This window comes from Lichenostomus cassidix, chromosome 19 (assembly GCF_008360975.1).
Source record: "Lichenostomus cassidix isolate B80296 chromosome 19, HeHo_3.0, whole genome shotgun sequence".
NCBI lineage: Eukaryota > Metazoa > Chordata > Aves > Passeriformes > Meliphagidae > Lichenostomus > Lichenostomus cassidix.
This window is the reverse complement of record NC_139499.1, coordinates 523,104-595,192: the sequence shown is the minus strand read 5'-3', so window position 1 is coordinate 595,192 and position 72,089 is coordinate 523,104. Positions and strand designations below refer to the sequence as shown.

General features: G+C 41.2%; 1 long non-coding RNA gene across 1 annotated transcript; it reads right to left on the bottom strand.

Moving 5' to 3' along the window:
* Window positions 1-33,546: 33,546 nt before the first annotated feature.
* LOC146428917 (uncharacterized) lies at window positions 33,547-67,416 on the bottom strand. Its single transcript, XR_014855709.1, has 3 exons — window positions 67,223-67,416; window positions 52,909-53,012; window positions 33,547-33,636 (listed from the first exon to the last, which is right to left on the bottom strand). It is a non-coding gene; the product is annotated as an uncharacterized LOC146428917 (long non-coding RNA).
* Window positions 67,417-72,089: the final 4,673 nt, after the last annotated feature.

The window sequence follows — 72,089 nt, the reverse complement described above, 5'->3', positions numbered from 1 at the left end:
CTCCACCCACTAACAAAACTGGACTAAACAAAACTAACTCACAAACACAGGGGTACACCTCCTTCCACTTCTTCAGGCCTACCACAACAGCTTTTGAAGGGTTTAAATTCCTCTTAGATGCTAAAGATACTTTGCTGATGTTCTAGGCTAAGCAAAACAAATACACATATATAGCTTTCATGTAAACACCATACAAGTGTACCCTCCTTCCAGATTAGTTTAAGTTAGACTCTAATTTACAGAGATTGTCTCTGTTCAGGACAGTATTTGAACTCATAGCCCTACACTTCAGCAAAAGTTCCTGATGACCTTAAAAATTTAAAAAAAAAAAAAAACAATTAAATTTAAAGTTCATCTTTAGCCAGCAAGAAGAAAATGCTGAAATCCTATTCAACAACAGAAAGGAAGGAAAAATGAATGAAGAATAAAAATAAGTCAGTAGCATCCATTTTCATTTTTCTGTGAAGCTCACCAGAGAGTACAGTACTTCCTACAGCTTCTCTAGCAGGGAGAGCTGATTTCTGTGGGCTCTGTAATCCCCAAGAACATCTCAACAAAATTCAGCCATTCTGGAGCAAGAGCAGTGCTGTGACATGCAAGTTTACTCACTGCTAAACTCTGCCAACAAATTGCTCATTTCTGTCAGATGTTTCTGTTTAGAGCCACAAGAAACCGTATGGATCATCCCACCTCAGCAGTCTCAAGAGTCAGTCCAGCAACTCCAAGAGCCAGAAATTTGCCAGGAACAAATGAAAAACCTAATTAGATCAACAGACAAAACTTGGATCAAGATTAGAGGACCTGACATGATAATGGGATTAGACTATTTACAAGATATAACAAGGTTTGGCTATTTATCATTTCACAACTAATTTTTGCAGTACAAGAAGCAGTGACAAATCAGCATGAAAAATGCAGATATGAGGATATCCTTGTTTCACTTTAGTGTGTGCTCCCTATTGATGCCAAGCTCCCCAGAATCACAGTCTATTCTTTGAGAAAAACCACTGCAATAGCAGAAGGACGTAAGAACTGGAGGTATAGTAATAGAAATAAAAATAACAAAATCCTTACAGCCAGATGCTGGTAGTTTCAGGTGTACAAAAAGGCTAATAAGTAACTAAATCACAGCAAACAACACAGTTTGGAGCCTTGTGGAAAAATTAATGCAGCAAAACAACTGGATAGACTTTGCAATGACATTGTCATTTTTGTCTTCTCCACCTCTGTTACAATGAAGTATAAAAGTACTTAGAAAATGAGGCTGAAAACCAAAAGATCCCCATTGTTGCTTGCCCCCTTTGACAGGCTGCCTGTGGGACTTAAGAGGGGTGACCAAGTCAAAGGAATCTCAAGTTTATGTCAAACCAGAAAACAGCAATGACAACAGAGATCAACACACACACTGGTCGGATGAACCAGGCTCCATTCCCCACTAGCCAGCAGCCTCCATACAGCTCCCAAGGTGTCTTGGAGATGTTCTTTTATCCATACCACGTTTGCTCTTTTTCCTTTTTGTTTTGTGTCCAGCAAATCAGTGTTCCCCAGCCCGGCTCCGGGAATATCGCGATAGTTGGGAGCCAGCCCGAGATTTCCTGCCAAAGTTGGAAAGTTGGGGTGGGGGGAAGGGCAGCCCTTCCCTTCCCTTCCCTTCCCTTCCCTTCCCTTCCCTTCCCTTCCCTTCCCTTCCCTTCCCTTCCCTTCCCTTCCCTTCCCTTCCCTTCCCTTCGGAGCAATTCGGCTGGCCACGCAGCGTGGTGTCTCTGAGCAGAGATACTGTTGCCTTTGTGGGCTTTGCCTGTTTCTTTTTGTTTCTTTTCCTTCGACACTGTGACTGGATTTGTTGGCTCATTTCTCTGCCTCCCAGCTGTTTGGGAGCCCAGAGCCAGTGCGTTCCACGCCGGGACCCGAGACCAGCTACCCTGTCCCCTGCCGGGATCTGCTCCCTCTTCACAGCCTTACTCCAGACCAGTCACCACCGATGAGCTACCCAGAGGAGCAATTCCCCGCTCAGACATGTTTTTTTTCTGCTACTGCTTCAGCTCATCACTACACTGTAACTAACCCAACACCCCGCGCCTGCCTGAGCACCCCGCGGCTTCTCCTACAGCTGTGGAGTTTCTGCTGCCTTTTGCCGGCTACCCCCGGGTGAGCCAGCCCTGCCGTTCCAGCCACTGCTTGAGGCTCCTGCTACAGCCCATCTGACCATCCGGAGAGGCACCAGGACTGACTGCCCCTTTGAGGCTGTAAAGGAAGCCCTTTTCCATCTCTCCCACTGGCTCGCCTGCAATTACCCACTTGAAGAGGTGGTCGAACTCGTGCTGCAGCGCCCCCTGCAGCCGCGGAGGAATCACTGCAACTGCCCGGCCGGGAGCCAACAACGCCCCTGCTGGCTGTGACCATAACTGCACCAAAGGGGAGGGTGACGGACAGTCCAGAGCAGGCTGTTACTGGGGTTTTGGTTTGTTTGTTGTTGCTGGACAGTCCAGAGCAGGCTGTTACTGGGGTTTTGGTTTGTTTGTTTTTGCTGCCATTGTTTACCTTGTTATACTAGTGAAGAACAGTTTGTTTACCTTATTATACTAGTAAAGAACTGTTATTCCTTTTCCCATATCTTTGCCTAAAAGCCCCTTAATTTCAAAGTTATAATTCAGAGGGAAGGGGGTGATATTTTCCATTCCAAGGGAGGTTCCCTCCTTCCTTGCCAGACACCTGTCTTTCAAACCAAGACTCGAGGGACATATTTCTCCAACTACTGACACATCACAAGAGGTCTAGGTGGGATTTACGCCAATGAGAAATTGAGCCTGGACCTCAACAGTACTTTTGTCCTATTTCCGTTCCAAAACTCCACACACCTTCACCTCCTGCTCCCACATGTCGGAAGGCAGAATTGGAAATACTGGGCAATGCTCCTCCAGTGGAAAGAGGTCTTTGTGCATGACTTTCCTGCTTACTGCCTCTTGTGTCACAAACATACCCACTTGAGTCTGCCTGAAGGAAACTCATTTTTCTGAATATTCTGTCCTTGCTCATCTCCTTGCTCTTTGGAGCAGAGACACAGACACTGCTCTGCAGGCTTCACACAGCAATGCAATCGGGTCCCATCCCAATGCAAACTCACAGTGGTTTTAATAATCACCAGCCCATTTCTCCTTCTAGCATCATCCATGAAGGCCTAGTCAGATACAACAACTTGGTTTTAAAGAAAGGAAATTATTTGACAGGCACTGCAGAAGAATTATACAGGTACTGTAAAAAATACTGACATGTAGAGCTATACCTCTACTGCCCCATCAAGGAAAAAAAAAACAAAACAGAAAAACACCTCACCTGTGGCTCCTCACTCTCTGCCTACTAGGTATATTTGGCTTCCTACGTTAATTGCTAATTGAAGTTTACACCAGTTTTTGATCAAAATGCAGACAGCATCTGGTACAGTGGAAGTCTCAGTTCCCCTCTGGAGGGGGCACTCAATAGCAGTTAGTTAAAATCCTTCACCAGCACAAGGTACCCCACATGAGGGCTCTTTCCCACTCCCAGCTGCGTTGCCCTTCCCAGCAGTGAAGCAGTGCTTCCCAAAGCCTCTGCAAAGGATCCTGGAGCAGGCAGGAATCTCAGCACACTTGTCATTCTCTGAATCAAGAAGCCTAAGAGATTACAAGGGTATTTACAGGTTATCACTAACACAACTGCAACACCAAGCAGAGTAATTAAGTAATGATGCAGCATGAAAATATAAACATTTCTCCAATATAAACAGGTCCTATATGGAAGCACCTGAAATAACAAGAAAAACAATGTTCAGATCAGAAGGAACTCCAACCTTGACGACCTGGATTTAAAAGCTTACTTCAGGGTAACTGAACATCAGCTGATGCCAGATAATGAGAGGGGCATGCTCCAGCCCAAAGTGTAACTGTCTAACAGGATGGCCATTTGCATTTTAGCACAGCAGCCAGGCACAGAAGGGTTGGGCTGGAGCTAATACAAGTGGAACAGCAATGAAAGAGAGACAAAAGCTGGGGTTCTCCCCTCAAACTTCTTCATTATGTCCTAAACTTTAATTGAAATAAGTAAACTTTAATTGAAATTAGTAGTGTATTTAAAGGTTTATGTTATCATCCATGTCAGTGTTGCTCAGTGCTGACAGCAATAAAAGGATGGATTGCAGCAGCAATAAGTACACTCATTCCTAAATCCACTGCTTAATGCTTCCATACATGTTTCAAAAATAGTTGCTCTTTGTCAAATTAAGTAAGGCTTTTTGATGCAATTACCTTTTTACCTGGAGCTCTGATGGTCCTGATATGAAAGGAATCTAGATACACATCAGTTCTGGTTTAAATCCTGCATTTAAGAAATAGATTTAAAAAATAAATAAGTCTCTCAAGCTCGTCTTCCTGTAAATCCTATTAACAAGAGATATTCAGAGATAATTCCAACAAGGCATCAGCATCCCCCCTTTCCTCAGTGACTTTTCATATTGTACATCATCATGCCAATGGAGTAGCACCCCTGACAGCACTAGCACCTATAAATGCCATATTTCTACAATATTTCTATTGCTATTCACTAAATACTGAATTTTCTTCCTCTGTTTTTTTCCTAAAAGTAAATACACACATAAATGAAATGGAGAGGAGATGGAAACTATGAGAGAGAAGCAGCAGTCAAACAATGGTAGTTTAAAAAAAACAAACAAACAAAAAAACCCCATGCTCTCCAAGCCCATGGCAACAGCAACATTTCAACAGGACAACAGAAAAAACAAGGAGATCTGTGAGCAGCCAAGCTGTGCAATAAGGTCCAATTTTCCTTGTCAGTGGATTAGAAGGAAGGTCTTTTCTCCACTGTCCAGTTACAGGAATCTGATAGTTTTAAGCCCCTTCCTGCCTTATTACATTTGGTGGAAACTGGCCCATGTGGGCCAAAATTGCCAGCAGGCAGGAAGGGCAGACAGATACCTATAGTCACACACCAAGCATTGGCACAGCAGCCTCAACTCCTCAGGAGACCCAACAGAAAATCCAACCACAGGGACTGAGACAAGGATGGCCTAGGTGGCATTTTTCCAACACATGTGGGCCATTTACATGGTTCTGTACAGAAGGATCACACTGAGCTCTCAGGTATTGCACCCAAGAGGTACTGAGTCCAAGACGCCCAGAAACCACCATTGACACAGGTCCAAAACAGGTCTCCTACAGTTCAGAACTCTGCTTTCAGAGACTTTCAGTGCTGGAAGTCTGCACTTCCACCTCACAGCTACAGTAGGATAAGTGTCTTGCGTGGGAGACAGAAGCCTTATGAGTTTCTGCAGTTTGCCAGGCTTCTAGCAACAGAGTAGGGTAGTTAGCTCCCCAAGACTTGGTCCTGTTCGCAAGGATCTTTGATATTTGGCCAATTAGTCTAAAAATACCATTTATTAGACACAGAAAATAACAAACATACAGACATAGAACAGATTGACATACATACACACACAATGAATGCATAATTGCAAAACCATAATAGCTAAAATGCAATTATGGGGTAAATGCTTGCTTGAACTATAAAAATAGTTAAAAATGCAAGTTAAGAAGTGCTTGCTTGAACTATAATGCGAGTTAAGAAAGGTACCTATAAATTAGCTGGATTAATACAATTTAGGAAACCAATGATCTTACCAAAATCCAATTTTGGTGCAGAGATACATTAGAATCCACTCTCAGACTTGCAAGAAGTTACCACAGAACTTGCGTCCAAGCTCAGGGGAGAAGTTTCCCTCATGCTTCAGTATCCATGTGGAAAAGCTTCTACCTTTTCTGAGATTTCATGAGCTTTTATAGGATTAAAAAAGTGTGGATTTGTGGTCAATAAAAACTTGTCACATTCTCTCTTCATCTCACCTTAGACTTCCAGGCGCCACTACTAGATAGCCCGGATTAAGCTATCAACCTAATCTGAGCCATCCATCTCCGGCGACCGATCAGAGAGAGAGAGAAGGTGGGGGGGAGCATCCTGCCACAGTAAGACAGACCATTAGTATCTGTAAAATATTCCTCCCATTCAAATATAAACAGCTACAGTGGTAAACAACATTAAACTACACTAATATGTGTGGCTAATAAAAACTTTGACAGAGTTAAAACATGCCAATTACATCCAAAAACCAAAGTTTGAGTTTTAATTTCTTTCAGCTGCTGAAGAGACTATGACAAGAGTCTTGCACCAATGCAGTTCCAGGGCTGATGGTCCTTGTCTCTCTGTACCTGCTCTCTGTGCTCTGAGGAATGCCACCCATTAACAGTTTAGCTACTTCTGATGTTTAGCACACAAATATCTTCATCATAAAATAATGAAGAAGTCTTTTAATAGTCACTGTAACTCAGGAGAGCAAAACCTGCTAATAAAGGCTTTTCCAGTTAACATCTTAAACGTGACCATTTTAGCGGCCACATATGTACCCAGTATGGTTCAATTTCCCCAATAGATGTGTTTCTGCTCCTAAGTAAACAAAGCACTCATTTGTCCTAATTCTGAACCAGTGCAAGCTAGTCTCCTTCAATCTCAATTAGTGAGTAGGAAATTTATTTAGAAAGCTGACAGGAACTATTTGGGGGATTAATGATCACTGATTTATGAATATTGAGTAGCATTTCAATAATCCAAGCAGAGTGATCACTTGTAGCTGAAGCCAGTTCTCCCAACCATTATAGTCTGTAGCAATCACTCAAAGGCAGTTAAATGATTCTGATTTATGACCTTAACCTACAGGGCCCGGTACATTTGCTCTATCAGTGTGTAAATTCTAAAAACGCAATTCCCTGCACCTCTAGAGAGCCAATTTAAGTCAACATTATGCATGAGCTGAGCATGCTTGAATTCTCAGATCTCTTATTTCACTCATTAAATTTGCACTGAACATCTTGCAATTAAAATTTCATATATATTTTTTTCTTATGATTGACATTTGGCCTTGGCAAAATGAGTTTAAATTTTGTTTCTTTAAAGATTTAGGAAGGAGATAGATTGATCTAGACATTGTTTTCTGCAAGGTGATGATGATGGAGCACTAATGCTTTTATTAGCGTTTGGAAAAGCCTCCCTTTTTGCTGGAAGACTATCTGCCACTGGTAAGTGAAAGCAATTCAGTAACCACAGCCAAAGCTACAGCTAATACAGCAGCCTCAAACGTGTTGCTGCAGTCCATGTGACCCTTTCCTGTTTTTAGGCCAACATCTTTAACTGGGGTGGAACAAATGGGGCCTTCCAGTACAAACCAATATGTGCTCATCTGCAATGGATAAATAACAGTTCTAGTATGTAATTTTGAAAATAAGCCCAGGACAACTAGAAAGAGAAGTATTTAAGTGATTTCAAGTCCTGATCTGAAATTAACTGCTTGGATTGACTCAACACAAGATTTGTGGTGCTAAAATCAGACAACTCATTTTATTTCGTGTTCTGTCCCTCAGGCAAGGAGTTCAAAATCAGTTGTACCCTTCTGTGATTCCCTGCTTACAGTACACCTGCAGGAGATAGACCACTCTATGAGGAGCTCACAGCGTAGGGAAAACCTGATGACTGAGGTGAGGAGAATTGTTTATGCCTCAATACACCAATGGCTTACGAGGACTGAAATGTTAAGAGCACATGGACAGACTTACTTAAGAGTACACAGGACAGATTTAGGAAAATAAAGATCTTTTTGCAGAAATGCATCTCCTAGCACAATGACACATCAATTTCACATAGGACCTGGAGTATTAGGGCCACATCAATAATAAGTAACCATGCACATGCTGCACTTAATTTTGTACCTTATGAAGCAAATCAAGAGGAAAAGGTTTCAAGAACCTAAGGAGCTGAGTAAAGGAAGCATCCCCTGGGCAGGAGAAACATGAATATACATTTGCAATAACCATTTAGATCCACTGGTCATATGTGGATGGAAACTGCACCAAAGATAACATTTTAATGGCTGTTTCCCTACCTGCTGGCCAAAATATTATTCACATACTGGTGCAGGCACTCACACACACACAACTGAAGCAGGACCCACGCTCACAGGCTGAACATACAAGTTTTAAGAGAAGGCACCCTCCTTCTCACATCACAGGAACTGTAGACTGGCGTCCAAGCACAAGGAAAAAAGTTTAAAGCCTACATATCTACCACTTCCACTTCAACCAGTCTCTATTCCAACCACCTGAGCACACTATTTGCCTATCAGCAGATTATAAACAAAGGAAATAAGCAAAAATTTGTCTCACTAAGGGAAGAGATCAATGGTGTTCCTATATTCCATTATGTAGCTAAAGCAGAAATCCAGTGTACTAGCCCTGGAGAATATCAATCTTGCAGCACTGCCCACGGCATATTTTACTGCAGAATAGTAAAGCCTTTACAGTCACAGCATAATTACACTTACACACTGGTATTTTAATATCATCTCTCTGAAATGAAATTTTGTTTCCATGTCCAGTCAATAATTCTGTCTCATCTCAGTGATGAATAGAGCTTAGTGAATAATTTTTTATGAATAATTTATTCACTGCATTTCACCTTTCATCTCTCTCTGAACATTTTGTGAAATTCTGCTGGTATACATTACACAAAAATATTCACTAATAACTCATGCTTGCAGACCATGTGTTGACAGTTCACTGAAAATATTCAAACTGATTTGCCACTGGGTTACATTTACGAAGTGTTGTAGCTTCTCCATTACTGGTTGGGCTCAGGTCAACCAAGCTGCATTCTCAGTTGTTCAGACAGCTGCAATTCAAGTTTGGTCTCAGATATTTAAGCTTGAGAGGTACATTAAGTATAATTTCTCCCATTTCAGTCCTTCAGCTGGAGTGATAGTCATACCATCAAGCCATGAGCCAATTCAGAAAGTTCACCTACATTAGAATTAGGTAGGCAAGTGTCTGGAGACACTCAGTGGCATAACAGGGGAAAGGCACCAGGAGGAAAGGCAGGCCTGGAGCTGGGAAAGGAGCACGCAGGATCTCAAAGCACTCAGGTGTCAAAATATTAAGGACTCTGACTCTTCAGTACCATCCAAATTGAAAACACTCACACCATCTAAGCTCCAGCTTGAGCATGGTCTGACTCCTTGTGCTGTGGGGTCACCAGCTGATAACAGCTGCAGTCACCAGCCCCACCAAAAGTGTGGACAGCTCCCTGACCTCCACAGCCCCTGCATGAACAGCAATTGTGGTGCTACAGGACAGCATATGTTCTTCAGTGGTGATTAATGAGATACTCCCTTACGAGGGATAGAGCACAGATGGATACAGCACACCTTTGGAGATAGCCTGGCTAATACTCCAAAACTGGGGTGCGGGAGGGATTTGTTATGATTTGGTGTGGGGAAGGCTTTTTTGGTTTATTTCTTTGATACTATCACTCCTACTCAATACTGTGTGGCTTTAGACACTCCATAGCTAATGTAATTTGGCCAAAAGTAGCATTGCATGAAGCTAAATTAAAAATCCAGACTATGAATAAACAATTCAGTAAATGTTTAGTCTGTTTCTTATCTGTATTATAAAACCAGCAAGATTTACAAAACTGAAAAGAATAATTCTTTAGCTTCACACACTTGTGTAATTATCTTAAAAATTGAAACGTTATCAGTGATACAATGTGGTCATAAGTAATTAACCACCTAATTAGAATCTAGAAATCAAAAGTAATTCATGTTTGTGTTGGTTTGAAAACAAACCAGTGGGAGATCACAAGTCAAGATTGAAATTAAAAATAAGTGAAATAATACAAAGAAAAGCACTGACAAAGTCAGATACAACCTAACACCCTGTTATGGTGGTAGTAGCAGTCTAACTGAAGTAGTCCAGTTGAGGCGGTGATTCTGTGAAGGTCTGGTCTCTAGCTGAAAATTTAGTGGTAGCTCTCGTCCTCTGGGAACTCAGTAGACAGGGCTAGCTCAGGCAGTTCTAAGGTCAGGTTATATCCAGGTGGGAACACCTGGCTCTTCTCTCCTGGGCAGAGCATCTCACAATGGGATGAGATAAGTCCATGAGTCACACGGTGGGTTACTGATGGCCCATTGCCTGTCATGCGGGGTGGGTCGTTAGCAGCTGGTAACAGCTAACGGATGGCTCATTGCTTGTCATCAGGAGTGGGTGATAGCAGCTAATGGCCCACAGCTGGTGGTAATAGAATACTTAACTACATCAATATTGCAACCTAGGACAATGTTCAGACAAAATTGTCCTTCACAGCTGGATTTCAGCAGTCCATGAACCTATGGAATACTGAAATTGGAAGAAATAAAGAGACACTGGTCCCTTTTTATGGGAATGTGCAATATGAGGCAAAAAGGAACAGCAGACTAGAATCCCCATGCTGATTAGCGTTCAGTTTAATCAATGCTGAGATGGCATCAGCAAGAGATGGCATGTGTCACCTTGCTATGCTAGAACTAAGTCAGCTTTTGGAAAGAGGGAGATGACGAAGATTGGGAGCACAAGAGTTCCTCCAGTGCTGGAACAGTCTCTACTTATTCTGAGCCGATACAACTAAAGCCCTACAGCATTAAAAAAAAATGCAGAGGGAGAAGAATGCAGGGAATGAAAAATTTCAAACATTAAGTTGAAGAAGTCATGTTTGTTCTCCTGTCCAGTACTCTGTGTTTGACGAGGAAAAGCAGCAGCATCCCATTGCATGGAAAAGTATTCCCAGATTTAAAGATAACAAGCTCCATCCCATCAGGGAGATATCAATGCATTTAAAAGTACTATCAAGCTTTCCAACAAAGCACTAACTACTGAAAGTTGTCATTCCATAGTCTCAACCTAAAGAACTAACTGAAGAGTTGTTACAGTCAGTTTATGTGTATTCAGAGATAATGCTCAGCAGCAGGTTAAGACAAATCATTGTGAAAAAACCAAATGAAAAATGTACAGTAGCATGACTCTGAGTTCAGGCTTTGCAGGGAGCTCCCAGATTTAAGTCAAAGTGCTAGAGAATAATTACTGTCCAAATTTACATTGGCCTTTCATTAAGATTTGTCATCATGAATTCTAAACCTCAGATTAATGGAAGAACTTCAGTTGTAATTGCAGGGTAATACTCTGCACTTGACAAAGGCTCTGTGTGTGCATATTGAATGGGAACCTCTGAAAATGTGTGTGAGGCCACACAGTTCCTGTACAGACAAACCAAGGCCAGAGTCTCTCTTACAAAGACCTTGAGGCATTTTTTCTCCAGTTCATTAAATTGGGCACTTGCTTCCAGTTGGTCCCTACTGAGCACTCACACTTAGTGGATAACACTGATGTCACAGTCTTTTAAACACCGGCACACATGAGCTCATGAAGAGATGACTTTCTAGGTTTTGCTAGAGGTCTCTCCTGACTGGCCATTCAGGATCAGCCATGTGTTTTGACCTCCCAAACATGCAGAACTTTCCATAGAATATGAGCCACTAACAACCTCTTCTTCAAATCCTCTCCTCCTAGGAAGCACTGGCAGAAGACAAACACCTGGTTTTCAGAGGTGTCACATATTTATTTCATGTCAAGTTTTTCCAGCACTCCAAACAGTTAATCTCATAATCTCTTCATCTCCTCTCCTCACCTGGAATAATGAGTCTCTTTCTTTTTATTTTTTGAGATTTTATAGCAATTCCTACAGAACTGTCTTAATCTTTCAATACAAAATATATTACTAGAAGAACTGTCTGCTGTAACTACCCAGAATGATCTTTTGTACACATTGAATACCAGATTCAAGAAATATGAAACTTTAGTGCACATCCTATAAAAAAAAAAAGGTTTTGTCTCCAAGTGTGCTCATTCACAAACCATTTCAAGACAAGCAGGGAATATACCATTAATCTCTGATTATGTTCCACTGACTTACTGCCTTGCCTTCCCCACTGCCCAGCCACCAGCCCCAGACATTGGTAGCCATGCTTTGGGTGCACAATGAGGCACTGCAGTGATTGCAGACTTCTTCCAGTTAGTTCTGGATATTTCTCAAAACTCTCAGACTACTTTGCAAAGTTTCTGTCTGCTCATTTATAATCACCACTGTAATTTCAATCTTCTCCACCTACTGTGGACAATAAATTAAAAAGAGGAGCTATATAATCAGGGAAGACTGTATTATTAGTTTTTTCCTGATTTGAAATGCCCAGAGCTTGCCATGCTGACTGATGTTCTTTGGTCAGTAAATAATGCCACCTGCTGAGCCAAGTATGTGCTCGGAATGAACATTTACCCCTAGGTGATTCAAAAAGACCATTATTTTTCATTTCAGTTCCATGCTTTATTTTCCTTAAAATTTTCAGCAGCCTTGTCTCTTTTCTAGGAACAGGGAATGCACAGACTACACATGGATTTGTACAACCACTATTGCACAAGTTAATTAATCCAGAATTTATCCTCCCACCCAGCACAGAAGGCACATACAAGTACTAAATTTCCACAGAGATAGAAATCCAAAACTTGTTAGAATTCTCACTTCTCCACACCCTCTCCTTCTGCTGCTGAACTATACCAAATTCTTTCTGGGGCAGGAAAGAGGAACACAGTACTTTGTCAGAAGACCACGGCATGAAAAGGTGTAGTCCAGGTGACTGTGGCTCATCTTTTTATCCCACCATTATTTCACAGAACAAGAGTCACCAAGGTTGGAAGGCACCTCTGGAGATCACTTAGTCCAGCCTCCCTGCTCAAAGCCTACAGCATGCTCAGTACTGCGTCTTCTTGGGTTTTGAGTACCTCCAAGGATGTCCCTTGCAGACAACTTGTTCCTCCAGTGTTTGATCACCCTCTTACAGTAAAATAACTTTTTCTTAGGATTAAATAGAATTTCTTGTATTTCAGTTTGCGTCCCCTGAAGACCTATTTTGTGTACCTTAATCAAACCTCTCTTTTTAAGTGACTTTTCTTTAAACTAAATATCTCAGGGGTCGTTATCTGTACCAAAAGGGAATGAAAGTAGTTCCATTAAGGTTTATAAATCCACATCACACCAGCCGGCACAGATCAGCGATCAAACACATCATACACCATGAAAAGCTGCAGCCCTAGGGAGTTTCTCTTACCTCCTGGCGATCTTCAAGAGGCATTTGCTTCTAAAGGACTTTGCCTCCTTAGTTGCTTTTAAGTAGTCCAGATCAATGTTGTTCCTTAGTCAGGTCAGGGTCATTTGTTATTTGCCCTAATGGTCAAAAAGATATTTAATTACATCACCTTCACATCAGCTGTGCAGAAGTGGATTACAAATGCTACTTGTTCTCCAGTGCCATTCTAGAAGCAGATTAGGAGCGACAAGAAAACACAGAATTATACAGTCACTCTACAAATACTGATAAACTCTATCCCAAATTTTCAGAAAAAAATGGCTTGTAATGATTCAACTCTTATTCCATCACCAGGTATAAGCAGCACTAGAATATTAACTCTGCAGTTCTATGCTTACCAGGAACAGCAAGGAGCAGAACTAATAGATTCTCTAAGGACCCTCGCAAAACAGTACTTCAAGTTCAGAAATGCTAATTCAACTGATTATCACATGTACTAAGAATGGTCCCCTTAAAATTATCAATCAGAAGAAAAGCATCCACACTATTTTCTTATAGCTATATGAAACAAGCAAAAAACTCCTTAAGTATAATATTTGTTTCTACTTTACAAAGGACAAGTCCTTCATATCCTTATATCCTTCAGTTTTCTCACTGTGTGGAATTTACTCCTATTTAGTGTCCTTTTTTTTTTCTTTTTTTTCTTTTTTTTTTTTTTTATTAGGAGGAGCCTCTCATCCTGAAAAGCATTATAAAAGTAGAAAAGAAATAGACCTGAGACTAGTAATAAATTCATATCCCCAAGTGAGACCAGCAAAATAATTTCTTATTATACATTAAATGTCATTGAGGTTCACCATGCTCATGAAGGCTATGAACCACATGGATCCAAAGGACAAAAGGAACAAGGCCATGCATGCACAGACATCCTCTCAAACATGCTCAACAGGATTCCCTGGAAGGTCTCACATCTCCCCACTCCCTGCCAAGCTTTTATTTTTCTCCATCTGCCTTTCCTCTATTAACTACTTTTTCTGCCCTGAAGAAGATTCTAAGGCTGCTCCACTTTTAAATAATAAAATAGACATTGCACAGTGGTTTAAAACACAGTGCTAACATAATAAAATTGATGTTTCTTTGGGGAAAAATATTAAAAAGCAATGAATGCACTTCAGCAACAAGTACAAAGAGAAGGCTATACAAATAATAAGTTTTGTACTCAAAGCCTTTTCAAGGCTGGGTAATTTTTTTAAATTATTTTGTTAACTTCTACTAGTGTTAAAACAGAAAAAAACAGAATTCCCATATCATGCATAAAAATTCCAGACCTCTATAGTACGCACAGATTAATTCACAGCTATGTTATTCTGTGTTTCTAAATCGATTTTCATGTCTAAAGAGAAAGGATGGGAATATTGATTATTAAGTCTCTCAATCAAGTTCCTTACACTTAGGCTGTAAACAAGAACAAAATCATCTAGAAATAGAGTTCTATAGTCTACTTTTACCCATCACTAATTTCTTTGTAGTGGGGCTCTTTTTAAAAAGCAGGGCATCCCAAAATACTGATGTTATCAAAGAGTCATTTTGAAACGTTCTATTCAATGCTGGTTGATGGCACCTGATAGCTCTTGCCACAGGGACCCTGTCCAAGACTAGCCTGTTCCTGTGCAGGCTGATGACAATCACAAGACCTGGTTTCGTTTATCAGTGAGTTTCACAGTGTGCCAAGAATGCAAGGTTTGTACCTGATGACCAATGTGCGGAGGAAAAGGAAGCATATAGTCCAGCCTAACAGCGACAGGGCTCAGCACACCTGCTGCACACAGGGCTCCTTTACCTGACCCAAGAAAGAGGAACCCCTAGGGGCAATCATATCCCATGGGGGAATCTCTGATGGGGAGTCCCTGCAGGACTTCCTGGCACCTCTTCCCCATGAGCTGCAGGGTCACCAGAGCCATCCACACACCACCAGCAACCAGGGCAGGCTGGACAGACCTCAAGCAGCACAAACTACAGAAAGAGAGAAGGCAGGCTGGAAGAAAGGTGGGGGTTTTCTCCTCCCTGAATTATCTGAGAAAGCATCTGAGAAAGAATATGTGCATTCTACGTGTATTCAACCTTTGTACAGCTGAATCCAAACACGGGAGGAAACACTCGTGGCAGGTGTTATGCCCTATGCACACAGCTCTGCTGGTAAGTGAATGAGCAGAGAAATCAAGACACAGCCTGTATTGGGGTGATACACAGGCAGCTCAGCACAAGTTACCCAACAGGCATTTATTTTCAACTAATGGGAAAATATTTGACAATTTTTTAAAAGCATTGCCAGGAGTAACTTAGAGATTCCCAGTGAAATTCACAGCAGCTCCCTATTTTCAGGGTGAATTCTTACCACAGCAGCTCACACTTTGGACCATAACAGCCCTTTAACACCACTCACTTGGCAAAGACAGGACAGACTCCACTCCCACCACACTTGCTGTCAGAGGACTCCAGGCACCTTCCCCCTGCAAATTCCTAGCAGCCAGCTGCTTTCATGTTGCACTGAACAGGAATCTGAGCTGGTGTGCCAAATTCCTTTTATTCCTGTTATTTTGAGTGTGTACCAGCTAATCATGGATATGAAGAGCCAGCCAGGCACCTAAGTGCCTATTGTCTAGGCAACTATTACTATGATTTGTAAAGGGCAAGGGAGGAGGAGGGACAGAATCACAGAATAGTAAAGCCCATATTTTCTCTCTCTCCCTTTGATCAAAACAATTCTTTTTAATTGCAATACACTTTGCAACTATAATGTCATTCTTCTTGGAAGGAAAAAATAGGCTCCCTGCTAAGAACTAAATGATCTATTTAAGTAATACTTTCAAAAGATACTCCAAGTTTTTTAATTATCAGCTCAAAATGTGGCATAAGTAAAATACCAACACGGAATGCCAAATCATGCTGTTATGCAGAGTTGTACCAAAAAAGTACACCAAGGAACAGGAGCAGATCTTTCATAATTTGATCCTTTTTGGTGTTCAACACACTCACAAATTATCAGCTTTTTCATTCCTCACAAATCCAAAATTCCACTGACAGCGTGGAAGGCAAGATGGAGTCCTTTGAATATGGTGGCACTGAAGTTAATGGGAGATTTAAATGCAGAAATGTTAGATCTGGATACAAGAGTATTTGACAGAATTATAACAGTAATAAAAATTTAAGGATATTTATTTAAAAATGTTTCAGTATTGCGGCAACGTGGAATCACGATTCACAAACGGCCACCCCACGCCGCAATGTGGAGGAGGCCGCCCGTGGCCAGAACGCGCCAGGCAGACACGTGGCTGTAGCAGGCAGTGGAGCTGCGGGGGACGCGAGACTCCGTGAAGGTGAAGCGATGGAAGAAATGCAGGATCACCATCTGAAGTTTCCAGGGATTTATTAAGGTCCACAATCGAGGGTGAGAGGAGGGTGGGGAGCGACGCAGAGGCGGGGGAGCGCTCGCGGTGCTGGAAAGCTGAGATGGTGAAGCCCGAGGGACGCTTCCTCAGCAGGTTATCAGGAGAGGGAACAGAGGCGTGGTTACTCAGAAGAACCAACTAGGGGAAGCCAGAGGGGAGGAGCCAGGGAGAAGAAAGGGGTAAACCAATAAAATTACAGCATGGGATGGTACAAGTTTCTGCTAGGGAGAAGTCTCTAGAACAGCATAAGCACACTACAGCACAGTATCTCATAAATTATTGCTTTTCCATACTACTTTCTCAGCTGGATCACTGCTGCTTCTACTCTTAATCTTTCCTTTCTAATTATTCTTTTAAACATTTTAAATAAAATTGCACAGATGGGGAAAAAAAGCTGAAGATCTGAAATAAAATTAATTTAATAAAGAAGGGACTAGAATTCCATTATTGGTTTAGGCAGCCTCTTTTCATGCTGTATAATGTAACCAGGAACAATTAATTTCAAAGTCCTTGATCTTTGGGAGCTTTTTCATTAATATTATTGTTAATAGCAATTCCTGCTCAATCTGCCCACTTGCCTTCCACTAGCTGTAAGCACTCCAGTGCCTCCAGGCACCCCCTGCTGTCCCAGCACAGAAAGCTGGATTTAAAAGCTGTTGCTTTCCATGCTGGCCTGTGGACAATCAGGTGGCTGCCAAGAGCTCTGCACACCCCCAGGACAGCCTGTTCCTGCGTGCCCATGGGCAGCTGCTGGGTGCCATTCTCAGGGCAGGAAAGGGCTGAGGCACGAGGGCACTGCTCCTGCTGCACAAGGAGAGGTGGGAAGCTTAGGAGCACAGCCCTGTGCTGAGGGCTGGAGTGACACTGCAGTGACACTGCAACACCTTTCCACTTCACCCTTCCTCGCAAAGGGCACGGCCTGGATCACCAGAGAAAGCACCATCCTGTGCTGTTGCAGCATGAAGGGCCAGAACCTCAACCAGCACGTGTGTGGCACTAGCCCAGGTCCCAGGGCTGCTGGCCACATTCTCATCAGGTGGGCCTAGAGTTCAGGGTGGCAATTTGCCAGGGGGAAAATCACCCAGATCGTGACTTCAATCCCATCCTCCAAACAAAACACTTGGCCACATCCAGTAAGGTGCAAGTCATGCGGGTTTTGGCTTCACTCTTTCAATATGCTGTTTACACGCTGGTAGCGGCTGTGTGTGTCAGGAGCTGCAGACCCTCCCCAGTGTGCATGTACCTGTTGGTAGTGGAAGCTGAGACAGGACTGCATGCAATGCAAACCTAGTTCCAAACACAGTTCAGAAGGACAACCTGCAGAGCAGCCAGCCACAGAGCTCTGGATCAACTGGCCAGGGGAAGCAGTAGCTCTGAAAATAGGTGTGGCGTCCTCCAGTATCCCTGAAATAACACACTCCACATCCAACTGCATCTGGATGCTTTTGACATCCAGACAGTCACGTGTCAGACAGACTGTCCCTCGACCTCCAATCCAAGAAGTATTGCCACAGGGCATTCTTCATGGTTGTGCCTAGTTGGTCTTTGTTCTTGTAACAGGAACAACTTCCTGCTACCTTCCTTCTTAAGGACATTTCAGTTTCATACAACCTGTTCCCACACCTTCTAACACCTCCAGGACATGACAATACTGTCTTCACATAAAACCCAAATCTGTTCTCATTTCAAAATTTTCAAAATTTTTCTAAACATATTCAAGGCTTTTGAAGCTGTACCTTTCTGGATGCCTACCTTGGCAAACCAAAGCAAGAACCTAAAAGGTCCTGAATTATCAGCAGCTGTTGTAACAAGGAATGGAGGCAAACATGATTGTATCTCAAAAACTACACTCAATACAATTTACCCATGTGCATCCCACTCCCATATGGGAATGTGAAAACAAGGAAAATGCAAGGCCTCTGTTTCTCTTTGGGTGCCAGCCATGAAAAGAAGGGGCTGTAACATCTGGCACAATGGGAAAATGCAGCATCAGTTGTGTTGGCAGCTTCAAAGTAGCCCCTGGATGTGTCACTCCATGAGGCTGCAGATTGACCATCTGGGGTGTCTTCTTCTCAGTGCCACACATGGGAATTTTTAAAACTCCTATTTCCTCTTAAACATTATCCACTTCTGCTTGTGGACAGCAGTCCATATAAGTACCTCATACACACATCACTGCAGGTTCCTGTAGAGTTCCTTTCTTCCTAACTTTAAAGAAAGGAACAAAAAACTAATACACATTTCAATTGCAAACTGGATTCCTCAGAGGAAAGAATTTCAGCTCATCTGCAACACAGACACACTTTTTTTTATTCATGTGCAAAATAAGGCTTGTATGCACAAAATATAAAGGACCCTAAAGTAAAAAATCCCCTCTGTTTCCTGGCTAAACTATTATAAATCAGTGCACTATTGAGGCAATAAACCTTTCTTTTCAGTAATCTGGCATAAATGTTGCTTTCAAGCAGTTACCTTCCTAAACTGATGAATAATTAGGTCAGCTCAGTTTCTTTCAATTTAAAAAGTAATTTGTCCGAAGCCTGAAATTTAAGTGAAATACAATAGTTTTATACTAGATAATACACTTTTGGATGTAAAACACTCCAGTAAACATTACAGTGGATCAAGACAACCCAAGTGTAACTTCCCAAGTTTTTCATGTAAGTAAAAAAACAGTGGGTGAAGGTTTCTATGGTTTCAGAATACAGATACAGAGGTTTTGTTTGTTTGACTGTATTTTAATTCTAATGTACAATTCCCAACCAGATCAGACAAATGAAGCATTACAGCCTCAAATAAACTGCAAAAACATAACATACCAGCACCCACACCCGCACCCACACCTCTCTGTAAGCAAAAGTCTCCACCAGAAAGTTCACCAGAGGGAATTCTCAAAGAGGAACAAATGGCAAACAAACCTGGGTGGGGAATAGGAAGAATGGCTAAGCATTGACCAGGAAATTTGCTGTTTCCTGAACAAGCACAAAAAGCTCCCCGAACAACACAATTAACGTGTTCACTTGATCTGCTTTTTTGTTGCCCATACCAGTATGAAAGTTCTGTCTCATCCTCCAGATAGACAATCACTAGCAGGTAATTGCGCAAGTCTCAGCAAGCTGGTTGTGTTTTCCTAAGCTTCTACATAGAAGTGTGGTGTGTCCAGAGGGAATTTCATCACTTAATTCATTCATGTCTCAGGCAAGGGGTATAAAACACATTGCAGCATCTGAAGGGGATTCTGTCCCTTCATGTAGAGAAGCAAAATTACCATTAGTGGACCTAAAAGCACTTCAGCAACTGACAAAGAGTTTTCAGGAAAAGCACAGCAGAGAATTGCAGAGCAGCCAGGTAACAACTGGAGCAGAGAGCCCAAGTGTGCCCAGGTAATTGGGAGCAGAGAGCTTTGCAGCACTCAATTTGCTGCATCTCCAGGAGCTGCAAGCAATGCATGGGCACTCTTCAGACTGTTTAGAACAGTCTGCCAGCTAAGCTAAAAAGAAATAATTGAAAAATTAAGCAAATCAAAAAATACAGGTCTTGTGGGGAATGCTCTGATCCCCCAAGTGCAACTGAGAGACAACAAGGCATCCAAAGGGAGAGTAATCCATTAATCAAACTAGGCACTGTTGATTCCCACCTTGGCTGATTGCCATTGTCACTTTGCTGGTCACCCAAGGCTTCTACGTGTACCAGTGGGTTAGAAATTTTTCTCAGGAGGCTGGAGTCTCACACCTGGGGAGCATTATGCATGGGAAGATGTTATTAAATCAAATGCAAATCGCTCTTTGTTTTGTATTAACAGGCTTGTTGACATTATAGAAAAAATTGCTATATAAATAAAGCATTTCTCTGCAGGAGCTCATACAATTTTACCCGGACAACCTTTCTTGCTTTAATGCAAATAGTGGGTTTAAATCCAACCAGTATCATCTAGTCCATACTGCCAAAACCCAAATCCCATCTTAAAATCTGCACAAAAGTAAAACTGCTGTACAGCAGATCTGAATAGTTTAGTAGATTTTGAAAGAAAGTATTGGTTTTAACAAAAACGAAATTTTATCCGAATTCTAAGATCATGTGTGTGCAGGGGAGAAGAAATTCTTGGGAAATCATTTTAAGTATTCATGGTCCAATATATAAAACTTGCAATACTGCTGTGAAATGCATTTAAATAAAAGCAAAGCCATTGTACAGTTGCAACAGAGCATTTCCCTCTACTTCAGAATGTGGGTGTTTCAACATACTTTTTTTTCCTATTTGTTTTGGTCACATTTTTTGTTATCCCTTGAGGCAGGATTTCTTTCAGAACAAATTTTCTGTGGGTGTTTTCTTAAGATGCAAGATTTAGATCTATTGATTATTCTTCTTGGTAAACGTTTATGCTCTGGTTCCCATTGCATTTTAATTAAGGTATTTTTTCAACTGCTAAATAATTTATTTTTAAGAAACCAAATTCCTATTTGTATGCTGCAGCTCCTCATACTGGTTTTTTCCGTTACAAATTAAAAGGAAAACATTAAAAATCCTAAGGTATTTAACCCCTCTCTGAGAAATAAATATGGTCATCTTTGTCTTTTTAGAGAAACACAAGTTTCTCCAAATTTTAAATACATTAACACATTTTGAAGAAAAGATTGAATAGGGGGTGTGCTGCTTTTCCCTGGACAGGTCCACCCCTAACAGACCCCAGCACAGTCCAACACCACAGACAAAACAGGTTTCCTTCCTTTGACCTGCCCAGAGCCACAGGGTGATAGAGACCCCTTGTCCTGAGGGGTTGGCCGCACCCCACAGCTCCCCATCTGAGAGCACTGCTCTGAAGCAAAGATGATTACAAACCATATGAAAATGCTCCTGACTGCTGTGATTCTGCAGGTTTCTCTTACAGGGCCCTGGCTTCACTGACAGCAAACTTGTTGTTTGAATTCTCTTACTCACTGTCTTTCTCAGACACCATGCCATAGGCCAGCACTAAGGAGGTACTTATCCAGGCAAGGACACACACCTCAGTGACAGAGCTCACTCCATCACCTGCCTGTGGCACATTTCAGTCACAGCCTGAAAACAGCACACAGTTTTAACCAGGGTTTAAAATTAAAATTTTTTTTTAAAATGCAAGCCTGTATTCTTGACTAAGAAAATTAGTAGAAATTGGATGAAATTTTATTCTGTCAGCATTCTCTGCTTTCAACCTATAACTGTGTAAATGTTGCTGAGTCAAACCAAACTCCGCAGCAAATCTGGTACTGAAGGGGCTGCATAGGACACCTTATGCTTTTGAGCTCCTACTGGTATGAAATGTGTTACATTAAAAATTATCATTGCTCTGATGAGCAATAATCATCCATTTACCTCAAATATAATTCTCCCTTTCTCTGGTAGCTGAACCCACCAATCATTTTAACTGCCTCACTTCACCTGACTTACCTGTTCCATTAAAACACTCCATTTTAAACACTGATATACTCTCCAGACTTAGGGAATCAATGTGCCAGGGTAATTCCTAAGCAGCTATATCCTGTTTCTCCAACAGTCTTTGTAAAAGGCAAAGTCAGCTAAAATAAAACAATTTCTACAGATAAATAATCCCTTTATTTCAGTGTAAATATTTTTAAATCTTTTTAATGCAATGATAAACCAAAGAAATTGGTGACAAAGCAAAACCACAACATTAATATTTGGCTTTTATAAGAATTCAGAATTTCATCATTAGTTAATATGGAGATTTTTGGCAGCAGATAATTTTACTTTGCATACCTTGTTGCACAAAACTATCATTAAAAATATATATTACCTAATTATGCTGGTTTGTTCTCCTTCTGAGCAGGATTGCAGCTGTAAATTTCACATGGGCTATGTACTGTGTGCAAAGGCTTCTGACAGAGTCCCATGGCCCAGAGGCCCATGACAAAGAACAAAATCTGGAGAGACAGTGTCATTCCATTTGACAAACTGACTGGTATCACTGTCAGCATAATAGTCCCAGATCTGCAGCAGAAGAGAACAACATTGATTGTCAACATCAAAAGGGTCAAGATAAATTAAATATTTATGGCTCTTGGCTGCGCTGACAGCTCCTGATGTGTTCTCAAAGCCAATGATGTGTTCTCAAAGCTGATGCGTTTCTTCTGTAAGTTGTCCCACTAAACGTGCAGTTTCCAAGGTTCCCAGTTTATTTCCCAGGTTGCCGATAGCCCTGCCAGCCTCTAGAAGGGCATCGCTGAACATTCTTCCCTTTCCCATTTCCCTAAGCCAGAACCATGCAGTCCTTTCCTTGGGGGAAGTGGAAATATTTGCTTCACTAAAAGCATAATAACCCAGCAACAGTCACTCAAAAATTAAAAAAAAAAATTAAAAAAAAAAAAAAGAGAGGTGGCTTTTTGTGTATAAAAACAGTTTGGTATGTCTATTTTGTGTTTTTTCATCTGGATGGAAAATTGTGAAAAACCTCACTGTCCCAAAATTCAGGGTTGTTGGGTTTTCCCCCTGAGGTGATAAAATAATTTCAAGTGAGACTAACTCCTGGCTCACAGCTAAATTTGCACATTCACAAAGACTGCAAATTGTATCACTACACCCATATTTCATTGGTGCAAGTAAACGAAATCATTAGCATGACATTAAAGATGTACAAAACCAAGCCAGGAATATAACAACTGTCAAGAAAAAATATTTGCTGTAGACTAGCCCTTGTTTCACAAGCCTGATTTTGTGTTCCAATTGATTCTAAAAGGTCAATAGCTCAAATTTCTTACTTTAAGACCTCTAAACTAGCACCTGAGAATACAGCATGACTAAAGCACACATTAAATGGATTAAAAATACCTACCTAGCTTGAAAACATAGACATCAATGGGGACTTGACATCTGAAGCACCATTACTAGCAAGTTCCTGAAAGGATTAGGATGAAAACCTTTACAAAGGAATGCATCCATCAGTGAGAACTAACTAAAGCAAACTGAGAAGAGGGAGTTGATATTATAAATACCTGCAGACTGATAAACGAGGAAGAGATGAGAGTACTGACAAAGAAATTAGAGCCACTTGGGAAACAAGACCCATTTGAACAAAATATGTTTTAAATCAAAACTCACAAAAATGTTCATCTGGGAAAAATCCTTGAAATTACAAGTAGAAAGGTTTATGAATCATCTCAGCCCATCTTCCTACTGATATCTAAGACATCCAGACAGCTATTTGTCGAACTTCTTGAAAATCTCTAATGACTGAGATTTCACAGACCTAGCAAGTAAATCTAGTCTTGAAAGAGTCACATTTAGACTAAAACATTCTCAGCTGCAATTTCAGATCACATTTGCTTCTCAGCCAGTCCCCGCTAGGCTGGAAGCATGAGGCACATTTGTCCTTGCAATACGCCCTCCCAACAGCCGCCTACAACAACCTGCTCGTCCTCCCTCAGTTTGCTCTTCATGACAAACTGTTTCTTTGATTTTTCTCCCCTGGTCCTGCTTTCAAGACTAAGGAAAAGTACACAGGAGAATAGTAATGGAAACAGAGAATAGGGCTTCTAGTAAAGTGACAATTCTGTGGCAAAGGCTTGCTTTTTCTGTGAAAAACCTCAAAAAGGAGAGTAGATAAGTCTGCTTCTGCCTATAGCTTTAGGTTCCATATTTAAAAAGAGGACAGTGACATGAAGACATTTCAAAAGAGAAAATTCAAATCTTTCCTGGTCATCTGCTTCACCATTAAGGACACTTACCTTATTCCTAATTTGAATTAATTTCATTTCACTTTGTAGCAACTGCTTCTCATTCTTTTTGAGCTAGATTAAAGCATCATTTATCACACTGTGTCTTCTCCACATGAAAATACTTTTTCCATCTTAGGAACCCTTCTACCACTTAGAGGGAATTGTTTGATGAGGATGTGGCCATGAGCTCATAGCCCTCAGGCTAACTCCTTGCTACTTGTGCAAACAGGTCCAAGGTTCCTCAGCTTGCTCATATACTACAAACCTCAAACTTCAATGCCAAAATCATGATACTTCCACCAAGCCAGCCAAGAGTTCCACTGAAAGCTGACCTGGTTCTCCCCATCTCCTCAGTGATATTTTAATTCATGCACATAAGCTGCCACGTAGAAAGACTGACTCCAAGTTATCTGCATTTTCCCCACCAGTTCTTCCAGTTAGGGAACTAATAACAAAGTTGTGTTTCATTCCCCAAACCACATACAGAAAGAAACATTTTCTTTAGAAAACAAAATGCAAGATTACTAGGTAACAGTTAATGTCTTAATTAACCGCACAATATCTACAATATATTCCTTTACATTACTGAAAATAAAGTTAGGATGGAGAAATTATTTTCTGCATTGATGACATCTGGTACCAGCAATTTGCAGTTATTTTGACTGTTACAGTACTTAAATTACTAACAACACATAAAACTCTGAGCTAACAGCAGTCTGTGGCAGCAAGAAACACACTTTGTCAAAATTATATTTCCACAGGACCGGATTAATTTAATTACAATTAATATTTTGTTAGTAAATGGCTCCAACAGACATGCATAGCAAATAATTTGCACATAAATTACTCCCACTCCTGCTCTAGATATTATCAGCTTCAAAAACCCACTTAAAAATATGTGAATTCACTGGCATTCTCAATCACCATATATGAAAATGTGGGTAAATTTTTGTTGAAATAAGATGTATCTTTTGCAAATAGCATGTGTCTGCTTTTTCCTCCAAGGCTGCAGACTGAGCAGGAAGCAAGCAGTGTTTGCCATAACAAATGTTGATGTTAATTCTTGGCAAGAATCCCTTCTGCAGAAAAGCAGTTTTAAGAAGCTATCACGGATCTATATTATCAGAAACAGCATGCACATACAAATATTTTGTTAAGGGTTCTTTGGAAAAAAAACATTTCACCTCCCAGCTCTGCTCACTCAGCCCAGGGGCTGTGGCATTCTGCCTTGCCACTGTGGTGGTCTTTGCCCATCCTATGCCATCACCATCCTTGACTCCCTGCTTGTTCTGCTCTTGCTGCTCCCTGACATGGGAACACTTTCCCACAGTTCAGATGCACAAAAGAACAATTTCCTCTGGGGGTCTAGTGCAAGAAGTTGGCTCCCACCCCAGGCTTTTGCTCAAAGACTGTTTTGAACAATTATTCTGCAGGAACACAGTACGTTTGAGTGCCTTTCTCCAAATCTGGTTAAATTTGGTTAAGAGATGTTACAAGCTGAGAGGGGCAAAAAGGGCAAACACACACATTCATGCAATGTGACAGTATGAGCCATCAAAGAAGAAATTTCATATGTCGTTTTGTGTGTTCTTCTCCTGTTATCTTCTTTCCATTGTGTTTTAAACAAGAGAAACTCCTTTTCCTGAAGTAGCTTAGTTCAGATTTGTGAAGTATCTGTGGTCCAAGCTTGGTTTAGATATCTAAATTAGCACTTAAAAGGCTTTGGCAGGTGAACTGACAATACCTCATGACAGCTTTTTGCTGCTATCATGCCAAATTTCCATATTATTAATGCTGCAGACTCCTCCACTTCAAAGAATTGTATGACATTTCAGTGAGCAGTCTCTCATGTATACACCTGAAATACTTTCAGGATGATTTATACTTAGTTCAGCAATATTCATTGGAAGGTGCTTCCTAATGTTTTGGGTTGCAGTCACCTGGTATTCAGACTTCAACAGAAAAAAAAGTTCATTCCACATATAAAATTTCTAGTTAGACGCCATCATCAGGCCTGTTTTTTGAGATAGCATGCAAGAAGAATCAGGAAAAACTCAACAGAGAAAAACTTAAACAAATTAACATTGAATCAGGTAATAAGCACGGCATTCCCCACATTGTGTTGCACATCCGTGGAAACAGCTTGGGCTGCCAGTGAAGAAGAAAAAAACTGGAAGTTGTCTGTGTTGTTATTACCATGTAGCGGAAGTGAAAATTCAACCTGAGGACAGCCATGCAACCCATTTGTAAGGGAAAAAGTAAAGTGGGGTGGGGAAACACAACACATCAGAGACTATTCAGCATTTCCTGGGAGCTCAAGTGCACAGCCTAATAGGGATTTTCAAGATTTGAATATAGGATTTTCATGTGGAAAATCAGAGCTATATGTCATAAAGCTGGACAAATTCCTATGATCCCTTATTCAAACTGAGATTTATAATCACATCTCATAATCCTGTGTTTTACTCATATGTAAAAATCTTCAAGAAGATAAATGCTTGGAGAACATATTCTGTTCTCATAGAAGTGATTCAGTGATCCACAGGAAGCCAAGTTCTAGTTAGCATATAATGAGGACAACTTCTCCAGCACTGCTGTAGTCTAAGATCTTTCCTTTCACACTCATTTGCACAACTGTTGTGATATCACATTATTAAGGATATTTTGCCAACTGAAAATAATGAGAGGAAACTTTTAAACTTAGGCATCTAATTTAATGATGCCTCCTTCAAAGCTGTAGAGGGCAATGGTTTCTCTCCCTTGGAAACACAGAATGCCATAAACCACAAGGATTCCTAACCTTTAGCGCTGTTTTTATCATCAGTAGAGCCCCACTCCTTGCTTGTCTGCACTGAACTGGCAGAACAGGCAGTGGGAAAGCATCTTCTGAGAGGAAATATTTGGTTCTGTGCTGTAAGCCCCCTCATTACACAGGTCGTCCCCCATCCTTGGTTAGATGAAAAACATGGAAAAAAAAAAATCACAGGAAATATTTTGTAACATTCACCCCCTCTCTGCTTACATCAGAGATTTTTGTGAATATTTTTAATTTCTCTTCAGGCTTCAACTCCACCTCTGCCTGATCACTTACCCCACTTCTGGATTTCTGTACCCAATATATTGGTAAATATCAGTATTTCTTTGGAGCTTATTCTGAAATTTGTATTAGTACCATAAATTCAGATTACAATCTATTTCAATTTTAACACAAACAAGTTCAGCCTAAAAAACTGAGCCCATTATACACTTATGTTCTTCAGCTACTCATCCTAGTGTCACAAAAACTTGGGAAATAAATTCTCCAACCAGTTTGTTAGGTTAGAAAGTCAACATTACTTTATTCAGCACTGAGGTACATGAAGGACAGCTCTACCAAACATGTACCCCAATTATCAAAACTTTTAATTATTTATACATTTTAGCAAACGAAGGAATTAGTGCTTATTTGCTACAAGTTACATAGTTGTCTTATCAATTGCTATTTTATTTTCTATTGGTTAATGATTCACTAACTTCTCATGTTAATTAGCCTGCATGCTCACTTTCTCTCTTCTTTTGGGCAATTGGTCACAGATGCCCCTGCCAGGATTACCTCTTACCCACTTGGAGCTGATTTCAGCACAATTACTGAGTTGGTTCTATTATTTCCTTCTTATCTTGGGAGTCCTGCCAGATGTCCTTGTCATCCATAAATTCTGCATTCTTTGTGTCCATTATCAGTGGTACATCCTTCTTCCCAAGCTCATGTTACCTTCCTCCCCCAGGTCTGATCACTGAAGTATGTCAAGCCTTAATTTGCTTTTCTTACATGCGGATATCACTTAGAGCTTGCTTGTTAGGTGCTATCTCTTTCAGAGATTAAATCCCTTCCTGTTGATTAGGTCCCAACATTTTGCCCCACTCCTTTTAAAAGAAACATACCTTGTTTAGAAGTACTGGGAAGGGAGAATACATTTCCCAGAGCTCAACTCAAACATTTTCTGCAGGTGAGTCTCCTACTACGTCCATTTGCCCTCTCCTTTGCACTCAGTGTCATGACCAGAGCAATTCACCAAGCCCCAGTGCACACAAAACACACCTTTATCACCAGGTCTTCAGTCAAATCAAGACAAAAACACCACTGATGTCACAGAAACGTGATTCCTGCCTGAAATATTACCCCTGATAAGACAAATTCTTTCCAGGCTAAAGCCAGCATGGAGTTAACTTGTTCTTGCCCACATATAGTATTGGGTCATAGCATTGCAACAATTCTTGCTGAAGACTTTTAAACTAAAAAAAATCCACATTCAATGTAGATTAGACTGGAAATAGATTTTCACATGAAATTTAAAACGAACATTACTGTTTCTGTGGGCTAAGAAGCACAATGCTTATCACAATAGCTGTGAAACACTGAAAGAATCAATGTTCCACAATGATGACATGCACCATTAATGCTCCATATGTTTCCCTGGAAAACTACTTAATGGACAATGTCTTTTTTGTGTGCATTTTGCATTACCAACAAGAAGCCAAAACAGCGCTCAACCCCAGCCGCAGCAGACTCCAGCTGAATGTTAGCAAAATGCTGCACTGACCTAACCCCTTGCTGTTGCTCCTAATGCAATTCCTACCTCCCTCTGCCCCAATGCAGTCACCTCCCCACATTGGTGTTGGCTCTGGCATCTACCCAGACTCTCAGTAAATTGGTCCAGCTCTCCAACCCTGCAGCAAACAAACTTGTTTCTGCTGAGCTTTCTCCCATTTTTACCAGGTTCTCCTGGCTAACAGAGGGGCTGACAGGCACACCTACCACACACACCACACCACAGGGGAGTCCAAGCAGAACCGCCACGTCCAGTGATGAATTCACTCAGTCCAGTTTTGGAAGCCTCCATAACAAACCAAAGCCAAGCATGTACTGACATCACTGTGCATGTAACCTTTCAGCAGAACTTGGGAAACTTGGAAAGAAAAATCTTGTTAAAAAAGTAGCAACCCCCCCCCCCCCAGAGTTTATATAATAGTTTTTATCTCTACTAATTATATTACCTCCAGCACCCAAAAAACAGGTTAAATAACATTTTCTTTAGAAGGGGGAACAAAATGAACCCACAAAACTTTCTACAGAATTTACAGGCCTACTTTTTGAAAAACACTGGCCACATTAGAAATTGTAACAGCAACGTGTTCCTGTACAAAGACTTTTACATCTAAACAATTTAATCACATTGCAAAACCATAATTTTTCTTTTACAAATATGCACACAAATTATTTGTATTCTTACATAACAGCTGGCTCAACATATTCCCATCATAGCCTTCCAAGATGGCTCACTTTTATAAAGACACAGAACAAAAGACAACAATAGTACATAGTTGCTTTACAAATGGCTTTAGAGAGTAATTATATCATTAGCCCTGAGTGGTTCCAGCTTCCAAGTGTTCTTTTGAATACAAGTAATCTTTTGAATACATTTTTGCTAGGAACTAAGTGGATATCACTAGAGAAAAAACTCGCCGAGTGGAGAGCACTGCACTGGAGAACTACAGTTCCATGCAGTTCATTGAAAGGAAGGAATTTCCTACGCCCATTGCCCTGGAGATAGCAAAGGAACAGCACTGACAGCTGCTTCCATGTACCAGCTCCACAATAACTCTGCTCCCAAAGCTTCACACCTTGAATTGTTTCTGCCTTGATTCAATCACTGGTGGGCAGAGGACTTCCTAACAGTCTGCCCACCAAGCAAGACAGAACAGTCAAGAAGGCCAATAGGACCAGAACTTCTTCATGGCTCTCAATGTCCTCTGGGGTTCACAGACTCTGCAGCCATCCCTACAAGAGCATGTCTCCACACCTCCCTACATGCCCAGTTCCCCTTTCACTTCAGCTTATGAGGGTGGTCATCTGCAACTGTGCTGGCACAAGTCTGAGGTTATGGCAGACACTTGCAGCTGCAGCAACCATCTGCTACCTGCTAGGCAACTCCAGCATGCAGCAAAATACATCTGACTGGCCAAAAAGAGCAGAGATTAAATCAGTTCGATACCTGCCCCTTCCTAAAATCTCTACAAGACCATTTTTCCTCTGACACTACTAACTATAAAGCAACACCTTGACATTAATTCTTTCAATTTCTCAGTGTCCTTGCCCATCTTCTAAATACTATCTTTTCAGTTTGACCCTACGAATGAAAGTCCCTTTTAACTTACAGAAAAAAACCTAGAGCTGCCAATTCTACTTCTGATTTAAAATACTGTCTATTTCCTCCTACCCATGGAATGCCTCAGATAACATCCCCATAAAGATTACCTGTTTTATAGCACACAGGCAGGACAGGAATAAACACCTTATTATTGAAGTACTATAGGTGCTGTTACTGTGTACAATACAAAGGTCGGTCACACCAGCACTGAAAGCAAAAAGCTCAAATTCCCTTGCAATTATTCAGTGCACAGGAGAGAACGGCTTCAGATTTCAGTTGCATCTCCTGAAGCTGTCTTTGGCAGAGAGAATGCAGTTACCACCTTATTGCAACATAAGAGCCATATTAATCATGTGCAGCTCAGTAATCATGTAACCATGTCATAACAGCCAAATTTAATAATAAATTGCATGTTATAATTTCCTTGTAAAATTTATAAACTATAAATTGCTCAGGAATTACTTGCTTTAAAAGAGAAAAGAGAGCAGGCATCATTTGCATAAAAATCATTTCTGAAGATAATACAGATATCATGGAGCTACAGCATAGCCAAGGTTAGAAGGGACCCCTAGAGATTATTCAGTTCCAGTCTGCTCAAGAAGGGTCAGCAGGACCCTGTCCAGTCAGGCTTTGACTACCTCCAAGGTCACATCCTTGTCTCTCTGGCACTAGGGAGCAGGCAGGACCCATCATTTCCCTCAGCCTGCTGGCTACATTCTTCCATTGGACTTTGCTGGCTCATGCTCAACTTCTGGTCCACGAGAACCCTTAAAGACTTTTCTGCCAAGCTGTTTTGCTGCTCATCATAGCATAGATTGGGGTGTTTCTTCCCTGTTGCAGGACTTTTCACTGAACTTCATGAGGTTCCCATTGGCCCTGTGCATTTCTGAACAGCAATGCAACCATGTGATGAATCAACCATTTCTCCCAAATTTGTACATGCTCCAAAAGTGCTAAGTCCCCACCATCCTTGTCATTGCCAACAATGTGAAACCAGCATTGCCTCAGTATCACCTGACTCTGCTTCCACATCCTGTATGCTTTTAATGTTTTTATTTGGTCAGGAGCTTCATGTTCCTCCATGCAGACCTCCTGCCACCTGCACTCAATTTTCTGATCAGCTAGTTGACCACTCCTGAGCTTAGAGAAGATAATCCTTAAATATTAATCAAGTAGGTCCACAAAGAGGTGAAAGTCTGCTCTTCTGGAACCTGCAGTTGCAATCCTACAATTTGCCTTGTTTCTTTCCCTGGGGATTCTGAACTCCACCATCTCAACCTTGCTGTCCCTGAGATCACCTCCCCAGACTCACATACCCAAACAGCTCTTCCTTGTTTGCAAGCATGAGGAGAAGAGCAGCTCCCCTTGTCAGCCCATAGACACTTTGCTGGGGACTTTTTCAAAAATACACTTGAGAAACCACTTGATTGCTTGTGTCTTGTTGGGATGAAGCAGATACTGGGGTGGGCAAAGTTTCCCATGAGGAGAGGAGCCTGCAAACACAAGGCTTCTTCCGGTTGTCTGAACACCACCTGACCGTCTTCCAAATCAGGGAGTCCATGGCAAACAACCACCACAATACTGGTAGTACTGGTCCTACTGGTAATCGACCTGAAACTCTCCTGTGGCTCATCACCCACCTCAAGGCAGAGCTCCAGGCATCCCTGTTGCTCTCCCACACAAAGGGCAAACTCTACTGCCACCCGCAGCTTGACCTTCCTGAAGGGCTTGAATCATCTATTGCAGCAGTCCAGTAGTGTGAATATCTTAGTTCATCTCTGTGATGCAATGATGCTAAAGACATAATAACCACAAGTGAGGACACCTCCCCCACCATGCTGTCCTCTCAACAATTCTTCATTTGTCTGTTGAAGTACTTTTTACAGGAATTAAATAAGATCCCTGGGGTATACCTTCCCCAATACCTTCGATCACAGGCTAAAAATGCCTCACATGCACTGTTTAATGCAGCTCGTACCTGGCAGGTATGAACAGAGCCATTATATTGTCACATTCAGTCCTCTGAAGCCATTAATGCAGCACAACAGGAGCCACACTGTCAGGGGTTCAGTCATATACAGGGGATGAAGCAGAAGAAAATGGAGGTGACAAAAAATATATTTTGGGGACAGCTGAGCTGAAACACTGTTTGCACAGGTCCAGACAGCAATCTGCAGGAGTGCAGGTGAGGTGATCAATTAGGTTAGAGACCCAGCTGGGATATTGTTTCAACAATCTGGACTGTTTTGCAGACAAGGTATTTTTACCTCACCATAATTAAAACACACCTGAGCAATCCCTGAAAAACGCAAACACTGTAGTTGGCTCCTCCTCCCACTGACAAAACAAGCACAAAGTCTATTATCTCAGCCATGTAAAGATAACAGGACTTATGGAGCTACCCTGAAGGGAAATATCCCTTGGTGTTTAACCAGAGGGAACAGAACCATGTGAAAGCTAAGAAATAATCTACTTGGTAATTACAGTTAATATCACTTACCGCTTACTGGGAGCTTTAAATTTCTTAAATATTTTCCAAACATTAATTAATTACTAAGGCAGGGGGGAAAATATGTCATTGCATTATGTAGAAAAATAAGTATGTTGTGATACACTAATTATTGTGTAAGTACCACTGTTCCTTGAGCCCTTCAAAACATATAACCAAGGGGTTTAGCTTATACTCTGCTCTAGCGGCAGACAGCAGTTTCGGAATTTTTTTTTTTTGGCCATTTACTTCCAGGCTAAGCTGCCAAATATGGATTGTTCTGCAATAAGAAGTGAGCTAAAAGTCAAACTTGCTTTTACTGTAGAATTGGACAAATACACAGAAAGCTACATTTTAAATTTCCCAGAGTTTAAAATACCATAATAGCCAAAAAAATTTCCCCAGGTTTCCAAAACGATGAGACAACACATAGCCCTTGCCACCTCAGCAGGCCATTCCACAAATCAAGGACACAATTTGCAAGGCATAATCACTACTTCCAAAAGCAGAAATCTTAAATACTTTTCTAACAATCCAAACAAATGCTTTGAAATTAATAAAGGCTGAGAATCCTAGAAATAATTAGAAACCTTAAAAGCCATACTACTACTTTTCATCAAACTACCATTGTACTGACAGAGTAACAGAAAAAGGAAATGTACTTACCTGCTCAGAAGATTTCAGAGTGAAAAATTCATGAAACACTGATTGCTTCAGACAAAAAAAAGAAATTATCCATTCTCAGTGAAACAACCTAAAGAGAACAATTTATATTTTCTCCATTATTATTAAACATACTTTTAACACTTGGGCATTCATCACTCCTCCAAACATTTCTCACCACTTTTCAAAGTTTTCTTTTTCATCTTTGCATGGATTAGCTCAATCTACTTGTAAGGAGTCTGATTTCCTTCCTATTAAATCTTCTCAGAACCATCTTCCTTGCATAAGTCTGTTTCACTTGTTACAACCCAAATAAGGCACATGACATAACTGAGACAAAAAATGTGAAGCCAATTGCAGAACTCAATCTTTCAGGTTCCCACAGAGCTCATCTAAATCCAGGCAGCACTTCAATAGTTTCTGTAATGGAATTAAACTATGATACTGAAAATAGCAAAAGGAGTTTCCACCCAGAGTTCCTCACAGGAGACTTCTCAACAAGGTGGAAGCTCTAAAACCAAAATGAAATTAATGTGTTGCTTGTTATCAGTGTCTGAGCCCCATGATGATGGGTACTTTGTAAATACACAGAATCCATGTGTAATCACTATCCCCCTTCTACCTAGTCTTCATCTTTGCCCTCAAGAATACTTTGAAAAAAAAATTGTTTCCAAGCTTAACATGAAGGATGGTACGGTTTACTTTTGTAATTGTCATTTTCCTATAAATGCTGAATTTAAAAATCCAATTAAAAATGCAATACTTTCTGCTTGGTCTCATCAGTTTTCATCCTGCCTGACAAACTGAAGCAAATTAAACCCTAAACTTTCATTTAAAGACAGAAAGAGAAATAGTTTAATTTAAGGAAGTCACGTTAGAGGAGGACAGTGGTGTCTGACTCATACTTTTAAGGATTTCATGTGCTAAGCATTCCAGTGCCCTATTTTGTATATGGTTGTTCAGGTCTGAATTCTAATTTTACCCTTTCATTCATTTTGCAAGATAGAATTTTGACAAAATCGACAAGCAATGGCTATATCTGCTCCACTTAAACCAAGGAGGCAAATCAGAGTATTAGGAACTCCTTGCTTAATTCCCTGACTCACCAGGTCTTTCATAAAGTTAAAGAAAACACATGGACCTATTCTCAAAAATACTTAAGGCTTAACTGAAATAGGAGGCCTTTCACACTTTGAGATATCCAAACAAAGATGCAAAAAAATAGGGAGAGAGGCTTTTCAGCTTCTGAAGAATTCTCTGCATCTTCTGGTGACTACCTACCTTTACAGTTCTTGCTCTCTATTTTCCATTTGCCAACAACTGGATAATGTAAGCATCTCCCATACATGAGGATGAAGGGCAAAGCAATTAAATATTATGGTGATGAGGAACACAAATGCCCATGACCTCATGAAAATGTACTTGCTCAGCAGAGCACCTCCTGCAAAATGAGCTGCTTCATGTGAACAAGCACAAACTGCTCCAAAATATCTCTCTTTATCTGGAATGGATGATTATTAAAATACTGGTACCTCTACATCCATGAGTTTTGTGGGAGCACACACAAAGTACAGGCTGCATTAAGTTCCATTCCCATTAAATAGCACACAGCTGCTGCCATCACATCCTGCACTTCAGCCATATCTGGGAACCTAGAAGACTTTCCCAGCTCAAGTCCATTCCTGGCTTTTTTTAACTGAATGTCAGAGAAACCCAAATCACTCACTACCCCTCAGTGCCCTCCTCAGCTGTCACAGAGCCTTGTGCTCAAGTTAGCAGTGACACAGTTGAACAAGAGCAGTATTTGCAGCAGCAGCAACCACACATCATGCTCCCACCAGCTCCACGAACATATACAGGTCACCAGTGTCAAAAGATGATTAGGGTCACTACAGAGCAGAGTGCTACAGCTTTACGCACTGACAGAGCAAACCAGATCATCATTTAGCAAAAGCAAACTTGAATGAGGGCAGTGATAGCCTCTATTTCTGTTTGCTCACCCAACCCAGTAAAGTTCCAGATCACCAATGGCAGTATCTTCCAGGGCACAGCCAGGAATGGACCACTCCTACCTGTCTTTCTTACACTCTTGCCCTAAGCAGCTGTTACTTCCACTCCAGAAAAGACCCATGAGAGTTCTGTCTGACTTAATACAGACACTACATGTTCTAAACCAGATCCAAGACAAGAAAAATGTTCAGTTTTTCCACAGGCGTTCAAGCACAAAGATTAAGGGCAAATTCAACAAACTGAGCCTGATATTTCTATCCTACCTCACACAAAATCTCTTTACACAATCCAACAATAGAAAATGGCACTTTGAGTTGTATCACAAAGGAAAATCTTGTAAAATCCCTTTCAATATCTTGTCAAAATCAGCATGCTCTGTGACTAGATGACTGTCAGGGTGATCTATAGCCCCCAGCCAGCACTGTAATATAAACTAAATTGCCTGAGTCACAAGCAATGATAGAGTCATTCTACAGGAAATTGGAAATCAATTCTTGTCATCACTGCACATAACTCCTTTATCAGAGTTCCAGTTGGCTGGTGTAATGCAAGGGAAAGAAGCTGGGAACTGACAATCATGAGAAGTTTAGCAGTCTACACACATATTGAAGCGTAGAAGTTCTGTTTCTGGAATAGCACTTTGCATAGGGTACCATGACAGATGTGAGCAGCCTTACCTGGTAAAATATCAAAGGCTAATCAAAGGTGTGCTACATCTTGTTGCATGAGGTGGGTGAATGTACCTTATGTTTGGGCCTGAAAATTGAGGCCAGTATTCTTTGTGCAATGGCTCCTGGCAGAACAGAGGGAGAGCCTTTGGCTAAATCTCACACTGGATGTCTTTCAGACTGGTAATGGGAGATTCCTTCATAATCATGATCCAGTTGTTGCAGAAACCAAGGCACCAATATCAGCATTGGCAAGCTTATTCACAAGTTTGGCTCTCTGTAATGCCTGTGTCAGGACTCAGTTGTTGGAATCAAGTGATTAAGTCGGTTTTTGTTACCAACAAGTAGATTTTTAAGCTATAGGAAGAACCAATAGCTTGATTCTAAAAGCTAAAAGGAAATAAAGAGTTGTCGGAGTTTAGGGAAGGCCTGGAATTTTTCTCCATCACTGTTACTAAGCAACAAATAGTTGGGTGTTTAGAGCCATCAAGTCTTTTGTAAAAGACAAAAGGTGTGCTTGGGCAGGGCAGGGTAAGAGACGAGCTGGGCATTGGAACGCTCTCTCTCGTGGTTCGGACGCTGAGAGGAGAGGCTGCTCTTTGCTTTTCGGCTGTGACCAGAGGAAATCCAACCGTGCCCTGTTTTTTTCTTCTCCTGGCTGGGTGAGCTTTGATTCAACCTTTTTTCCCACTGGGAAGGGCGTGTTTCCCAGGGCTGCGTTTCCTCGCAGCAGCTGCCGAGAGAGTCCGGCTGCCTCTGCTGCCTGCCCCCGCCCTCTGCCACATGAGACCACGGCATCTGCTGTGACTGCAGAAATCCTTGCTACCTCAGTAGCTAGCTGGGGAGAGCCAGCTCCTGCCCCTGCTGCCCTGCTTTTTTGCCGCTCCGAGCTGCCCTGCCTGCTTTTTCAGCCTGTCCACCATTACCAGCTGCGTGAGGCTGACCTGACCCTGCGCCACAGCGCCACCTGCAGTCGCTCAGGAGTCATCGCATCTGCCCTCCCCAGCCAGGAGCTCAACAGCGCCCCTGCTGCTTGCAACTGTGATTACACCACACGGGAAAAGGCTTGGCAGCTCGCAAGTCATCTGCTATTGGTTTCTGGTTCTAGTTGTGGTTGCTATTATTGTTATTGCTTGTTTATAGATACTAGTAAAGAACTGATATTCCTTTTCCCATACCTTTGCCTGAAAGCCCTTGATTTTCAAAATTAAATAAATCGGAGAGAGGGGGAAAATCACATTCTCTGTCCTAAGGGAGGGTTCAACCTCTCTTGGCAGACACCTGTCTTTCAAACCAAGACAAGAGTCTAGTACAATGTAATTCTTAAAGCATTCAATCACTCTTTGAGCAATGTTTTTCTGCGTAGATGCTCTACAATGCCTCATTTTACCTGGACTCACCAGCTAAATTCATTAAAATTAAGTACAAAATCTGTTTCAAAACAAAGGAAATTAAGAAAATTCTCTGTAAAACAAAGAACATTTTCTAGTACCATTTCCTGCACAAAAGCCAACTTGTCGAGCTTCCACACACCTAGAAGAAAGCCATAGCCATTTCTATACACAAGCTCACTTTCCACCACTTAACACTGAAAGGAATATGATTAAATCATGCAGTGTCCAGCACAGCATATTTCTTATTTTAAAGCACAAGCCCTAACCTAAAATAAGGAGTCCTTCCAAAATACAAAATCCCAGAATGATTTGGGACATTAAAGATTAAATAGTTCCAAGTCCCTGCCATAGGACTTGGCAGGGAATAGTCCTCTATCCCAGGTTGCTCCAAACCCCATCCAACCTGGCCTTGGGCACTTCCAGAGATGGGGCAGCCACAGCTCCTCTGGGCAACCTGTGCCAGGGCCTCCCCATCCTCACAGGGAAGAGTTTATTCCTGATATCTTAATGTAAACCTTCAGGTAACTGTAAGGCTGCAATTAGGTCATCCCAAAGCCTTAGCTGAACAAGCTCTGCCTTTCCTTATAGGGGAACTGCTCCAGCTCTCTAACTGACTTGGTGGCCTCCTCTGGACTTGCTGCAACAGGTCAGTGTTCTTCGCTGGGAATCCCAAAGCTGAATGCATCAAATATAGTTTAATACAAAGTGTTCTGCATAAGTGCCACAAAGTTTCCTTTCCTAATCTCCGGCCTGTTTGGGAGAAACCTGTTTCTTCACAAAAATTTGTTATGAGACTCACTCTGAGGATTCCTCTTCATGAGAACTAAAAAGCAGGGACCATGAAGCAAACAAGCCAACACCACCAGCAAATGACCCCCATGTGCCACACTAACCTACAAAGCCTAGAACACACAGCCAAAGAGGCTGTGCATGCCCTGAGAGCTCTGCTTCAACACTGGCTGCAACGTCTGGCACTAGTCAGGGAAATGGAGAGCAACCAAGCTATCAGAAAACAGCTGAGAAGTTAAATGCTATCATCTTGGGCTAATTAGCTGAATTTAGTTTACATCAGCCACTGATCTTTTTATCCTAAGTATGATACTGTTTATATTCTTGAAAGTAGGCCTGGACAAAGAGCTCATTCATAATCAACTTTTGAAGCATATGAATATTTTTCAGCTCTTCTGCCTCACTACTCAGAAGTATGGTCATTCCATGTTAATTTTTTGTTTTTCAAGTAGTTGGGAAATGAATGCACATTTTGAGGCTGTATAATGGCAAAACTTATATAATTTGTGATGAAAAACACACCTTCTTTCCTTTTTCTTGAAATGCAAGCTGAAATTTGCAATATCCCAGAAAGACAGCCACTTCCATTGATGAAGTCTGACTTGGTTTTAATTACACTATCCGCCCTTAATGATATGCCATTATTCACTAAACTACTACAAAATTAATCTGGTAGACAGAATTTTAGTCAGATGTTTGTTTGTTTAACACCATTACCCAGTTTTGAGTTCATGAATCAAAGGAAATGGGCTTTTAATTAAGGCATGCAGAATAAGAAGGGCATGAAAGCAGAACATTTAATTTGCAGAGCACAGTTGCACAATGTATATTCCTTGGTGTCAAAGTCAGCACAAGAAGATCCTGCTCCACTCCACCTCTCCCTTCTTGTCCTCATTAAAATGCTGCAGTTTTCTGCTCTTTCCCTCAGTTGTGCCAGTATTACTACATACTGGGATAAATGTTCCTCACTGCAATCATCTGGAATATCATTCACTCTCCCTGCAACAGTATTGGTATTCTTTTATTTACTTCCAGTACATAAACACCACACTGTGAAAGCAGCAAATGCTGACCTGGAAAGTGATTTGGTCTGCACAAAACATAATTCAAGGATCAGTGTTCATAATGTACGATTGCATTAATAATGTCCTGTTTTTTTCTGGGCTGCAACATGGGCCTAACAAATAAATCCAATATGGTCAGCTTGTTCTTTAACAGCACTGCACAAGTCACCAGCTTCCAAAAGCTCACACTCAAGTACACCAGGTTTGAAAGGGCCAAGACTAAAACACACCCAAGTCCATTACCAGGGTGACACTCGTAGGTTAGGAAATGTGGATTGTCTGGTGGCACACAATTTTTGTTTTGACAGTCTGAGTCAGTTTGAAAATCCCAACAAAGATTTCAGCCATCACAGAAAGATGTGCAGCGTTAATGTCACTGAGGAAAAGAGGCCAGCTCAAAGTAGAGATTTTGTGCTAGCGGATGTGTCATTCTTGACCTGCGCTCTTACACCCAGCTACCTAAAAAGCACCAAGGTTAAAGAATTGGTAAGTGGTTACAAACACAAACAGATTCTTGAAAAGCTACAGAAGTCCACAGAGAGTGAAAAGTTCTCTGCCAAAAGCATCTATCAGGCAGCAGTTGCAGAGCTTTAACATTCTCGCAACTAGTCAAAGGCAGAACCGTATTGCTTGATCGGTTGTACTATGCACAGACGAAAGGTAAGAAGTGATCCAAAAAGCCTAGGAGTGTCAGAAACAGTTCAAGCAAGAGAGGGTTATTGCATATGAAAAACTAACTGAAAAAGAATCCCATGCTTCTAATTATCTTCATTACTGGATTCAATCCATTCAATCCACACCCCTCCCTTTCCCTCTCCAAACTGAGGTTTGTTTTTCAGCATCAGTTAAATAATTCAGGAGTGAACTATACCTAACAAAAGTTTTGCAAGTCATGAATCTTCTCTACAACTGTCTTCACAACCATGGGAAAATACTTTACAGCTGCAATAATCCCCTTTAAAGGAGATTACTAAAGTGAACTGTCATGATTGAACAGTAACCAGTCTCCGTTTTGTTTCAGTCCTTAATTTAGACACTTCGCTAGTTATTGCTGAAGCACAGCGAATTTTGCTTGGTAAGTCATTTTAAAGACTATTTCTCCTTATCTTAAAAGGTCTGAAACAGAGGTTAGAAAAACCAATAAACTTCAAACTATGGAAAATACAATCACAGAGGAACTTTTTATCAATGCACAGCATTGCAGTGAGACACATCCCAACATGAAAAAGTAATTTGCATGTTTACTGATGCATTGTGGATATTTGTTCAAAGCCTTTAACATAAGCTGTTAGTTACACAGCACTGATTCATTTAAGTTCTCAAAGTTTTAATTAGTTCTGAGAAAATGTTTTATGTAGAAGTCACAAGTCACCATGAAGCAGCAACTTCCCCCCTTTCTTCCTGTCATTCAAGCCCTCAAGGGAAAAGTCCTGCATATTAGACTTGGGCCAAGAACACACCAAACAGAAAGCTGCAGTACCTGCTGTTGTTCATCACCTGCAGTTTCTAGCACCCAAACTACCTTACAAAGTCAACACACTTATCCACATTTTGCAGATTAACCCAAGCTGCAGAGAAATAAAATCATTTCTTATGGACCAATAGCCATGGTAAGAACCAGGAAAAAAGAAAAAAAAAGACCAAACAAAAAATAGAAAACAAAAAAAAAAAAAAAAGCCCAACAGAATAGCTGTGGCAGTGTGGAGGCCAGCAAGATGAGCAGTGAGCCTGCAAGGCCCCTCTTCAAACCTGTGCCTGCATTTCCATGAGCAGGGATGGGTGCCAGGCAGGAGCAGAGCAGCACACATTCATCCACATGTCAGCACTGACACCTGGGACAAATTGAATGGTTCACTGCTTTGGTCACACCAACACCTGGGACAGCAGGGTTCACTGCTGCTGCCTATGCTCTGGCTGCCCACTCCCCACACTGCCTCAGTTCTGTGTCCAGCCCAGGGGTGGCTGAGGTATGCCCAGTTGGATGGAAGGGGACAATTTTCTCTGCAGTTCTACAGAAGAGTAATGGCTTTACCCGCCCTTTTTTTGCCATCTCACTGCCAGTGACGCTCTAGGGATGATGCTGAAAGCTCGCTTTGGCATGTGTGATTTGGTGAGATCACAGACTTCCCATGAGCTTCAGCGTGTTAATTCTTATTCCTGTATTCTACAAAATTAAGTCGTTGGAGTGCATTCTTGTGGCAGTTCAAAAAGTGACTTGTCTGAAAATTGTACCTACCACATGAATTAAGTAGAACAAACCACTCTTGAATTTTTAAAAGCCCAGTAAGTGTATTTTGTACCTATGCTTTTAGAATCTTCTACAAGATCTTTGACTTTTGAGTAATATTTTTTTTCTCCATTTGCTTTTGGATTTCCAGTTTTCACTTCCATATCCTGTTTAGGACTAGAGCAGCAGAAGGGGGAAAAATTGCTCATGTCTTGCTTTCTGTAGCCCAGCAAGGGGGAAACTCAGGATCATTTGGCAAAAAATTACAACTCTGTGAGGATTCAATTTCTGCATCAAAACAACTAATATCCTGTAAATCTGAGTAACATCTTCAGTAACATCTGATCTGAGTAGCACCCACATCTTCAGTTGCTTATCAAAGCTGAAATAAACTTCTGTGTTCTGTCACAACTATTAGAGATACCTCTTGTAGTATTTCATACATTTTCATAGCTTGGATACATAATGCTGCTAGAAAGCTCTGAAGAGAGGACGAGCATAACCCATTGGAGTCAGAAGAAGTGAATTAAACGTTTATTAAATAAGTGTCTTTACAGTTTCATCTGTCTGAAAATGTGTATCATGTCAGGGACAGAAGCAATTATTTGTAAAGAACTTGCAAGCAGCTGCATCACTAAATGTACCCGTGACCTCAGTGCACAGGGTCAAGGTAGAACTCCACCTTCACCCTGTCTTTTGCCACCCCAATGCAAATTTCCTTCAGCTCTCCCTGGATCTGTCCCCAGCATGACTTATTGCCTGTCGCTATCAGCTGACAAGTGTGTGCACTCTCAGTGCCATCCTATCTATATGTTTTCAATAAGCCAAACAACTGAAATAGTGAAAATTCTAAATCAAAGTGAAGAAAGCAAAAAGATGATAGACTTCAGCAGTTAGAAAGAAAACCAGAGGAAACTGCATGTGATGCTTCTTTGTTACCATAGCACCCCCAAAATTTCACACGGCTACACTGTAACTGAGGAAAACCTCCCTGAAGGAAACGTCTTTCTTCCGAGTCCTGAACTCACCACCACAGGTGACAGATGCACTCTTGACAGCAAGGTTACCCCTCAGCTGATAAACCAAGCAGCTAAGCATTCAAACATCACCCTTTGTCAGCCTTTCCCCCAGCAAAGAAAACCCATCTGGACAAGGCCATCTGACAGCATAGTTAACTGAGGGTACAGTGCTAATTTGTTTCAAATAAGAGAAAAAAAAACTCATTTTGCAACAGTTAAACTACAGCCTTCTTAAAATCTGAGTACTACTTGAGCCTTTACAGTCAGCTGTGGTTGAGATACTTTAAAAAAGCACTGACTGCTCACAGATTAACCCTTAAACACAATTAAAGGAATCCAGCAGGGATGCAAAAAGCTTAGCTGGAAAATTTAAGTTACCACTGAGTTACCCAAGTACAGGGAGCCTACAATATCCTTAGTTACCTACGTCCTCTATCATTGCTCTGTCCTTTAGAATCACACCCAAAAAAAAGTCACACATCACTGGGCCTCTCTTGCTTGTACAAATCAAGTAAAACCAATCATTTAAGACTTTACTCACTTATGTAGCTCTTCACATTGCTGTGCTAAAAGCAATATGATGGCAATTACTGTATGCCATTGCAGGACTTACAAACCACTGAAGAAAACACTATCTACTACAATATCATGACACATGATGGTAGCTAAACCCTTTACATTTACCAACCAGGCTCACACCGATGGTCAGGTGTTGAAGTCTGGCTGAGGAGTTGCCTGCTAAGCTGCTGTAAGGCATTCATTCAGTATCTTAGGAATAAATGCTAAGAGCTCCCCCTGAACAAAGTCCAGGAGTTTGGGTTTCTAATTGTTTTGGGTGCTTTTGATTATCAAGCCTCAGTAGGAACTGCAGTGCTCTATGATGCTCAAAGAAAAGGTACCGTGTATTTTTTTTTAATGCATCTACTCATGCTCTTTGACAACACGTGCTACTTCCCATCACTGTACCATGATCATCTCCTGACAGTTATTTGTGTCTGTGGTATTCAATATGTGACTTGGATGCAACACACTGAGGCTTACACAGGCAAAAGGAAGAGTACCTAACAGTTTTACAGGACACTTTCCCTCTCCATGTATTGGAGCAGATTGTATGTGTACAGCACAGCAGTACAGAGCACTCAAAAGGGTAAGAGTACCCCAAATTCCCCCTAAGAACTAACACTGCAGCACCGGCCATTCTTCACTGTGACTCTCACTGTGTGGAGCAGGAAGCAGTTTTCTTTCCCCATCACTGCAACTCTTGCCCAGGAGTCCCAAGCGACGGATCCCTGTGGGGCCGACCCTGATGATGGATGTTGTTCTGCGGAAAGCGCCTAACAGCCACGTCAGAAAAGTGATTTCCTGCCACGGGAGTAGTGCGGTGGAGCCAGAGCGCCCTCAGCCGGGGATGCACTGCCTGCACTGCCCCTTCCCCCGCACCCATCACATTGAGCACAATACTTCGTCCCTTCAGCAGCAGCACAGCCTTTACATAATTACACACTTCATGTAATTATGTTTAAAATGAAAAAAATCAATTTTCTCAAGATTCTTTTTACCATTTTACCAATATTTTTCTCATCTTTCTAGTACCAGTTCCATTAATTCTTCCTTTTTCCTAAATCTCACAGAAAAGGATTTTCTAAAGCACTCAGTCTTCAAGTGTGCTCTGGAAAAATCCCTCATCCAGAAAAATACAAATAAATCCCTAACCTGCTCTGCTAGTGCAGTGAGAAAGATAAGCATAAATCCAACTATAATTCGATTTCAGTAATTTTACAACTTAAAATGTCTATCGAAAAAGAAGATGGATGGTTGTTTTACTGCACATTACCTGTACTATTATTTTAAGATATTTAAGTTAGAGAGACATTCCTGCCCAGTGGAGGTTTATCTCTGCCTCCCTTGTAATCAGTTAGAATGTGATGACTCCATTTACTTCCCCATTCTCCCTGGCACCCTATAAACCCGACAGTGGAGAACAATAGAACAGAGGTTTCCCCAAAAAGAGCACAGAAAACAGACATTGCTAGCTAGACGCTGGGAAATCAAATTATAAATCCCCTGCAATCCTGTTGCCCTGAATGACATGAACAGCTTTCTACTTACAACTTCTACTGCTTGGTCTGCCACCCCTGTTCCTCAGCACCCCTGTTCCTCAGCACTCCCTCTCCTCTTTCCCATTCAAGCACACTCTGTGTGCATCTATATCATGGGAAAGAGAGGCAACCAGGGAATTTTCTCTTCCTGCACAAACAGAACACAGAGGAACTACTGCAATCCACTCTCCCAGCCTCATGCATGTACATCACGTTCATTGTGCTGGCATCAGAGGGCTCACCCTGACCAGCAGATCAGTGCAGCAGGCACAGCTCACACAGATACTGGCAGTCACTCCCTCCAGTATCTGAGACATAACAAATCCTCTGGGATGCCTCCATTCTCTAAATACAGCACATGAACTAAACTACATGTCTTCTACACTCATGACTTACTACCCCCAACCACTCCCTCTAACATAGGTTAGCCAACACCTGAGTTTTGCATGCTACTGCTGTCAAGAGAGGGACACACAGAGTCAGCACCATACAGAGCTGGAGACAATGTGAGTGGAAGTAATTTTTATACACAAGACAGGTTAGAATCAGTCTGGCCTCCCAGCTGCCCAGCAGGCTATTAGCAACCAAAACTGCTTGCAACACAACAAACCCAGACCACGCAGCAGGCTTTTGATATCTGTCTGGGACAGATTTGAAATATCAGATCATCCTAGTTCATGTCTGAACTAAAGGCCTTCTAAAGGCCTGATGAGGACATGAAGCTGTTCGAACTTCCTTTGCTTGCCTTATTTCACATGATCCCAGACCACTGCAAAGCAGGGGCACAGCACAGGGCAGACAAACTGCAGAACTTCATCACTGCAGAACTCAGTCCAGAACCCAGCTTTGGTGAGTCTTAATCACAGAGTGCTGGAAGTGATGATCAGGGGCTGCATAGCTTTGAGTGGCTAATGAAGTAGTAATGGGGCATTTATCACCATCATTGATTTCCTTGCAAAATGCAGCACTCATATGACACATGTGGGAGTGGCTCAACTACACTTGTCTGTGAGGAGCAGGGGCATGCCACACACAGTAACCTTGTCAGTCATTGCAAGCACTGCAGTCTCTGTGTCGATCCAGCTGTCATCTCCAGCTCGGTTTAAGGACCATTACAATGAAGTAAAGCAAGGACTTGAGGCAGTCCATCTTCCATATCGGATGAGTGCTCTAACAACCAGGCTTTTGAACAGTTACAGGGTGTACCTCTCTCATGTTCAGAAGGCTCATACTAGGAACACTGCTTGTAAGTTTTAAAAAAGCAAATACATTTCAAGAAAATATTTTTCTCATTTTGAGAAGCCAGCATTGTCCAACATAAAAAAAGTCACTGAAAAGTACACAGCCAGCTGCAACTATTATACTAAATTATTATCTTATTTCTCTGGGCATCTTGGGAGAAAGTAATTTCATTGTGCTTCTCAAACATGTGAAAACAAGCTTTCTCAACCCTTTTCTTGACTTGGACACTCTGTTTTTGTGCAGCCTCCTTGGTCAGCAGCAGCTCAGCTCTTCCATGGCAAAGGAATGATAACTAGCTGGATTTGCTGACTGTGGGAGGTAATACACACTCCACTGCCTTGGGAGACTGGGCTGCTCTCAGCAACTGGAGACAATTTGCAGATCCCTAGACAGGATAAGTCTTTGCAGCCATTAATAATTCCACTCCTTTTTCCCAAAGGAAATGGACTGCAGAACTCTTTTTCCCTAAACCACCACATGGTTCACTGACGAAGCGGCGAGAGGGAACTCACGGCAGTCTCAATGTGAGATATAGAGTAAGCTCCATTTTATTTCACCAAACGAGAAACTTATATACTGTTATAGATGTTACTAATTATAGTTATACACGTATCTGCAGTTTGTTCTCACATAATCAGGGTTTTTCCTCCTCATTCTTTGTTAATCACAAGTTCACTCCCAGCATACTTCTCACTGTACTTTCAAAGCATACAGGCACAGCTGCACCTTCTTAGCATCTTCCCACAAAGCATTCTCAGGGAAGCAAAGTGCTGCGGCCTGTAGATGGTCTGCTTAACTTAGCACAAGTTCTGCTGGAAAACTGCATTTTCCAACAGTTCCCCCGTTTTGTTTGTGAGAACAGATGTTGTCTGTTATCAGATTAATTTGTTTTGCTATTTTATTTCTACAATTATTATAAATTTATTAAGGAAATATCACTAGTTATTTAGTTATGTCGCCACGGTTCAGGAACTGCCATTGTTGAAAACATTCACTTCTCAGGCAAAGCTTGGAGAACTTTTCCCGGGTAAGGACTCCAAGTTTACCTGGAAGAAGATTTAGTTTTTGTAAACTCAATTTGGCAAGTTAAAATTACTTGATCAATTTTGGTGCAGAACACTCATGGCATGTTTCTCAGCTAGTTAGGACCAAGGCTTGGCCAGAGCTTAGGCCCTAAGTAGGAGGGTTTTCTTAAAACAACAAGCTTTGATTAATATCAATAAGGAGAGTGTCTTAACATGTTACTATTTTTGTAGATAGCTATATAAGGTGAGATGAAATATTTAAAAACAGTGGACGTTATCATTTGACTTTACCTAAGGAAGATAAAACTGCAAAGGCTTTGTGAACAACAATATAAACTAACAAATTTAAAACTTAAAATCAATATCACTGAAAATGAATAAAGCTTGATCTTAATAAATTTGATTTAAAACTAACAAATAGGACTTAACTATAATGGAATTTAAAGTTGATATCACTTTAACAACTTAACTTTAACAGAATTTAAAACTTAACAGAATTTAAACTTAACATCACTTAACATTACCTAATAGAATTTAAACCTTAACAGAACTTAAAACTTAATAAAATTTAAATTCAATACTACTTCACTTTAACAGGATCTATACTTAACCAAAGGCACTCAACAGGTAACTTAAACTATTCAGTAGAACTTTACTTAGAGGTTTCATCCACACATCAAAACTCTCGAGAAATCAAAACCACACTCTCAGCGGTCACAGGTTTCATCTTACACATTAAAATACTCGAAAAGCAAACAACACTCTCAGCAGTTACAGGTTTTATCTACACATTAAAACACTCGAAAAGCAAGCAACACTCTCAGCAGGCCTGCAGTATTCATACATACACACAAACGCTATCTTAAGCAACACTTTAGCAAAATTCAGCTTTTGTTCAAGGCTTTAGCAATCAAGGTGTTATTTTTTATCAGGATAATTTATTGTTACAATGCTTTTTTATTAGTAAGACGCTGGAAACAAGTACAAACTATACCTTGTTTGCACTAATTAACAGGGTACTCTGAAAACATGGATGCAGCTGGTGTTAGCTTGTAGAAGGTGCTGACACTTGGTAATAGGTGTTTCATCCGGCGAAGCGAATAATTAGAGGTTTTGGGGAGAATAGCTGGAGAACGTGTTCAAAGATCTGCATCTGCCGCTCTGATTCAAGTATCAGACTGCTATTTCTGCTGGCAACGCTGTTGGTTAGTTCTGGTTCGCTGCTGAAGCTGTCAATCATTTCCTCATCCTTGGGGAGGAGTAGAGTTTAGGGTCTCACCCCAGACGTCACAGTTGGGGCAGTGAAGGAGGCGTGGATGGCTCGCGGCTCCGCCTACCGGGGCACCCTCTGCGACTTCCGCTTTTGTTGCCATTCGACCGGAAACTACGGTTGGAGTAACTCCCGCCACAGGTCTCTCTGTGTGGCATTCAGGCGGCGTGTGGTGGAGGGCAAGGGCCGATGCAGCTGCGCGGCCACCGGTCGCTTTCTGTTTGTCTTTTTTGTCTTTACAAGCTTCTGTGCTGTGAGTATCTCTGTTGCAGCGGGAATACCAAACTTTCTCGTTACAATTTTTTCGTATGTGTTTTTCAATGCCACATTGATAACACCAGGGTGATTTCTGGCTACTTTGGCGCTTTACCCGCGATATTTGAGCTCTCTCTAGCATCGTAATCAGTTGTTCTGGCGAAAATTCAACGGTGGCACTCTCAAACAAAGCAGATAAGATGTTTTTCGTTGTAAAGTTGCTAAGTTCTATGATACATTGACACAAGAATAGTTTTTTTATCCAATCAAGTAACCTTGTATTTTCAGCTGCCGGCAGCGGCGCGGAGCACCCTCCCCTTGGTAGCGCTGGGAGCGATAGAGGGCTACGATTCTCCCTCCCCCCTGGTGGGGGGGGCTTCCCCGGCTGCGCCGCGGCTGCCGGAGTTCTTTGCATGTTAAAAACAGAACGGCAACTCTCAGGTTTTTCTCTGCTCTTTGCGGCTGCAATTTTTTGTGTTGCTACCTTTGCAAGTTCTCGCTCTGCTGCATGTGGTTGTAAACAGCCTATGACTTTACTCCATGGTTTACCAAGCTTTTTTGCAATTTTATCACCTTCCAGAAGTAAACTAGCTCCATAATTTAACCACTCTTTTACGTCGAATACTGTAACAGGATTTGTAAAAAATCCATAGGCTTGTCCCACCACTATTAGACCAGCTAACTGTGATAGAGTGCCTTTACTGAGTCCGTGCTTTTCTAAAAAGCATAACAATAAAAATTGGGCTACCTCTGTCTCCATTATGGTCCAGCTGGGTTTAAAGTAACGTGGTCGCCGCCGTCCGAGCGCTCCGCTGGGGCGTCTCTGCTTATTATGCGGTCGCCAAGGTCAGTGCAGCTTTTCCGAGGTTATAAGCCCTTATGGAAGCGGGTCTTTTTCGGCCCAGGCCCTCGGCTCACCTCCCCCCTGGCAGAGGCGATGAGCTTGGCTCACTGGCGCTGCTCCGGTACCTCTCCGTTCTCGCCGCTGTCTGGGGCAGGGTCGTAAAACTCTGCTGCCAGTGTCCATGGTTGTTGCTTCTCGGAGCAGGGTCCTAAGTCCTGCTACCTGTATCCCCGTATCACGTCGGGGTCACCATTTGACGAAGCGGCGAGAGGGAACTCACGGCAGTCTCAATGTGAGATATAGAGTAAGCTCCATTTTATTTCACCAAACGAGAAACTTATATACCGTTACAGATGTTACTAATTATAGTTACACACGTATCTGCAGTTTGTTCTCACATAATCAGGGTTTTTCCTCCTCATTCTTTGTTAATCACAAGTTCACTCCCAGCATACTTCTCACGGTACTTTCAAAGCATACAGGCACAGCTGCACCTTAGCACCTTCCCACAAAGCATTCTCAGGGAAGCAAAGTGCAGCGGCCTGTAGATGGTCTGCTTAACTTAGCACAAGTTCTGCTGGAAGACTGCATTTTCCAACAGTTCACAGTCTCTTTTGAGCCCTTGCACAAGCAGGCAACAATTGCTAGTCTATCAGCCAGTTTTTCAGTATGAATTTCCATTATTTATTTCCAGTCTCACCTGAAATTATGTCAAACTGTTCTTACTTGAATTATATCAGTCACAAATGGGACTGGTGGAAACAAATAACAGCCACATGGAAATCACACCCAAACCAGGCCCAGATCCCAGGCTAAGGTTACAAAAGAGAAATAACTGCTGACCATTAACTTAAAAACTAGGAGTCACAAAATAACACTCAGTTAAACCCCTTGATAGCAAACTCATTGAGGAAGAAGACCATCAAAAGCAGTGATAAAACAGCTGCACGTGAGGGTATTTCAATACACCACCACTGTATGGTACCTCCAGATTTCTTACTGCTACTCTAACCAAAGCACAGTTAGAAAGTGAGCACAGTTAGAAATGCAATATCAGGAGAATACACACAAGATGACTCTGCTGGCACTGCACAGCTCATTGTTTTAGGCCACAATTGACACAATTCCACTGATGCAAATTAAATGCAGCTGCAAGATGCAAAAGGACAAGATGGACAAAGCGCTGGGGAAAGAAATGGAAGAATGAAATTCAGTAGTCAAGTGTTATTCATGAAAGGCTACTTATGAATATTTCAGCATAGATCTTTGGTTATTCGAGGAAAACCAGAATGAACACTTAAGATTAAAATAAAAATTAATAAAAAATAAAGATGTGAAAAAAGCCACTTATCTGCACTAATGGCTACGAAGACACTGTCTGTACCAAGCACTCGTATGCAGTGATAGCCACAATCTTGATACTTCAACAATAAATGAAGGATCACTGAAAACTTCTAGAACTCCAGTGCTTCTAAACAGATTTTAGGGTCTGCAGGCATTTACTTCAACTCAGTAAAGCAAGTACAATTGTCTTTTGCTATAACAAAAACTGAAAAGCTGCCAGCAATACTTATGCATACTACAGAAAACATTCTGCATAAGTTCCATCTGGTATTCATCAATCTAAGTGGATGTAAGTATGGCATATGTTAGTGTTCTCCCACAGCCTAGAGAAAGTAATCATCTTGCCCTCCTTGATGCAAACATCACATATTTTTGCATGAAACATATCTTTTTATTTAGTAGTTTTTACCAATCTATACATACTTGTATTTAGGAGAAGGCCTTCTGGGCATTCCTGCTGGAAGAACCAGACTGGATGGTATTCTGTCTAGTTTTTCCAAAGCAGAATACTATCTAAAAAGTGAAACAAAGAATCAGACCACAAAGAACCAGGTGGTTTGCAACACTGAAAAACACGAGCCTGTTCTTCTACCCATGGAGTAGAAGTCACCCTCTATCTGAACAAAAACCAAAATTCACTTTGTCTTCTGTCATTACGAGTGTTAAATTGGCTGCAAGTCTTAAAAACCACATGGACAAGCTAAATTTTTACAAGATTAAGGCAATAAAATCTCAAGAAGATTTTAATTTCTCTACGCTAACTAATATTTTCTATCTTACTGGTACTATAGACCTTCAGGCCAGCTTTGTTACAAAGAAAGTAGTTCTGTCCATGTGATGTTAACTGCATAGATGTGTGAATCTGCCGAAATATGGACTGGAGGCTTAAGGAGGTAACACAGCTGGATTTCTAAACACAAAGCAAATGGATGAGCTAACTGAAGTCTTTAAAAAAAAAATCCCACAAGGGTTCAAATTTCTGACTGATAAGCCACTGATTACAGAAAGAGAGCATGAAGCAAAGCCCAGTGAACTCACAGCAAGACTTCCACATAAATGGACACAGATCAGTTCCAGCTCAGGGTCTGAACACAGAGCCTGCCCAAGTTCCAGAAAGCACATGTGTAACTTAGCTTGCTCTGCCAAGGAGGCACAAGCTTGGGGATTGGGGCTGTTTTTCTTCATTTCTTGTTGATTTTGAAACTATTACTATTAAATAAATTAAACAAGAAACCCTATACAATGTTAGGGGAATAGACAAAGGAAGTCATCAACTATTGAAAACCAAAACCAGGAAAAATATTTCTCGGTATTTTAGGTTCTATTGAATACAGTCTTTTTTTTCCCTCTCATGACTATTTTCTTTCAATCTAATGTCCCAGTCCTGCTCTTTGCATTCCATGGTATTAAACTCCTTGAAAATTAATGAGAAACACACAAACCCAAAGAGCAAGCTGGCAGCAAAATTTCACCAACTACAGAGAAATATAATAAAGCTTTCAACATCATCAGCCAAAAACAATCCAGTAAGGATTATTTCTAGTGCTTTGCATTTCACAAGAATAATTTTTTTCCAGTATGGCCAGAAAGTGTGGTATGGAGGAGTCACCAGTGTGGAAAACCCAACCCGGACAGATTTTTCTGGCTTTTCCTGCTTTCCCAGAGGTAGCAGCGTATTTATCACTGTACGATATGCTTCAGGCATTTAAACAAATATTTATTTTTGAGAAATATGAACTCTGCTGAGAGACTAGACTGGCGAGACAGAAACCAATTTATCTAAAAGCAAGCTTGCAGAGCACAAGGAAATGCCACACAGCAGACACCTGAGCTAGCTCATTCTGTCTCCTATTATGAGTTCTTCATTCCTCATGTCAATCCTCTAGTCCTTTTCCCCAGTCCCAGTGTGAATTCATCTTTCCCAAGTGACAGTTCATAATTACATTTTAGTTAAGGTCCTACCAAGAAAACAGACAGTAAGTGCTATCACGGCCAATCTTTGTCCAAGTACTAAATAACATAGTGGGGAAATGTTAAGCTATCAGTCTTCTCAATGAAAAACACAATTGCTTAATAGAAAGTGCTCATAACAGAAGAAGAAAATTGTAGTTACCTCACTGTCTTATTTGGAGAGAATGCACCTGCAATTGACATATGAAGGTGAAAGGCCTCCAAGGAAAGAAAAGCAGAGAAACCTTGAGACTCACACCCTCCAATCTTAAAAAAAAAAAATAAAAAAAAAAAGACAAGACAGAGTCAGACTTAAAGACATGAGACAATCATAAAGTCTTAACCCTTGCAGCATGACACAGCTTCAGCAGTGTATTCCTGCAACAGGAGCACCACCACTTTTGGTTCAACATGACTATTTATTTTAGAAATTAAGTAATTTAAACTCCTTGGTAAAGCATCCCCCTTGTCTAGAGGGATGTCATTCTAACTACTTCGGTGATAAAATTTCATACCGAATTTATAGTTTCAATACAACAGGTTTCCAATTCTGAAAACACAGGCCAGTTACAACAAGGTGACAGCAGAAGCCATTTTAGGAGTAGAACCATGGCCATATTGCTTACCAGCACCTAAATTTCCCTGGGGGATTTTTGGGATTGTTTTGGCTTGTGCTGGTGGTTCTTTTTTAAAGCACAAAAATCTTCAGCCATGAAAATCATCTTCCAAAAGCAGTTATCAAACTGGTCCAGCTCACAGCAATGTCTCTGAGGGGAGGACACAACTACCTGTAGAGGTGGGTTGTGCTGCTCAAATACCCCTGCTCACCAAAGCCAGGCAATGCAGATCTTGGCTTACCATCTCTCTCAGGTCCTCCAAAAGTCTTCCTGTACATTCTCCTTTTCCACATTCTTAAAGACTTACATGTATATGAACCTGAGAGAAAGAGTCAGAAGGTAATTTTCATGCAGAGATGGGACTTTTTCATATATAGACATCTTCCATAACCAACAATTTCTCTCATAACTCTGCGAGGAAATCTATACTGAATATGTTTATTTTTACCATATCAGTGCTTTGGAACAGAAAAACAAAAAAACCTGTTTGTTTCAGTTACAACTGCCCATTGTTGTCTGTTACACAACAGGAAAGATTTCAGTAAAATAAATAGAAACAGGAGTAATGTTTTATAGCAGTGTCACAATAATGATTCAGAGACTAATTGTGTCGTATCAAGGCATGAGCATCAAAAAGCCAAAAACATAAAAATGGAAGATGTGTCCTCAAACTGCATATTTTGGCAAACTCTTATTTTACATCATAGCATTGTATATGTTCAGTTGTATATTCTCTAAAACCAATTAAGTCATAGTAATTTGTCATCTTGCCATGATTCTCTCCTGTTTTGCCACCTACATTTTACATCAAGCAAATAATATAAAAGTGAATAAAAATCCATGAAGGTCCTTTTAACCTTGACAGTCTGTCGTATTGTGAAAATCAGAGTAGATCAAGAATTTATCTTATTTTTCCAGTTTTGCCTCTCATTCAAACACGCAGATTTAAACATTTACATGCCTATTCATAATTTATTAGAGCATTTGCCACTCACGACATAAATACAGGTCTAGCCTGCAGGAAAAACAATGACTAATAGTTGAGAGACAGCATTCCAATTAGTCATTGGGAAGTACATCCATGCTCATTGCTTGGTCCTCAGGTACCGGTAAGCTCCAATAGGGAAGTCTGACATCAAATGTGTCATCCAGAAAAATATATCGCTTTCAAATAGCAATAGCAGTTAGATCAGAGACTGATTTTCTCTCCCAGTACATACCAGTAGGAAAACTTACCTTTAAAGAAGTTCCCAAAGATATGAAACCCTTTAGAAGCCTGGTGGGGAAAAGCTGTGCTTATAGTTCTGTTCCTGCCACTAGGACATGCTTATTCTGCTTCAGAAGACATGTGCCAGACTGTATTTTGTGTTTCAAGTCTCAGTGTTAAGCATAGAGACAAAGAGTGGAACCAGGAGGTGCAGAGGGAAGTTGTTGTGCAAGATGAGAATCCCACTCTGGCCACCTCTTCAACTCAGGAGCACACAGTAATGAGAAGACCCTGTTTCTGTCAGCTACTTCCCCTGTCACAACAGGGTAGCCTTGCCAAATGCTATTCAACATTTGCTTGGGTGCCATCTTCAGCATCCCTGTCACAGACTGTTGATCTTTAAATTAACAGACTAGAAAGCACAACCTCCTCAATCAGGAAGCATTGCTTATCTTCAGATTGTGCTTACTGAATAAGCCTTTTGCTCCAGGATTGTGTTCATCTCAATGATCCTCCTTTCAAGACATTCTGCATCACCAACCTAAATCCAGATTTTGGAGATAAATTAAAGCCTAAGTTTGCTTATGCTCTTAGACCAACATGAAGCATTCACAGAATCCCAGACGGGTTGGAATCCCATGGGCTGGAAGTGACCATGAAGGTGATCTACCTCCACCCCTCTGTCATGGGTAGGAACACATTCCACTAGAACAGGTTTCTCCAAGCCCAGTCCAGCCTGGCCTTCAGCATTTTCAAGTTGCATTTCAAGGGGCATTTGCCAGCTGAAAAATTCCAAATTAAATAAAAGCGGATATTAGTTACCTGAAGGCTAGGGGTGCCATGATGTTTTTTCTTCCCACTTCCTCCCCATTTTTAAATAAGCTGGCAGACAACTGGCACAGCCTGTGCTATATCCCATGCCACAGCCATGGTCAGAGGCTGTGTAATCCTGCTGTTCAGACGAGTTCCAGTTTCCAGTTGCATATGGTCATGATTACCAGTTTGCTTTGGAAAGCACAGGGACTCTGAAAACAACATGTCTGGAAGGAGTTCCTCATATTTAAACATCACTCTATAGCACTGAACAAGTTTCACATTATGAGTTTTCAGTGTATTCTGGTAGTCTGGATGACATTTTTCTAGGATTTTAGTAAAATCTGTCTGGACAAGAGGCTAGGAACAAGGGAACAGCAGAAAGATTTGACAAATACCAACAGCCACCTCCATTCAAATAAAAAGTATGTTGTCTTCCTGAATACATTATGCTCAATCTGCATGTTAATGAGAAATGCATAAATAGAATTGGACATTAACTGACAATTAGATTTTTTTTAATGACAAGGAGATGACGGATGTTGTTATTAAGGGAGTTAAATTCTAACATCTGTTTTTAATTCTACCAGCTTATTTGTCTGTTTATACCTACAGGCTTTCAAGACATCATTCAACACTGCTAATTAAAGCTGACAAATTTCGTTCACTGTGATGCCTCCTTGCATCCGTGCAAGCCACTTACTCATGTCAGTGCTGTCACTGCAGGTGACAATGCTGCTTGATGGAGAGATGACAACGGGCAGAGTGCCCCTGAGAGGATGAGAACAGGTTCACCTTGTCGCCTGTCAGACAGAGGAGAGAGGAAGTGATGGATGGCAGTGACCATTGCTCTGGTCACAAGCCTTTGTCTCTTCTCCAGGCTTGGTCAGAATCCTCCAGTTTTCTACCATGTCTAACTTGAAACAAAATCTATGGCAATATTCTCTAGTATATTACTAAAATGCCACAGAAATGTGGCTCCCATTTAATAATATGTTGCAGACATGCACAAACACACACTCTGTTTTCTCATAGCAGTAAGAATCCCATCTGTAGCAATGTTCTCAAGAAACTTGCTATTTGTGCTCCAGTCAGAACAACGCTGATTCAGGAGAGCAACAGCTCACATGGGATTGGGCCATGCCTAGAAAAGCATGTGCAGAAGCGGCTGACTTGGCTCAGATAAAAATGATGCAGCTTATGCAAGAAGCCACAAGAACCAATCACAACAAACTTATTCATTGCTTCATATCCTGGAATGCAGACTTCATAGATTCAAACACAGCAAATTATTAGCTACTAATTGGCTAATATGTTTTTCTTTAAAAAAAACTAATAAATCCCATGCCACACAGAGAATACTGGTGGAAGGTCAAGCAAGCAGGCCAGGGATAGCCCATTATAAAATCCTGGCCTCTGAACTCTGCATTATATTCACATTTCAGTGCCCTGCACACACTGTCACCAATGGAACAGGCTCATGGGTGACTGCAGGGATCCTCACTGGGCTGCAAAGGCTGGAGATGTGCCAGGAGGAGAGAACCCAGAGAGCAAATGAGTCAAACAGTAGCTGTTCACATTGTGACTCATTCACTTTTTTGCCACACAGAAATTTTTCTTATTTCTCCCCACACAGGAGTTTCGCAACCAGAATACAAGTTGTTTGCTTCTTTTTCTTTTTTCATTTTGGAATGACCAACATGCTTTACAAGTGTATTTTTAAAGTTGTAAGAGTCTAGAAGAGGCTTTTTATTACCCAGGAACATCGGTTACTTGGGGGCCTGGCTCCCTGGCTGAGGTGTCTAGACATCTCTGCAGTAGAAATAACAGCACAGCACTGTATTGAATCCACTAGTTTTAGCATCAGAAGTCATTTCCTGCCCCAGATTGCCATAATCAAACACATCTGTTGTATGAAAATTATCTCAACTTGCCAACTTGAGAGCAAAGCAAAATATGTCCAAATTATTTGTGTTCTTAAGATCAACTTTACCTCCTAAAAGACTACATTAACTAACACACCCCTCCACATCATCACCACCACTTCAGTCACTCTAAAACTCACATGACATGAAAACACATCTAAAAATCCAGTTTGAGGAGAGATGGATTTAAACTGGGAATGGTAGCTTTGACAGCAATATTTCAACAACTATTCCATTGGTTGCTAGGAATATATAAATTATGCATTCCAAATGCTTTCACAGAAATAGATTAAAGCACTTTTCTCAACCCTCTAAGAAGCAAAAGAGTCATAGAGAAAACAACTGTTATTTTAAGACAGTTTTTAGCTTCATTTGTCTAAAGCTACACTTTCATAGCTCAATACACAAAAACATTATGACATATATGCAAATCTGATCTTTTCATGAAGGAAAGGTGAAATCCCTATATATGAAAGGTTGAAGCCTGATCTTTAAAAGAAGCCTGCAGCTGGTTTCTGTCATCTTTCTTTCTCTCCTTGATTCAATAAGCAGATCCACATCTTAAGGAATATGATAATTTTGTCCATGGGAGAAAAAGAATAACAGACCTCACCAGACTGAACCGAGAAGTCACCTTTTCTATGGGGGAAAAGACTATGGCAGTTCTCAAAGGAAAAAAGAAAGGCAGAGATAAAAATTAGACTCTTCAGGTTTTCAGCTACAAAATTTTGCAAGTAAATAATTTTTTTAAAATCCTATGAAAGGTAATCCTATAAAAGTACTTCCCGCTAATTCAAACACATTTCAATTTGTTTCCTGTTTTCCTTCCTCATTTAGTTTAGTATTTTTCATAGTTACTGAACTGAAGTGGAAAATATTTTTACAACTGTCATTCTTGCTCTGCACAATAGAAGTAGATATTCTTTCCTCTCACTCTTTCCCCTCACACTTGTAAGATCATTGCTGTATCTCCAGCCTCAAGTCTAAAAAAGGAGGTTTTCTCCAGCCTCAAGTCTAAAAGATACCTTTTACCTATTAATGCTACATCAATCAGATCCAATAGGCTAAAAGCACAAGTCTTCTTTTTAAAGAAATAAAGATATGTATTTTACTCTACTGGCTTGGGATGCTGTGAGCTCCTGAATCATTCTTTGAAAGGTAAAGCTTATGCTATCACAGGGTGTCACATCTGAAGGGTTGTTGATCACTTGAACACTTCTCTTGCTGTGGCTCTGTTCTGTCACACTCCCTTCTCCCAGTCCCTGCAGATGCAGAGCTCTAACAGTTGTTCTTCAGGCAATACCACCCAGCAGAGCACCAGCAGCAAGCAGCAGCATGAACAAGGGTATCGACTGGCTAAAATTAGGCTCTCCACACACCATGGAAACTCAGTTATGAAGCTTGAGCTGCAACAAAGCCAAATGAATAGGGCACAGGGAACGAAGCCCATGACCCAAACCCTCAGGAGAGCTGAGAGCTCACACCTGTAAGGGTACACAGCACATTCACACACAGACTTCAGAGCAGGTTGCTGTAACTGTATCCACTGTGTAGAAAGTGTAGAAAGAGTTAAAGGTTGCAGAAAAAGTTTCTCAAAGAGATGTTCTCAAACATTTCAAATGCATCAAAATTACAGAAACTAAAATTTTATCAACAAATCCTGACCAACAAAACAGTCTAGAGGAGGCAATAAAAACTATCAAAGTACCTCTTCATTTTAGCAATGCTTTGGTGATGTGAGTGTATCGCATTCTCTTTTTAAATGTTGAGTTGCCTCATTGAAATGCAGCTTGTGTTGCACCCAGGCTTTCTTCTGGATCACTGAGAAATTGGTCCGATTTGAAAATGTCAGGATCTGGTTAGCAATTCAAATGACCACAGTGGTAATTACGGCTCTTCATGTTCCAGCATGTTGCACTGCATCAAAACTGACATAAATGCCTAGTTTTATAATATCACAGCATATAATCCAAAATTATATGAAAATATACTAATAAGAGACTAATAACTGCTATTCTATGAAGAAAGATGGCTCTTCTCTACCAGTATATTTTTTAAAAATGTTCTCTGATAGCATCTCTCCTTGAGGAAAACTGGATTATGTTATCACTCATAAGCTATAATCACTTCTGTCAGCACCAGTCAGAATTTTTGATAGAAAAGAGGAGGAGACACACAGAATGGGTTGTGCGGAAAATAGTGCAGTCTTATAAATAAGTCTAGAGAGACACTACTTAAAGGTTCCCCTCCAGCATTTTGTTCTCTCTCCCACCCAGCAGACTGGAACATTTCAAGTGTTTTATTTTGGCCATAAAGTGGAGGAACTCTGTGGCTAGGGAGCAATGCATCACGAGCAATGTGCGCAGCTCTACGCTCTGTAGTACTAACGTGTCATTTTGAAATGTGGGCCTAAAGCAATATGTGTAAGGGAAACTTTTCCTCTTTTTCAGGGAAGAAAGAGGAAGAAAGGTCTTTTGAAGTCTAATGTGCCCCCAGAAATCTGCTTATGAAACAAAATAAATGAAGCAAGCGATGTCTTTATTCATTTTCTTGTGCAGCAGCCAACTGAGTCACTGAGCTGTCTTCTAGCTGTGAAATGGTTAAACAGAGATCAACACTTGATGCTGCTGCACACCTGAGAGATCACACAACACACTCTCTAGTGTTGCAGGAGCTGGGCTCGGCCTTCAGCCCATTTGGCTCCGGCTCCGTCCCTCCGGACTAGCACCAGTCAGCCCCCGGGGGCACCGCCTGATTCCCCGTATGGGGAGAGGAGGAGTAGGCCGCCCTGTGGCAGAGGGTCAGGCCCGGTGGCGGGGAGTCGAGTCAGCCTCCAGTCCCCGAGAGGCAAAGAACCACAGAGGTCGAGAGCTTCAAGGGGCTTTATTGACGGGATAGCGGAGAAGCAGGCACCCTGAAAGCTCTCAGGCTGTCCGTGGACGTGAGGTCTGGCTCCCAGAACCCACGAGGCACGAACAGCCCAGAGCAATGGCAAGTTGGGGGGTTTTAAAAGGGGGTACGGGGTTTCCAGGGGCGGGTCAGCAGGGGCAGAGCCAATCAGCTCGGGTACAGCCTTAATGGACAAGCAGGGTAGCAAACGATACAAAACCAGGGGAGGGATACAATCCAACCAATGAGGGAGCGAGGGAAACAGAACATTCTAGATAGGGGTGGCAGTTGGGGTGGTAACAGGGGCGGGGTAACTAAACTTCTAACCAATAAACAAAGAGAGAACTTTCAGGGGGCGGGGTGCAGGAGGTTACACTTCGTCCTTGGAGTCTTCGGACGAAGCTGCATCCCCTTTGGGGAGCTGCGCCATGTTGACAACTGGAGCCCTGGGCTCCGGGCCAGCCGGTTCAGACCGGTGAACCTCCACACCCTAGCCATATACACAACGAAGACCACAATGAACAGACCAGTGCAATGTCCTCTCAGGCTGACCTGAGCCTCAGCAAGGCCTGTGCCTTCTCTGCAGTCTCGTATTTTCTTTCCACCTGACTGAGAAGTTGGGTGTCCGGTGTTTGTCCAAGAAGTTAAGACAGAGAGACGTGTTGGACAGTGCATTCCCTCCTGTCCCTAGCAGTGCTGCTGTTTCATGGGGTTTGCTGTTTGTTCTGATCAGCATATACACCATTGCCTGTAATTCAGCATAAAACAGGGAGTAATGCCAGAGCTGCAGGTCCCTCAGCACGTTACCCCATTGTACCCTGGTCCTGATCCCAGAAGGAACAATTCTCTGCTATCCATGTTTCTGTTGTCTCTTTGCCACTCCACCCTCTCAGACCAAGATGGAAGTTCTTGAAATCACCCTGGGAAGCAGATCAGAGAGCTGACTGAGAGTTGATCACCTTGATTGGATAAACCATGAGGGGAGAGAAGGGGAAAATGATGATTCTACACACTTTGTCCTGTGGCTTACACGGACATAACACAAAGTGGTCAGAAGCAGAGTGTTTCCTCCCATAATGTTTAATAGGCCAGATTAAAATCTAACAGTGGTGAACCAGACAAACCAACAGTCGGTTGTAAAGGCTAGGAGGTGTCATGGACACTTAGAGGAAAATATGTAAGTTTCTGACTTGAGGAAGAAATACTCTGCAGGAGATGAATCTTATCTCTTATATGGTGTTGAGCACATGGCTTACACTGATGCCCTTGCAGCCATGATAAGCACAGAAAAACCATCTTTTGGTGCCCATCTTATCACACAAGGGTCTTTGGGCTCTGGACTCGGCAACAAAGATACATCCTCATCTCTGCCATTTTCTTTTGCAAATGCAAAAACCCTGCCTCAGTTTCTCCAATTCTACAACAACTGTACACTTATTTTTCTTCTTTATTGATATACTTCCAGAGAAACAAGCACTATCTTCTCTTACAACAAAAGACTAAAGTATTTCATCTATCAATCATTTGTGAAGTACTGCTACCACTGAGACACAGTAATCAAACTGTGAAATTTGCCAAGACACAGAGAAATCACAGCTAGAGAAGCCCATGCCATGTCACGTTTGCTGGGTAAACAGTGGACATGGTTTTAAGATACTGTCAAGTGACCAACTTGACAATTCTAAAGAGTTCATTTCTCCATCTCAAGTACAAGTGCAGGATTTCAAGGGAATACAAATTTTCCTAAGGACTTCAAAACTGTATGATGACCTTGTCAAAACTTCCAGTCGCTGGTGGTTGGACTGGACTATGGATTGCACTTCAAGGGCTTCTAGATACATGGGGAAATGAAAGGTATTTGCATGCTGGGGGGAGACTTTGGCATCTGGGGAGTCCAGATGCCAAAGACTTCCCTGAACTTCAAGTCCTCTGTTATCAGACACTACATAAACTCAGCTGACATATTTTTTCTTCAAATTTATTTACCACTAATGTCACATATTACAGTATTTTACATCCAATTTCTATGTCATTGAGAATGTAACCAAATTCAAACCTCCCTTTTACATTTAATGAGAATATTATGAGAAACAGCACATTCTGAAAGCATTCAAGACTAAGTACATATGAAGTGTGAATCAATTCAGAACAGCAGGAGGTATTGGCTGCCTACCTTACTTCTTTCCAGCTAAAGAGGTGTTAAAATTCACTATCACCCCAAGAATGTTTTCCAGCATTTTTAGCAAGGAGGTAAAGTTTTCAGAGAATTAACTGTTAACTTTACAGCTCCCTCCAGACTTCGGAGGAAGAGTACTACAGCCAAGACTGCAGAACAGGTCCAGCCTAGCAAGATACAGCATTATTGCTGCACTCAGCCAATCCTTTCATCCCTGCTTAGCAAGAAAATAATGTCTTACTAACATATGACACCTTGAGAACTTAAACTTCTCTGTTTCTAAAACAAAACCTCCTCAAAAATATACCAACCAGTGACTACACAGGGGAACCAATGAACTACTATTCTAAAAAAACCCATAAAAACGTATATTTTTATCTAGGAAAAAGACACATCTAACACACTAGGCAAACCTATTTCTTACTCTACAAACAGGCTATTTCTATCAAAAAATCAAGGTCCTAGTCTACAGCTTGGATACTACAACACAGTGATTGAAGACAAACCCAAGGAACTCTGCTGAAGTAATGGTTCCCTGCATGAGGAGGCATGTTCATGTGCCACAAGATTATTTAAAGCATTTCATGTCTTTAGAGTATGGGAAGTGATAAACAAAAATACTCCAGAGTAATTTCAGCTAGGAATATTTTGGTGAACAATGAAGATCATCAAATCACAGTGAGACAGTAAACCAGTGCAGAGACTTAAAACAGGTTACAAGATATCTACATGCCCTCTAACCCTTCTTCAACCATTATTTTTAGATGTTTAATAGTGACTTTAAAAAAACGTGCAGTGTTAGCAATGAAACCTTTCAGCTTTGTATGAACATGAATATACCAGGTATTACATAATATTTTCATTTAGACCAACAAATATGGCATTACACATACAAACATGGAAAAAGAAACACATTGCCTATGTGAGAAATTCCATTGCAAAGAGCCAGAATCCGAGCTCCTTCATTCAAGCAAACTACCACACAAGACTGGACCTCAAAGCTGACAGCTGTGCACAGCAAATGACCTTAGTACTGCCACTATAATTTGTGATAATATAATTAGATGGCGGTCACCATTACAGAAAAATAAAAATTTTTAAAAATTATTTTGACATAAAAATAAAATACCTCCTTTAGAGAAGTTAGTTTTTTGTAGGACAAAACCAAGACAGAAATTCTGAGGCCTTAACTATAAACTGTTGCACAAGAGATATTTTTCCTAATAGACTTCAGTATAAAAAGGCCCCACCTACCACATGCACAGGCTCCCAAGTGGGAGTTACAAACAGTAATAGCAGAAGTAATTAAAGAAAAAAAAGGCCAAATAGGCAGATTGGATTCCCAGTAGATGAAGGCAGTCTAACAACTTACAATAAACACGTGTTTGTAGTGAACTTCAAGTAATATGCTAACAAGAATTACATGCCTCTGTTTCATGCTCCCTGAGAATAATGCCATCAAAACTGAATTCAAATACTTCAAATCTACAGAGAGCCTGAGCATGTTTCTGACTAATTACAATTAACCACGTTACTGAGGTCATAAGCTTACCCCTTTGGACATAAGCAAACTCTTGCTAAGGTCACTTCGTCAAGCAAAATAATGAATGTCTGTGTTCAAAAGGTACGAATTATACATTTTTTTAATTAACATTACTGGATTGAGAGAGATTTATGGAGTTATTTGAATTTTGGAAGACCAAAATAGCACTCCTCAGTCACAATACTATGGAAACACAACAATATGCAATAAAATTTAAGAAAGCAGGTCAACACTAGAACTTAGCTGAATTATTAATAAGGCTAAAATAGTGTTGGACACTAAACTACTCTATTTTTACTTAAGAGCATCAATTAACTTTTATTTTATGTGAAATAAACAGAACAAATGTAGATCTAACTCTGGTTTGAAGTTATTGAGGCTGTTGCATCTTCCAAGTTCCTTATGTAAATTATAGGTCTTGTTTTCCTAAGTCAAATGTAAAAGGGAGCTGAGTATCAGAACTGCTGTCTAAGCAGAAAGTTGAAGGTACTGCAACAAGTTATAAGGCTCTTTTCCAGTCTTCATTTTTCTATAATATAATATAAAATGGGAAATTAAAGATCGTGGTAGAGAAAATAAAGATTAGGTTTCTCAGACTGCACTATGCAGAAAATCAGATTAGCATAGTGTTAATGGAGGGAGCTCCTGATCCCCCAGTACCCTGCTGCACCAGGCAGGTGAGCTCAGCCCAGGTGTGCAGTTATCAGCCCCTGTGCCACCAGATCTGCTTACCCATGCAATCACTTCCCTGTTGGGAGCTACCTCTGGGCATCACTGCAATATAAAGAAGCATTTAGGTGAGAAACTGACAGCTTTGAAGACCATTATCTCCTTTGCAAAGCATAGCAATCCATGCTAAAGCATTCCCTGTGGGTTCAGTTCCTGTCTGAACACAGATTTACTCACTGTCTTTCAACTGTCCCACATGACTATAGGCAATTTAATTTTCTTAGCATATTGGCACTAACAAACTCTGAAACCTACTAAATGAAAATAAACTTCTTATGTCACAAAATAAACCCCCCTTATTTTACAAGACACTGATCTGATTATTGTCTGAATAAAGCTAATCAGTGTAATTACATGGTTTAAAAGTGCATGCTGTGGATCCACAGTTCATCACAATACCTCTCTTGGTGTCTGCTGTGTTTCAGATTTGTTAGAGTTTTCTGTAAAGTTCTTTTTCAAAAAAACCCTTTGGTTTCAAATTATTCTTTCAAATTCAATTATATAAATAGACTTGGAAGAAGTTTCCTACCCTTTGTTTTCCAATGAGAACATTCCGTTAAAAGCTAACAATTTTAAAGATGAAGCACAGTCATTCCACGCATTGTGGTGCTCCATTGACAAAGGGTTGGATATGGAAATCCAGAGACCCTCTCTATTGCCGTGACAAAGCTGATCAGCAGTTTACTTGGCTATTAAATACGGACCATTATCAACATAATTTAACATCTAATTATTAATATGTGAGGCTGCCAAAGGATTCTAAGCACAGCAATATTGTTCAGGTTTAAAAAATTAAAAGCAACCCATGAGGTACCCAGCAGCTTTTTCTAATTAACCAAAACTGTATCACAATGCACTGCTGTCACTCTTACAGAGACAAGGGTCAGTGCTATAGCCTTCTCCCTTTTATGCACTGTGACAGACAAAATTTGGTCCAAGGCTTTCCAGAAATTAATTTTCTGCGATCTGGGCATTCCGGCTTTACCTTTGCCCAGCTGATCCAACTCTGAGCTGAAGTATCAACAATGTTTTCTTGCATAAAAGTCCAGCAGCTCTGGGTTGAAAACTACTTTGACATTCCTGGCTTGATATCCTGCCTTCAACAAATGCATTTGATGCTCATGTATTGCCTCCTGGCTGCCTGCTGCCACAGCCATCTGTCTGCATGGCACACTGCCTGTGGGCCAGGTGATGTGCCAGTTTTACTAGGGCAGAAATGCCAAGAATAGGTGGTTTTAAATGCGCAGCCAGCGCATTAATTCACTGCCATCTTGTCTTAATGCCCTTTCTCCACTATCTCAAGGAAGGCAAGAGTGGACATACAAGAAAAGACAAGAAGTCCATCCAGAGTTCTCTCTGATTCCAGACACAGGTCATTAATATGTGCCTTAAAATTAAACAAGAGCATCACGAGCAGAACAATTGCAAAATAACCTGCTCATCAAAAGCCTGGAAGCATTTCAGCTGTAAACATGCATATGGGCTTCTCAATAGAAAGCGTTATAAACCCTGGAGTGAACCTTCTCATCTACATCTGAAAACACCTCAATGCTGTTAAACATGTAAAGCAAATTAAAGCCATTCCAGCCTTTACACAGTGCCTATACAGGGAGGTTTAACATTTAATATACAGTTGAAATTAATTTGAAACTACTTTTCTATGCTTTCTTATCTCCACAGTGGAGACAAGCTGAACTATTTCATTGCCTGAATGTGATTAATAGTGCTGTAAGTACAACTGGTTCTTTTGTACCTTAATTCCTGTGAAAGTCAAAATCCTGAAGAATGAATGGTGGTACTTAATTTTCATGCCTGTCCTTGTCTGACAGGCTGTTTGCCCTGGGTAGGCAACCTATTGACTGGGGAGGTCCCACAGCCTATGGTGAGGACATGACACACTCCCACAACTCCCCCAACCAATGCCAGTTCCTTTAGGTAAGAAGGTAAGTGAACTTCCATGGGATCAGGAACGACTGTTAACCACTTTCCACTCATGTTTAGTGAGTTGGTGAGGGAGAGAGCAGCGAAGAAGAGGTTGCAGACTATAGGGATTGTAGGACTTGTCCTGGTGCCAGCTTTCATGGCACTGCTGAAGCAGCGAGTTACCAGGTAGAGCAGGATACCCAGTATGTGCCTACTCGGCTTCCAAGCCAGCTGACAGCCAGGCTCTGTACTGCTGGCACAGGCAGAGAACGGATTAAAAATTAGCCTCTAGACTAATGGCAACAACACAGGACAGATCAAATCATGCAGCATTAAAAAGCAAAGTTGACGGAGCTCCAATACACACACGGTGCTTCTCTGAGCAGGTGAGATCCAGCCAGTACATATAAATACAACTGACCTTTTTTAGCAGAGAAGAGAGTTTTGTAAATACATTTGATTTCCCCTGTTATATGTCACACAAAGGTGCCAATTTTGAAACACATTTGAACACTGAGTACAACACAACTGCTTTCCAGTCCTGAACTAGGCATTCTACCATATTTGGACAAAGCCCATTTAAAAAAAATCTAAAATTCCACAAAATACTCAAACACCTCATTCATATTCTCCTCAGACACCAGAAGTTACTTACCCTCTCTCCACTTTTCCTTATGACTTCATATTTCTCTCTCTCCAGATCTCTCCTCTGCTCTTCCCACCCCACACTCTCATACAGTTTTCAGATAACCGACTACTGTTGTGATCCTAGCTGTATATCCCCCCTGCTCTTCTTCCTTACTGTTCACCCTTCTCATATTTTGTTGCCTTTCCCGCCCCTGGCCACTCCCTCGGGTTTTCCCTATTGGTTCCTGTACCCTAACTCCGCCCATGTACTGCCCCTGTGCCCAGAGGTCACTGGGCCAATGTGCTGTCCCTGCCCCCTGTCTCTATAGAAAAGCCCTGACCCTTCGCCATGATGTATCTTTGTATGTGGATGTCTTTGTATCCATGAGGTCTTTGCGTGACGTCTTCTGCCTCTGCAACCATCTGGTGACCATGTGATTAAACAACTCCCATGGTCATCATGCATAGACCCTTCTCGCCTTCTTTACCACGGCCAAGTTGTGAAGAGCAGACAAAACCAGAGCTAGCCATTCGGCTCCCTGGCCGGGTAAAGCACAGTGACCAGCCCTCGGAGGGTGGGTTTGGTGCACTGAGGTGCTTACCCGAGCCGGGCAGAGACACTCTCTGGTAAGGTCTGCTATACCATCGCAGAAACAAAAAACCGCAACAGACTACTAGAATTCCTAAATACAGTCACCTATATTTGTCAAGTCAGATACAGCAAGCTCCCACATGTCTGTGGACCAGAAAAACACTGACCTGAGCCCAGAGCTCAAAACACCAGGGAGCATTAGTTCCCTGAACTCCAAGTAGATTTACCCCAAGAATAGAACAATGCTAAGTTCTAATAGCTGAGCTGGCCCCTTCTTCTGAGAAGAGGGGCAACACTTCAAATTACAGGATTTCACGTCAAATCACAATTTATTTGGCATTTGCATTATTAGGTGTATCAGCAGACTACATGCACAAGACAAATATTTTGTTTCTGCCATGCAATAGTTGCCATTATTTATGAATGTGTCTCAGCTCTTTGCTGCATAGAATTGAGCATCACGAACTAGCACTGCTCAAATGTTTCAATAGAAAGAAATTTCCTATGGTAATTTATTTGTGGCAGCTACAAGAACTGTGAAAAATGTATTTATAGTTGTAGCTCTAGTCATGAAAAAACATTTCAAGTCTTGCCACAAGGGTTTATGGTTTCAGGCATGAGGCCAAGCATACTAACTTACACCAGGCATGTTTCCCACGCTGGCACTCCAACAGCATCCCCAAGGCTGTGCCCTTCATGCAGTCAGGTGCAGTCCTCTGCAGAATCCTTTGCAACTGGCAGGAAAGGGATGTACACATGCCCCTGCTGTGCAGCTCAGTAGTTCTTTAACAGAGCAGGGGAAGGCGCTGGCGAAGCAGTAGCTGTCTTCACCTGCTTTTGACTGATGCATTAGCAACCAGCAGAGGATAGACTCTGGGACTTTGCCGGGTACTTCATTAGCTAACCTGGGCCATGAGCAGCTGAGGTTCACCTAATGTGCAGCCAGTACTAAACTGGACTCTTGAGCCTGAGGATAATGAAAGTAAAGCACAGCTTTTCCCCCACAGCCTTCCTCTCAGCTCAGCTCCAGGTCCTCTCATGGGACAAACGGAGCTGACCTTGACCCATCTCTGACAAGAAGTCAGTCATGGAAGCTTCACTGGCTTTTTATAAAGAGGTGGCAAAACTCCAATGCATTCTTCCCGTGCTGCCTGCTCAGAAAGGGGTCAGCACACTCTCTGAAATAGAATATTTGCTTCATTCAGTGTATGTGTAGATCTATTTGTGCAGCTTTTCCGCCAGTATCTGTATTTATTTGCCATTGGAAAACCCGATGCCTATTAACATAAATTCCTTCCATTGCTATTTCTACACTATAATTACATTACAGTTTTCATTAAGATAAAGATGTGAAAAGCAACAATCCACTCTATTTGAATGGGAGCAGATTACACTTGCTCAGAATTCTGTAGAATTTGTTTATGTTAGCATAATTGCAAACCATTGTGGGGAAAGAGGGTTGCTGTAACTACCATGTTTGTTCTGGTTTTATAGGTCTTGCTTTTCCATCATGTAGCAGATAACATCTGTAGTCATACTGCCCTAGTACACTGAGCCTCCAACTCAGATAATTACAGCAGAGACAAACGAGATAAGACTTCTTAGAGTATCACTGAGATTAGCTCTATTGGTCAGAGCATGGGGTTAATTATGCCAAGGTTTGGTCCCTGTATGGGCCATTCACTTAAGAGGTGGACTCAGTGATCATTGGGTCCCTTCCAATTCAGAGTATTTTGTGATCTCAGCTGGCATATTTCCCTGCAAGCACAAGAGTCTCCAGCACTGCTGGCTATCGTACCCTGCTTGATTAATTTCTCAAGTCTAAAAAAGACAACATCCCACCATACTGATTTGCAAGCTTTTAAGTTTTCTGAAAAATTCCTCTTCCTGCCCCTCACCAAACCAAACCAAAACAAAATATTAATTCACACCTTCCTTCTTTTATACCGATATGAGAAAGAAACATCCCTACTCTGGGAGCTAATGGTGCAGTCGCAGGGCATGCAGGGACTGAGCTACATGTGCTCCTGAGTCATAATTCCAGTCTCCTGCTTGCTAAACCCTTCACAGTCTTCCTTCCACAGGAGAGAGACGCCTTTCCCCATCACCCAGGGCACACTGATCTTTAGCTGTCTTACTTTTAAACAAAAGCTTTAGAAACCCTGCCAAGCATCATCCCTTCATGGAGCCATACCCTGACACAGAGTTCGGCAAGGGTCCCTCTGAAAAGAAAATGGTGTGCATTCACATAGGAATGGAAAAACATCTCGATTCACAGTCTCAATTCATAGTAGCATAAACCCTTAAAAAGGAATTAATCACATTACCCAAACTAGAAATTTAAATGGACATCAATAAAAAAGCCCACTAAGAACAAATTCCAGAATCCTGTGTCATTTCTAGACACCTATTTCCTTGTATGAAAATCAGACTCGTTCTGTCAAGTGATGTTCTTCAGAAGGGTTAGCATTGTGCACACAAAAAAAAAAAACCCAAGCAACTTTGACAAGCAGGGTCACTGGAACAAAGTCACATTGGTGCTGCAAAGTAGGCAGAAGTTACATAGAGCTGCATATGGTATGATAGTAGACAACTTTACAGAGTGCAGAAGTTGCCACCACACTATCCAAAATTAGACATTAATCCAGGGTACCCATTGACAACAGAAGGATGAGGGGGAAAAATGTCACTCAAAAGGATGTATAAAACCTCTCTGTTCAAAAGGTTTGATAAAGCAATTATTGAAGCATGCATTAAACCCACCACATAGTAAGAAGGCCAGTGAACCACCTATAACTGAACACAAGCAATACTTAGAAGATGTGCAAAAGCAGATGCTGTGAGCAAGGAGCTTTTGTTGGATCTAGATAGAGCTCCAAATGTGACACCTTATTAACAGTGGAACAATGGGTACCTAATAGAATCAGAAACACGTGTTTCCTGTGGCTGGCACAGTTTTTCCCATGAGAGGTTTTCTTGTGTTTTGTAAATAAAGATAAAGTTTGGATGTTTTGGAACAGTGTCCCAGAACTTGGGCAGTGCAGGCCTGGCCAATCAGGCCTGGGGGAAGGCTTCTGACTGACCAATCTGGGTGACTTTTGAGAACTCTATAAATGTGATGAAATCAAAACAATAAAGGTCATTCCTTCTTGCCACTGAGAACCGATGCATTCATTACTCTGCTAGCTGCTCAACAGCGACAGTTTCCTTGCTCTCACAAAAGAAAAAAAAAAAAAAAGAAAAAAGAAAAAAGGGAAAACAAAAAGAAAAAAGTGAGAGAGAGAAAGAAAACTTGTAAGCGTGAACTGCTCAACTGCTCTGTTGCTGTTCAGAGGTTTTTGCATCAGTGTTGCAAACGGGAATGTCAAAGAGCAGCATGAGGTAAGGCATTTGCTGGAGATTTGCATTTTAAGAGACCAGAAAGGACCCCAAAGCCTTGCACTGCAGTGGTACACTGTAACACAGGGAGCAGCAGCTCCCATGTTATCCCTGCAATAGCTGTGGGTGCATGATTGCAGCAAACTCATGTTAACAACAGTATTTTTATACCCAGGGATGGGACTTCTGTGCTCTATGCTTTTAAACACCTTTGTTCGTTCTTGTACTCATTAGAAATTAGAAACTATTATTTACACCTTCCTGGATGTAACTGACAACATAAAAATTAAATAGAAATAAAATCTAAAGTTTCCACCTAATGTTAATGGAGGCAACCCAAGTGCCATTACTGAGCACAGTAACTTGCTACAGCTCCTGTCTTTAATTCTGTTCATGTCTTACTACGATGATTTGGATTTTGCAGCTTTTTCTCCACGGAAATTCCTACTAGGAAGAGTGGAGAGCTACCAAAACTTAAAATTCATGTATAATACACAGAAAATGTTCCTTCTAACTATTGTCTCCAAGGACTATTTTCACTTATACACTTCATTCTTTCCTGTAGAGAATCTGAAAACTTTGACTAATCATCATAATAAACTTTGACATCTAATCCCACTGGATACATTTAGGCTTGGTAATATCATTTCAGTAATCATAAAATCATTAATATGAGAAAAATTGATATTACTACAGTAATACTGTGCTGACAGAAGTAATTGCACTTTAGTTAGCATAAAGCCCCTGTAAGAAGTGGTCACATTACTATACAAATTGCCTTTTAAAAAATAAAAATTAAGCTTCTATTCCTCCTTATAATAAGAACAGCACAGGAAATTAGTGCATTCAAAATGGCTTAAAAATCAAATCAAATTTCCCAGAGTTTTAAACAGCTTCCAGCTTGACCCAACAGTTGAGAAAAAAA